General features: G+C 41.0%; 1 long non-coding RNA gene across 1 annotated transcript; it reads left to right on the top strand.

Annotated features, from left to right (window-relative positions):
• Window positions 1-36318: 36318 nt before the first annotated feature.
• LOC120375218 lies at window positions 36319-58154 on the top strand. Its single transcript, XR_005586517.1, has 3 exons — window positions 36319-36417; window positions 36608-36964; window positions 57931-58154. It is a non-coding gene; the product is annotated as an uncharacterized LOC120375218 (long non-coding RNA).
• Window positions 58155-72089: the final 13935 nt, after the last annotated feature.

Below are 72089 nucleotides of genomic sequence, written 5' to 3'. Positions count from 1 at the left end.
CCTTCACTGGCTAATCTATTTCAATTTGGAGAAATTTCAGAGTCACCAGACTGAATCAGAAGAAATTTTCATTTCTATTGTGCTACGGCCTGTTGAATCTTCTCAATATTCCACTTTTCTAGAAACAAACAAAACCCAAACCACAAAACCAACCAAACAAAAAAAAAAAAAACAGGAAGAACTAATATCCAACAAAGCCTCTGCCATCCCAGAGAATTTTCTGTGTGGGATATGCTCCATAGAAGGACCAGAGAAATGCAAAATCCTCCAAATTCTTTGCCACTATGCTCTGGGGGGAAATTCCTCCTGGACTTCAAAGTTTGGGATTGATTAAAATCTATTTGATCAAAAATATACTTTTTAGTACCCCACAATGCCATTGGTGTCCAGTTAAATGGAGGACACATGTGGACTGAACTGCATATGAATAACGTCTACACTCTAAGTGAGGTTAATACTCACATAGGACTTTTTGTACTATTTGCCTGAAATTTATATAAACCCACATTTTTGTCGGTTTGTGCTAATAGATATTTCTGTCCCACAGTATATCAGCATGTCAGTAGGCTGACTTGGTCACTTCATGCAATCTGCTATTAATCAGTACAAAGTAATATGGTATAATACTTGGCATGCTTTAAGAAATACCTATTTTTATTGTAAAATAGCTGTATATATTGACAGTATGTACAGATTGACAGCATTCTGGAACATTACCAGAACATCTGCTGGAACCCAAAACATAGCTTTCTTCCATTCCATGGCAGTTCTAAGGTGTGTTGTGAATATGTAGTATTCCATTTAATTATTGGGAGACCTGGGCTCAAGGCCCTACTCTGCCACAGACTTCCAGTGTGACCTTGGGAAAGTCACATAGGGCCAATTTTTCAAGGTATTTAGGCACCTGAAAATGCACAGAAGTGCTTAGGCGGATTTTTCAAAAGCAGCTAGACACCTATTTCCCATTGACTTCCATTTGAAAAATCCAACAATCACTCATCTTCATATGTCTAAACACCTGTAAAATCCTGGCCTCTACCTCTTATCCTCATGGGAACGGAAACACACAGTACTTCCCTACATTACAGAAGTGTTGTGAGGACAAATAAGTTAAAGATTGTGAATCACTCAGATATTATGATGATGGGGCACATATCAATAGATAGCTGGAAGTCCTGGTAAGGGACTCACTACAATGTCTTTTTGACACAGAAGTGAGTGATACCTACTGATGAGTGAGGTAACATGCATTATGTATTGGATGAATTTCCCCGGCACAGTCATGTTTGAACCCCTCAGCAGCCATACTGGTACCCCTCACTTTACTAGAGAGGCAGACCAACATTCTGGGCAGACATTTTATTCCCCAAATGCCAGGTAAGAAACAAAATAACTGTTTTGCTTTTTGCCTAGGAAGGAATGGGTGAGAAGAGCACTTGGCACATCTGATTGTTTATAGTGGTACAATTGGTTAATGCTAACAATTTATGATTGTGTCCATCAGAGTCAATTACAGCAAGTAGTGTTTTCCTTTGTTTGGCCAAGAAGAACTAACTATTGTAACAAGGATTGACTCTGTCAGCACTGCTCAAGGCAGTTAAATATAAGATGTTATCAATGGAAACAAATAGCTAGCCTTTTATTTTTATAGATTGTGGGAGCAGCTTGTTACCATGGCAATGTTACTTTTCTGTATTTTGAGGCCATAGCTGAGAGGGGCAGGCAACCTCTAAACTTTACCAATGACACTGTGGGGAGAAAATAAAAGACAAATATTTGCCTTTTTGTTCAACAGCATCTGCAGATTTTGGAAAAGATCTTAGTGTATCATGTAGGTGGTTTATATGCATTGTAGTATGAATATAGCTCAGCTCATTGTTGAGTAGGTAGGTGAGGCAAGGGGTGTGATAATTATAAAAGTTCATTTCCAAAATAGTAACTGGGCATAATTAGAAAGACAATTCAGAAGAAATAATTCAAAAGTTCATTCATAGATATTTCAAATTGGTTTAAGAACACCACAGGAAAAATTTATACTGTAACATTATTTTTACTTACAATTTTCTGAGAAAGTTTCTATAGATTTTAAAAGTGCGATTCTGCTGTGAAGAGTGACTAGTAAAAGTGGAAACTACTTGTTGACTTCAGTGGGTTTACATGTGCTTAAATCACTCTTTTGGAACAAGGCTCATTTCCTGAATTGGGACCTTACCGAAGAAGATTCGGGAAGCGTGGTCATTCTTCCCAAACAAACAATTGGTTCCATGGGGCTGTGCAACAGGTTTCACTTAAAACATGGATGTTGTAAATGCCACTTTCATTATCTGCTACACAAGTGAGAACATAAAGAATACGGATGGAACCCTGGAATTGAAATCTTTCTATAGGGGAAAACAAAGGTTCCATTGTAGGGAAAGTCCAATGGAAAAAGAGTTTGAAACTAGAATTCAAAAGGAGCAGGCTCTGCTGATATGGTTCGGAACATAGAATTTGTCACAATAGGTAGGGCCAGTCATCCATTCAGTCCAGTATCTTGTTTCAGACCATGACCTGATCTAGTGCGGTCAAACGAAGAAATCCAGCAGTAGGCAGTTCTGCGATAACCTGCTCCCAGGGCAAGCTTCCCCACAACCCTCCAACAATTAGTGTGACACTGCACTCCATATTCTTCGGTGATATTATATATATGTATGATTATGGCATAATTATGGTGCATTTTGTAAAAGATGGGTCATGTAGGGTGTCACTGGAAAAGTTATGATTTGCTGACTGATTATCCTATTTGTATGCTTGTGTCATTTTTGTATCTGAAGTTATGACTATTGACTATGTATCTGTATTTCACATGTAGTCACACGTGTGTGATACCCACTAGGCAAGATGCTTCCAGTCTAACTAGCTGATTATGAAGAGCCCATTCAGGGTAATGGGCCATTAGGAAAAACAATAGGCCTTAGAAACAATGAGGAGTCCGGTGGCACCTTAAAGATGAACAGATTTATTCCAGCATAAGCTTTTGTGGGAAAAAAAACCCACTTCTTCAGACTCCATGCATCTGAAGAAGTGGGTTATTTACTCACGAAAGCTTATGCCCAAATAAATCTGTTAGTCTTTAAGGTGCCACTGGACTCCTTGTTGTTTTTTGTGGATACAGACTAACATGGCTACCCCTCTGATAATAGGTCTTAGGAGAAGCTTATCCCCCACCTGGTGAACTTTCCTGTGGACTTTTTGGCCAGCCTGTAAGTAATGGCTGCCATGACTTTGCAAGATCACATGTCTCTGGACTCCTTTTGGTACCTGTATTTTTCTATAAACTGGGCTGCATTTTGAAACAAAAGGTTCCTGCCCTATGCTAAAGCTATACAAGGCAGGGAGTGACATCTGTTGTTCTTCACTCCACCACAACTCAACACCTAAGAGAAGCTCTGAAAGAGAAGGACTTGAAATGGGAGTGGGGAGCCCAAGCTGAAAAGCAAATGCAACTTGTCCCTTAAGAATCTGCAAGGGTGAGAAATTACCAATTCAGATCCAATCTTTCTATTATTTCAGGCTTAGTTTGTGGTTTTGTTTATTTACTAGGTAATCTGCTTTGATTTGTTAACCACAAAAGAAAAATTATAAGTGATAGTAAATAAACCTGTTTTGTATTTTAACCTAAACCAGTGTGCCTTTAAGTGAAGCGTCGTGGGGAAAAAACCCTCAGCTTGATTACCACAAGTGGGCATATTCCTCTCCATACTGAGGGAGGGGCGGACATATTAATGAGCGTACACTGTACAGATCCCCATGCAGTGCAAGACAGTATAATTCTGGGTTTATACTCCAGTGTGTGTGTGGGGGCATACATGCTCGGGGAGCTGGGAAATGGGCTGGTGTCTGCTGTTTGCACTCAGGTAGCCCAGTTTGGGTGAGTGGCACCACCTGCTGTTGTGTTGGGTGATAACAGGGCCTGGATGAGGCTGGCTGTGTCCCCAACCCAGCTGTGGGTCTTACAGGAGCACAGCAGTTGCAACAGCTCCCAGACTGCACCCCAGGGGTGACAACCCATCAAAAAGTTAGTTTATGCCCCAAAGCTTTATATTCCTTCTAAAGCTCCTTTAAAATATATACATTTCTCACACACACACAGTGGTAATTCTAGATATTCTTGTCACCCCTTTAAATGTCTCATTCTTTATTGAATCCTACTTAATTCTTAGCCCCAACAATATCGTGTGGCAATAAGCACCACCCGTTAATTGTGCACTATGTGGGGGAAAATATTTCCTTTGATCAGTCTTGACTTTGCCATGTTGCAGTTTCATTGAATGTCCCCTTATTCTTATTCGCCAGAGAATTTTCTCCTCAGTTTATCTGTACTCTCCACACTTTATGGAATGGGAATAAAAACTTTCTGAAAAATAAGACAAGATTTTTTTGCAGCCCAAAGAAGCTGGTCCAAGGCAAACAAGACTGCTTGTAATGTTGGCCATGAAAATCACTTACATTGTGAATTACCCATCTGCAGGCTTGGAACAGGAACAATGCAGACCTCATATTTGGACTGATGTTACCATTTAATGTGCTTTCCAGCAAACCATTCATAAAATTCATGGCTGCAGCTGATCCCAGTTACTGTGCTGCTTTTTGCACATTTGTCTTGGAAAGGCTATTTCACAACTTTATGAAACTGTGCATGGAAGAATAATCCTTGACCTAAAGCAAACAGAGGACCTTATGTTCCCATCCTTAGCTATATGTGGAGCAATGGTCAAATAGTCAATTACCTGCCACTGACAGCATATTGGGCAGTTTTCCAATCTTTCCCTCTCTAAAACATGTAGCCCCAGAAAACAGACAGCTCTTCGGCATTAGATCTGCTCCCTTTGAAGTAAGTGGGAGTTATGCCATTGATTTCAATAGGAACACGGTAAGACCCAAAATACAGAGCTGGATGAACTTAGACAGACCCTTATTTTGGTGAATTCTGATTTCTAGCTATTCTCCCAATCATTACTTACTTCTCCCATCTACTATTTTTCCTCAGAGACATTGCGTGACTGGGGATTTAGGTACTTAGGCAAAATTCTCTCTCTAATAAAAGGAAGCTTGTTTTATTTTGGGTTAAAAACAAAATGGAGTGGATTTTTATTGCTGATGGAAGGTGACTAATTGACAGCCTTAGAGGCTGCAATCCTCTCTGTAGCCATAGACCAAATACAGCAGAATCAACAGCAGTGCAAGCTTTCCCACCATGTCCTTCAAATCAAGCAACTAGGGCAGGGGTAGGCAACCTTGATGAAGGTGGCACACGAGCTGGTTTTCAGTGGCACTCACACTTCCCGGGTCCTCGCCACTGGTGTGTGTGGGGGCTCTGCATTTTAATTTAATTTTAAATTAAGCTTCTTAAACATTTTAAAAACCTTATTTACTTTACATACAACAATAGTTTAGTTATATATTACAGACTTCTAGAAAGAGACCTTCTAAAAAGGTAAAAATGTATTACTGGCACGTGAAACCTTAAATTAGAGTGAATAAATAAAGACTCGGCACACCACTCCTGAAAGGTTGACGACCCCTGAACTAGGGCAGCATCAGGGCATCAGGACTGGGAGTCACAAGATCTGGATTCTATTCCCCGTTCTGTCCCACACTGTGTGAGACCACAGACAACTCACTTCACTGTTCTGTGCTTCAGTTTTCTCATTTTTAAAACCAGGAGAGTACTTACTCCCCCAGGACCACTGGGAAGCATACTTCATATTTGCAAATTGCTTTCAGATCCTCAGAGAGAAGACATTATGCAACTACAAAGTATGTTATACTTGTGTTTCCCACATCTATTTAGTACTGGACCTTCCTGCTAGGACTGGCAACAAGAGGGTCATTATTGTGCAGATATTTATCCTGAGGTGGACAGCTGTCTACTAGAAACTGCATTGACGCAAAAATAGGATTTTGAAAAAATGGATTGCTCAGCTGATGGAGTTGTGTTGTAAGAGAAGACTCATTCTCCCCCCACCCACCCCTCCAGTCTCTGCCCTGGTTTCATTGCATTAATGAACAGTTTGTGTAGTAAAGGATGGTGTTGATATCAACACATCATGCTTTGTACACACAGCACTAATCTGAAGCAAAAATGGAAGTGTCATTGAAATTGCACTAGTAGAAAATCTTATTTCTAAGCTTCCCTTAGACTCGAATAAATGGGTAGTGTGAGGAATGTAGAAGGATAAATAGGTTATGGGAAGAAAAATGTGTTTGCAACATTGTTTCATCCACTTTTCAAAAACAGATTTGCCACAACACTTCTACTGCAGAGAGACAGAGATAAAGGATGTTCTCATAAATAAAGTGCTAGAGGCCATGCCATTGTCTTCCTACTTAGTGCACCTGCTTCTCATCACATATCAAGTCAAGCGCAAAAAGTCTCCTGAGAACATCAGAAAATGCAAAATAGTCCTCTGACTTAAAAACAACAGTCCCAATGATCACAATGGAAAAACCAACACCTACGCCATGTGTAAGGTTTCCACGTCATATGGAAAGCTCAGACTCAGTCTCATCCTCACAGAGTGGCAGGTGGATCCAAACTAATTCAGTTTGCCTCTATATTTGTGAAAGAATATTTTCATGATGAAAATTCAGATGTCAGGGAGAATTCTTGACTGTATTAGGAAATGAGACAGCTGCTATGGCGAGCTTTGGCAAGAAGCAATGTTCTGTAATTGAAATATCCAACCTCTAGTGTGTACCTACTCAAAACATGTCTTCAGCTCTGGTAAAATTGTTACAGACAGAAGCTTCTTAGTTAGTAAAGCCAGCACTGGATGCCTTACTTTTCTATATATGGACAATTTCTGGCCTTCAAACATACAGTTCACAGAAGGAGACCAACCAGGGAGACAGAAAAGACAACTGTGTTTATTCAGAGTGAAAAGATGGATCCCATTCTCCTTTAGCTGAACTATTTTGAGGAAATATTCCTTCCAAATCTAGATTTTTGGCTGCATATCTTTATCAAATGCACACTGCAATGCCTGTTCTGCAGATACACATAGCTGTTTGAACTTTGTGAGTCTGTCATTTTTTTGGCTTTTAATCTTCAAGACCAGAAGCAGCTTTTAGTTACAATTCCAATCCTGAACAGCAACATTCCCAGTCTTTTTAAGTCTGAAATATTGAATAGATTCTTCTCTCTGAAAATGTGCCTATTACTGTTTGCCTGTTCAAAAAAATATATATATTTTTTTTACTTGCACTGAAACATTGGAAATCTCTTCCAGTCCTTGCTAATCTGATAGATAATGTCTATTAAGATGTTAGAGGAAGAACAAAAACAAAAAACTCAGAAGCATTCAAGGTTTCCCTTGTACATTTCATAGACTGTAAACAAAGTTTTATCCAGCTCAGGCAGGCAACTGTAATTGATCCATTTATAGTTCAACTCACTGTGAAAAACCTGAGGAAGCTTTCAGGTTTATGTTCCTTGTTTTCTATGTTACCTATGGCATTTGCCACTTGAAATATCTTTTTTCTTCCTTTTTACTTTGTTTTATTTATTGTAGATAGCTGGGATGCCATGCCACGCGGCTTCCTGCTTAGGAGCCTGGTTTGATTAGTCTGCAATTCAGAAATTACATCCAAGAAACTTGTAACCTCCCACCCAGCAACAAATAAATCCAGCTACTAGAGTACATGGAGAAAGCATAAAACAAATAAGGTATTATAGCACCCATCAGTCTTTGTAAAAGGTAAATAAGAGACTTCAGAGCAATAAGACACAAACCTAAAAATAAAAAAGTAATGTCATATTGCTCATCAACACAAAGGTTTGCACCTACACAATTCCCAGTTAAATAGTGCACATACCAAACATATTTGGCAGACTTCTGACTCATTGACACCCTGGACTAATTCCTAATTGTAGAAATAAGGGATCAGATTAATAAGCGAAAGCTTGTTCCTTGGTAGATTTGGTGTATCGATTTGCATTTCTAGCAAACTTTCTCTGATTTGGATGAAATAGAATAAGTTCCCTGTAACCTAAATGGAGTGAAGCTAAGGGAAGAAGTTATTTTCCATAACAGACTTTTGAAACAGGAAAGATTTTTATGGGTAAGTCACTTTTCACACACACACACATTCACTTTTTCACCCTGTGTAAAGAGTCCAACACTTGAATCAGATCATACTTTGTCATCGCTGACATTTCAATATCCTTTTATTTATCTCACATCTCTTTCCCTATTGCATTCACCTCAGGCAGACACACAAGCAGTGGAATGCTGTGCAGAATTCTGAGAGTATTTATTTAAAGCTTTTGCTTTCCAGACAAATGAATAAGAATTGGTTACTGAGCATAAACTAAATGACAGAGATCTTGAGATTACAGAATCTGTGGCACCCGCTATCTTCTCTACTTGTGTCTATTCCCACTCATTTAATTCTACTTCCTCATTGAGAATGATCTCCACCGTCATTTATACTTAGTTTCACCATTTAATTCACACTTAATCACCCATCAATTTAGGATTAGTAATATTACCTATTAATAATACTTCATGCTTGTATAGCCCTGCTCATCTCAGAATCACAAAATGCTATAAAAACAAATTATAAAAACACATAACCCTCCTGTGAAGCTCATCCTGTTTTGCAGACGGAGAAACTGAGCCACAGAGGTGAAGTGACTTGCCCACATCACAAAAGCAATCCGTGGCTGAGCTGGGTAGAGAATTCAGGCCTGAATCCCTGTCCAGCAGTAATGGCTAGGAACTGCCTCTCAGCCTCACTTACATTGTAACTCTCTGTCTTGCAGAGCACATGGACACACTCAATTCACTCCCACACTCTGGTATTAAAGAAAGCAAGTTAGCTTTCATGTTAAAGAAATACACAAAATACATGTAATTAAAAGTATTAATTAGGTATCTTGGGCATGCTGAGGCTTTATAGTTAGATGCTGAACTCTGTTAAGGATTTAATTGCAGGTTTCTCTCTGACCGAAGCCAGAGGAATTCTATAGGTGGAGCTTGCAGCACCCCCGATTATTTAAGCTGCCTGTCTTTTCCCTTTATAAGGCCCAGTTTTCAGTTGCTTATAACTTAGAAGGGCCTGAGACCTCACAGGACCCTAGAGCCCAGCCTACAGCCTCAGCTCGGAAATCTACATTGTAATGAGACAGCCCCTTAGCTCGAGTCAGCTGGCACAGGCCAGTCAGGGCTGTTTAATTGCAGTGTAGACATGTCCAGACAGCCTGGAAGAGAACTCAAGATTCCTGAGTCTCAGCATTCCTCTGCGGTCATCAAGTACCTGTGAAACCCACTAGCAGAGCAAAGCAGAGGTCTAGTGGAAAAAATACTATGTGATTATATAAAGTAAAGACTGTATCATAATGCACACGCAGAAGGAGGCTGAATTAAGGGTTGCACAAGAAACCATAATTCTGGTATTTCCTACCATTTAAGTACTTGACTTTGAACTTTACTGTTTTTTTTCTGGAGTTGTTTTGGTTGTAGTTTTTAGTATAATTCAGTATGGGACAGCACAGAAGATGCACATGAAGATCCCAAACATGTGTGTTCAGTTGTAGTTTCCCAAGCTTGGCAGAGAGAAATGGGGAACAAATGGCCTCTAGGTATAGCAAGGAAAAGGAAATGTAGAACAGGCCAGAACATTTTCAACAAACCTTTTTCTCTGGTTGAACTCCCCCCCCCCGCCATTTTGCCAAAACAGATATGTTTCCATGAAACATTTCTGTATAGACAAAATGGCATTTTTCAACCAGAAAAATGGGTTTGTCAATTTTTTCACCAATCAATCAAATATAATATGCTTGCTGTCCTTTAGCATCCTCTTGGGAGTCCAATAGTGCCTGTTTTGCAAAGGCCTCAGAAGAAAGTAAGATGTAGAAACCCAAAGGCCAGCAGGGACGACAGACTCTCTTTCTAAGCTCCCCAGCCCCTAAAAGAAGCTGCTGCCCTACATGTGTCCAGCCTACTCTGCAGAACCTGGGGCATGGCCTTGCCTCTGCCTCACACCCTATGGGACAGCATGCTCCCGTGAATACATATTGGGAGCAGTCTGTTTAAACAGGGCCTCCTTCCCCAGAGCATCCCCCCCTTAAAAGCCAGTTAGCAGCTGGCCCCATATGTTTTCCAATTCAAAATCAGCTCCAGTCACTTGTAAATAATTCATTCTCTCATTTAGCTTTAAACTTGTTAACTAATCACATTAATATCATGCTAGTGGGAGAAGTTTCTTCCCCCACTCCAGGAGTTAGTACCTGGCTTATGTTCAGTCAAACTGTTTCCACCTCACTGCTCACCCCTTTCTCCAGATCATTAATGAATGCACTAAATAACCATCTTGGCACATAATCTTGAGGAATGAATGCCCTTATTAACCTCCTTCAACAGTGACTACTGACCATTTCTATTCTCTACGTTCTCTCTCTTAAAGAGTTTCTAAACTATTTTGCCTCTTACCTCATGACTACCAGTTTCTTTAAGAGCCTCTTATGAGGGACTTTATCAAAGACTTTTGCCTGTTTTCCCATATCCACTAGGAGGTAGACAGTATAACCTTGTTTCCCCAAATAGTCTGGTAACCTATACATGTGAGGGGTTAGGATTTGGTGGGGAAATGACTGGTCCATATGCCCTCATGTCAAGGAGCAAAAGGAGTCAGACACAGTATCTTGAGCTAAGAGGTCACATGACTAAAGGAAGCCACTGCAACAGCATGGGAAACCACTTCTTTAGTATTTGTACAGGATGTTCAACATGCCTTCCTTTGGACCTAGTTCCCATCCTACCTAAGTAGGTAATAGTGCAGTAATAGTGTGATGGGAAGGGGTAGAGAGGGCAAATGGAAATATTTTGTAAAGAGTTTCCAGCACTGAATTAATTACACACACACACACACCACAAAGACTCTTGGTTCTCCTTTTCTGGTCCCAATAAAAGACTTGAAAGGCAGGAGGAAACCAGGGACTTGATCCTTCCATGCTCAGTGCGGAAGTGACAGCTCTCTCTGGCAGACCACTCATATGCTAGGGCAGTCACAGGCTGCTCTAACTTCCACCACCTCATATGATCATACCAGCCCAGAATACCTCCTATGCTGAGAGCCCCAATGTTAGGAGACTTAGAGCTGCCCTAAATAGGCAGCTAATAAGTTCCTTTTGCACTACTGAGGTGGCATATGGGGACTTACTCTGTGCCAAGAATCTGGCCCTCGGTTTCACCTCTCACTCCAACTCAGATCTACAGATACCCACAAATAGGTTTAATTACTTTTGGTCATTGCAGCTCACTCTTCCCACATATTGTAACCTGTGAAAGGAAACATGTTCAGACATCTCCTCTTCCCTCATGCTGTCTTGCCTCCATTTATCCATCTCTATTGTTTGCTTCCTCACATAGCATCCAATCCCTATTATTTAACATTGTGTTGTGTTGGTGTCTAAAGGTCTATGAAGAATAGAGCCCCATTGTGCTAGGCCAGAGTAGTAGACGGTCCCTGCCTCAAAGAGCTTACAATTTAAATAGACAAGACAGACAAAGGGTGGAGGAAGGGTGATGGCAGGCTGCTCTAATTTATGACATGTACTAGTGGCCTCAGATGGCCTGGATGGGTCCTGGTATATTGCAAGGGCACAGGGAAGACCTACTTTTTCCCCCTAGTCCAAAGGGTGGGGATGGAGGATCCTTTACATGGACTCTATGTTGCTGTAGTCCTTTTGTGATCAGCTATGAAGATTTTAGTGCCATGAAATGCAGGGGAGAATCTGAGGCAAAGTCTTTGTGGAACAAATCTGAAAGAGATTTTTTCAGGCCTCCTATAATTGTGTATCAAGGACACTAATACAACAAAAACCAAGAGCCAGTTTTAAAAGATGTACAGTTTGTGACAGTTTGGAAAAGTAATCTGGATAATACAGCTGCTGTCAGAAGTGGTAGTGACAGCTTGATCAGAAGACATTTTTAAATTTTTGATGGGCTCCATTTCTTTTTTCATGATGTAATGGGACATGATGCAGCAAGTCATTCGAGGTTAGCATCACTTCATAATGGGATACACCAGAAAATGTTCAAAGTTTCTGGAGTGGGAGAAATGTATTAGAATCACTCTGTACACATTATTTAAAAAAAACAACAACGCTCTTTAACAACTCCTTAAAAACTTAAAGAGTTGGTACTTATAGAAACTCTAATCCATTTGTACAGTATCTGAAGAGGGAAGTAAATTGGAAACTGAAACAATTGTAATGAATTCTGGCAATGAAATCCTGGCACCACTGAAGTCAATGGGAGTTTTGCTAGTGACTTCAATGGGGCTACTATTTTGTTCTGGATGTGTATATGTACATAGGCACGTGACAGATCTCTACTGGATGGAATTATAACCGCTAAAGAAGTTTCTCCTCAAGGTCAAAAAGCTGGGTCCCAAGTTTTTGAAGCAAGAGGATTTAATGTTCTAATTTTGCCTTGGCTATAAAGTTTCAAGTGGACATGCTGTACTGCATAATGAACCACCATGAAATCCTGGGTGGCTGTATGTGTTATTTTCTACATTCAGTTTCACTATTAAGAGGAGGTTTTTAAAGGTGTGTGAGACAACTTTTTAAAAAAACCCTCTTTATTAAGAGTGGAATATGAACTGGCCTGCTGCCACAGATGACTACAGGGAACAATGTGCATGAAAACACCTCTGTTGCTGCACGGTTGGAGCAGATTCAGATGTGTAAATGGTCTGGACAGGTTTTTAATGAAGTGGAAATTCATTTATTTCAGTGGTGGAATTGCTTAACAGTGTACAGTCCTTACTGTAGCATGCAAAGAAAAGGTTGTGAGGAAATTTCCTTTTCTATGCTTGAATTGTTTAACTAAGAACAATTACTTTGAGTGCTTAGTCATTGTTGATTGCATTGCTACTTATTGAAATTAAGCATGTGCTTAAGTGCTCTGTTGAACTGGGGCCTTAAAGCACATGCTTAAATTGATTGCTATTCAGCAAAGCACTTAAGATACTTAGTTTAAGCACATGCTTAAGTGCTTTGCTGAATACAGGTGGCCTACTGAACCTGAGCTGTAATCACAGAATCATAGAAACGTAGGACTAGGAGGGACCTCAAGAGTCATTCTCCCAGGCTAAGGCAGGATCAGGTATATCTAAACCATCCCTGACAGGTGTTTGTCTAAGTTGTTCTTTAAAACCTTCAGTGATGGGGATTCTACAACCTCTCCTGGTAACCTAGTCCAGTGCCTAACTATTCTTATAGTTAGAAAGTTTTCCCTATTATCTAACCTAAATCTCCCTTAGGACAAGAAGTAAGGGACTTAATCTGCAGTACCTTCAATCGACATGAAAAACAATTGATCACAGTCCTCTTTATAACAGCTCTTAACTATTTGAAGATCATCAGGTCACCCTTCTGTATTCTTGTCTCAAGATTAAACATACCCACTTTTGTAACCTTTCCTTATAGGCCTTCTATCATTTATGTTGCTCTCCTCTGGACTCTCTTCAGTTTACCCACGACTTTCCTAAAGTGTGGTGCCCACAACTGGACACAATATTTCAGCTGAGGCCTCACCAGTGCTGAATAGAGCAAAATAGTTACCTCCTGTGTCTTACATACTAAACTCCTGTTAAGAATATTTGCCTTTTCTGCAACTCCATCACATTATTGGCTCATATTCACTTTGTGATCCACTATAACTCCCAGATCCTTTTCGGCAGTACTACCACCTAGACAGTTATTCTTCATTTTGTAGCTGTGAATTTGATTTTTCCGTCCTCCATGTAGTACTATGCCCTTGTCTTTACTGAATTTCATCTTGTTGATTTCAGATAAAATCTCCAGATTTATCAAGGATATTTTGAAATCTAATCCTGTCTCCAAAAGTGTTTGAAACCCCTCCCAGCTTGTTGTCATCCACAAATTTTAAGCATACATGCTGCTCCATTATCCAAAGCAATAATGAAAATACTCAATAGTACCAGACCTAAGACAGACCTGGTGGGACCCTACAGGGTGAACATCCTCCCAGCTTGAGAGTGAACCATTTATAACTTTTTTTTTTTACCATGATCTTTCAACCAGTTGTGCACCCACAGTAATTTTATCTAGGCCACAATTCCTCAGTTTGGTTATGCGAATGTCATGTCATGTGGGACCATGTTTACAACCTTCCTAAAATAAAGATATGCATGTCTACTTATGCCCCGATAGCCACTGTATAAATTCTGCTGCCTAAGGTAAATGTTCCCATATCAACTTTATTTAACAATTTTCCTGACTCGAGAGAGAGAACTCTGTTTATCGCCAAAATCGTCCTTGAAATATGTATAGAAAAGAATTGAGTTAATTTGAATTATACATACATCTGAAGGAAACACTGGACTCCTACTTTAACACATCACTGTCCATTTTACAGTATGACTGGTGATTCATTTCAATGCAGTACTATTGGTTAAAAAAAAAAGTCTCCAGGGGTTTTGTTTGCTTTTTTCTTCTGAACAGTGTTTTTTAAAAAGTGCAAACATTCTAAACATTCTTTCTAAATAACCAGTTATTAAAAATAATCTGTTTCTCTAAACATAGAATTGAAACAAAAGGTAGAATTGAGCAATATTAGGGCCTGAAAATGCCACTGAGATTGCCTCTATTTTGTAGTACCTGCTCCCTATCAGATTCCCACTAATTCCCAAGACAAATTTCATTTTGGGTATTCCCAGCCCTCTCCCTATAGTGCCAGCTGGATACAGCCTTTAATCTTGCTCCTTATTCTAAACTGGCCAGTCTCAGCTTTTCTTGGTCTATGACCCACAAAACGGTCAACAGTTCTATATATACACACACACACCACAATCCCTTGTGGTGAAAGACCGAGCACTGTTCAAACATATTGGCAAATACAAATGAACGAGCATATATAATTGTAGAAATCAGGACCAGGCCGAGAACAGAAAAAAGGTCAAATTTGTCAGATAATTTATTTGTAATGAATAACTTTGACCAGCTCTAGTCATTGGCATTTCTCGAGGAGAACCATATTTTGATTGATAGTCCCAGGGAATAGGAGAAGTTATCTGGTTGCAATCAATAGACTGACAGTTGATATTCCTGGGATGTGCTAGTCATTATATGTGTGGAGAGCCAGATTCCCTTATGATCTAGCAGCAAATAAATTACCATCGACTGCACCCACTTGTGTACCCTTTAACAATTATTCTTTTTGCCGAGCTCCTAGGCCTGGATATTTGGTGAGATATTTTTGTGAACCCAAATAAAAAAGTAGTCCTGCACTTGGCTTATATTACTTAGAGATAAGCAAACAATTCAGAGAATATACATTAACTTTAAATTTAGCCTGTTCTACATGCGGATGTGTGTGTCGGGGGGAGGGAGGAAGGGGGAAATGTAGTCATTTGAAATTACTCACATTTTAAGAAGAAGAAACTCCACTGCCACCACTTTGGAGGGATTAACAAACAGTTCACAACAAATATTCATCCCTAGACATTCAGACTCAAGCTGTAAATGATCATCAGTCACATGGTATTGTTTTTATTACCTGATTGGATAAATAAAACCCTTAACTCTTGTGTGCATGTTGCAAATACAGTGGGTCAGATTGTTGTTTGCTCATTTAACTGCCTTTGTCCCAGGGCTTCCTGTGCACCCATTTTACTTAAAAATGTGCCACTTGTGAGAGTGCTCAAACGTGTTGCTGCAAATTCACTGTATGTGAAGCTGTTATGGGAATAAAACTCTGATCATTTATAGAAAGCAAACACAAAAGGGCAAAATTCAATTCAGAAGCAAATGTGTTTTACATTTGAGCAAATATATAGGGATTTTTTTTCCTCAGCAGCAGTCATCCAGCCTTAGTATTTATGTTTTATGCCAATAGGCACAAAGGTGACCCCTTCACACAAGTTTCTGGATGCATTAACATCTTCAAAGATGATTAATATACAAGAAACAATCCTGCCATCCATAGACAGTACAGACTCCAGGAACTGAATGAATACAGAGACTAAACTGCCCTCTTAGCCCTGCTAGGAGTTTTCCCTGAGTAAGGGCTTGCTGCTGTCCATACTATACCAGTTCTGTAGGTAGATAGCTTCATTTTCCAGTACTGTTTCGAGCACCATTCCTTCTAGAGGCCACATCCTCAGCAGGTGGAAGTCACTATAGCTCTGTTGGGTTGGATTTTTAAGCAATTCCCAGCCCCTTTATATCACCCAGGCAGGGCCGGCTCTAACTTTTTGCCTCCCCAAGCAAAAAAAAAAAAGAGTGCCACACTGCGGTAACACCCCCCCCCCCCCCCCCCGAGCGCCGCGCTGCCTGGTCAAAACAAAAACAAACCAACCAAAAAAAACCCCTCTCCAGAGCCATCCGGACGAACCAAAAAAACCAAACAAAAACAAAAAAACCCCGAGCACTGCCCCACCCCAAGGTGCTGCCCCAAGCACATGCTTGGTCGGTTGGTGCCTGGAGCCGGCCCTGCACCCAGGAGGCACAAAGGGGCTGGATACTGGCTGCAATTGGACAACGAAGAATTCTCTCGTTGAAAGTCATTGCCCTGCTGGTGCAGATGTGCCGCTCCTCTGACCCTTCTCTCCAGTTGTAGGGCACATGTCAAAGGAGGAGGAGTGTGTGTGTGCGCGTGCGCTAGAGTCAGGCATGAGGCTATACTTTGCACAGAAACTCGTCATGGGCATAAAGCCCATTAAAGATCTTAAAACTTGCCGCATAATTTAAAATCTGTCTGTCAGCAGCTTAGAGTTGTGTCAGGCCTCAAGGAAAGAATCTAGCTCACTGATTTTAGGGGAGCTACTAGTTTACACCTGGTGGGGATATGGCTTTAAATTCTCCTTTAAAATTGAAATATGAATTGAAAATAATCTTCTGTATTACAAAATACCACTACCAGTGGGTCTGGTCCTTCAGTCCCTTACTGAGGTGACTAGTCCTTCCTCACATGAGTCACTCCCATTGAAATCAATGGGACTCCGCACTTGAGTAAGAGTTTACAGTATCACATCCTGAGCTAGTCAAATTATAAAATTGTGTTTATTAATTTTTTAAAACCTATGAAAGTCAGTAACAAAATATTCATTTTCTCCTAGACAACCACTACAAAGTACCCTATTTTTTTTCTAAAACAGTTCCACTATCCAGTGTTTTATTTTATTTTATTTAAAAAAAAACACTATTGTCTGTTGCTTAATTCACTGAATATAATTTTCAAAAAAATGATTCTTATCTGTCACAGCAACTTACTCGGTGCTGGGGGCCTTCTGAATTTCCAGTTTACTGTTTGTCTACAAAATGGAATTTCATCTCAGGAATTCAGGTTCTGGAAACATTAACTAACAAGAATTCTACAAACCTCCCCAATTTTATTTTATATTGTCCTCCTTTGACCCAAATTAATCTTCCTATAAAAATGGAAGATTTAAATCAACATCTTTCTACCATATCTTTGCACACACCTGGTCTGATGTATAGACTGTTTCTAAAGAACTTGAACAAATTTAATTATTTTAATTTAATTTTTCCAGCTAGTTACATTCAAAATACTAAATACTTCACTGCTTCGCCTTCATTCTTGTTTAAGCCTGTGTGTTGTCATCTTCATTTTCAGCGGGGTCACTGGTTTTCAGAACAAATAATTCTATCTCCTCGCCGATGAAATTATTTAAAATTGCTTTTATACTGAGCACTTTCAGAGATCATAAATTAAACACAAAGACCACTTCAGGTTTCAAGTTAGTTCTCCAGCCAATCATGAATACCTCAGGCAAATAAACATGAAACAAATCACTGAAAACATAAGTGGATCATTCAGTTTTAATTCCGTGGGGGCAAAATCTGCTGTACTACTGTCCTTATTACAATTCACCCAGGCTGAGGCATTTTATTACAGTATTTGAACATACGCTCCCTGTCACTGTGGTCCTGTGGTCCCAGCACCTCCAAATGGGTAAGAAGCTGCACAGTGGGAGATAATGCTACAATGAGAAGCACTAAGGATCTGATCCAAAAGCTCACTGAAGTCAGTGGAAAGATTCCCAGTGAATTCAAGGGGCTTTGGATAGTTCCCTAACACCCTGCAGAGATTTCCTGCTGAAAATACACTAAGTAGACAGGGCGACATGCTGCACAGCATGCCTTCTTCTTGGTACCCCCCATAGCTCAGGGATATCCAGCTACCTTATGTGCTTTAGGGGTGGGGGCAGAGAGTAGGTCACAAAGCGCATTGCACCTGCTTTCCTGCTCCTTTGATCCCCCTCTGCCTTGCAAGGCAGAGGGGAGCATCTGGCTCTAGGACAGCATGTGACATAACAGAAGTCTCATTCTTGTCTTTTTGGCAAGGAAATAAGATTAGGTGCTTCAACACCACATTAAGCAAGAAAAAGCGAAGCAGCAAGCAAGCAATTTCTAACAATATATGCCACCCGGGTGCTAGTCTCATACTAATTTAAACATCAAATAAAAACCAGAGTTATCACTAACTAAATTTATTAGCCATTTGCATTTCAGGCTTTTAAAAATAAAGCAGACAAATCATAATGCACGATGCCCCCAGTGATTTCTATTCCCTAATTACCCCGATAACTTGCTTGATTAGTGCTATGTTTTGTATAGCAGTATTGGATGGAATGGAACGAGCCTTTATTTACTTCAGAAGGGCACTAGATGTGATTAGCAGGAGTGCATAAATGTACATTAGCACACATTAATGTGGCAACTAATCTAGGCTGTGGACAGAAACAATATATATATTGTATTTTTCCAGTATGTTTCTATTGGAAAATTTCTTCTACAAGTGCCTCTGAGGTACTTATTTTAATTTTCCTGTTGCAATTTGTAATTACCATCAGATTGATATGTCTGTTATTGTAAATAAATTGCTTTACTGGCAAAAATATGCCCTCTTTGTAAGCAGATTATATTACTGCCATGCAGTATACTATGAAGGAGGGCTTCATAACAAACTAGCAGTTAACTCTTTGCCTCGGGTTTGCAATTTATTATTTAAGGTGTTTTGTTGTCCATAAGAATTTTTTTATGGGGCCCTGATCCTGCAAATTTTGCATATGGGAGGCCTGCTCCCCCATTGGAGCCCTGCTGAAGTCAAAAGAGGCTGTGCACAAGCGCAGGAGTCTGCCTGTACATAACCCATCACAGAATCAGGGCCTTAGAAGTCAGACTCAAGCACAATAGGGCACCTGACATGTACTGGCACCTTTAGGGGAGGAATCCTTCCTAGTCCAGGCTCTGGAGTGTCTGTATAACTGCTTCTCAGGGGATACATAAGCCTACATGGAATCTTTCCATACCTGGTCACACCTTACATGGGTTAGAAGAGGAGCACCTGCAAAGCCTTCGATGGGTCTCCCTCAACATGGGAGAGGGGAATGACAGTATTATACCTGTATGGTGCAACTCTTTCATTTCCCTCTGCATGTGCAGTAGCCCTCTGTGGAAGCGGCTGGATGTGGCCTAATTGTATTTGATCCCTGTACAAAAAGGAACCATCACATAAACCACAGAGAACTTACAATCGCAGGTCCCAGTCTTGCAGTATGATCCATTAAGATGAATAGCAGCAACTCATCCATCTCAAAGCCTCATTTCAGGCTGTCTGCAGACTTTGGTAGACATTGCTTCATTGGTTTGCCCTGGCCTCATGTTTGGAAGATTTTCTTTGCAGCCACAAGAAGTGGACGCTTGGATTCCAGAAGGGATGAGTGTTGTGGCAAATTGTGCTACTATGGAATCATAGCGTACATGGGGCCCTGACCACTTGTTGCTATCAGAACATAGGGATTTTGGAGAATTGATTCACTCACCTCTTTTTAACCAGATGCTGGAGCAATATTTGATTTCTGAGGAAGTAGGGCTTGGAATTGGCTTGTCTCTAGTAAATTCACATGCTTTTTACACATTTAGGAACTGAATAAATAAAATAAATAAATAAATAATTGGTGATGTACCTATCTCCTAGAACTGGAAGGGACCTCAAAAGGTTATCAAGTCCAGCCCCATGCCTTCACTAACAGGACCAAGTACTGATTTTTGCCCCAGATCCCTAAGTGGCCCCTTCAAGGATTGACCTCACAACCCTGGGTTTAGCAGGCCACTGCTCAAACCACTGAGCTATCCCTCCCCCTGTAGTTAGGTGGTGTAAATCAGTGTAACTCCATTCCTCCTCTGAGGGGACAGCCATGTGCCTTCGAGTCTGCCATGGTCTTGGTAAGAAATTTTGAGAAGGCCAGCCATGGCCTCATTTTCAGAGGTGAGCTATGGAAGTTGTGGGTCCTCAGTACTTCCGAAGATCAGGTCACTCATCTCTCTGTGTTTCCCTATGCATATGGATAATATTACTTACCTCCCTTCCTGGCAGGGGTATTGCAAAGATCAATTTGCTATGTCTATGAAATGCTTTGAATATATTATACTCTCTAGAAGAGCCAAGTATTCTTATTAAACTTAACTTTGTTTTTGTATTTCTACAGTCCTGAAGTGCCTGGCAATGCTATCTTGTAACTTGCTGGTTTATATTTAGCACTGGGAGCATTCTCTCCTGTTCAGAGTTTCCACGTATAAAGTATGTCAGTTGAATGAGTCTGATCTGAAAAGAAAACAGAATCTAAAACTCTGAAAAATGAAAGATAAATCTTGACAAAATGACAAGATATACTGAAGTTTTACTGATTATACAAATCAGATTGACAAGTTCCTTTTCCTGCCTTACCTCTGTGGTAATAGAACACACATTCTTCTTAATTTAGCTTTAGTGAGACATACTGTATTATGACTTCTCTGATTCATTCTGCTCGCCTCTTGTTAATCAGACTTCTTTCCTGGAAGCCAAATGGATGAGGCCCAGAATTTTGAGATTTGGAGGGTTGCAAATCCCTCATTCCACTGAGAATATGACCATGTCATATTCTTTGTTTATCCTTAACTGAGTAATTTCATGAAGGAATGCACCAATACCAGATCACAAGAAAGAATTAAAAACGCTTTGTTTACTAGGTGTGTTGTATGTTATTTGGCTAAGGCAACATAAAGAAAGGATGGACATGACCGTGAAAGGGAAAAGGAAACACAAAAAAACCCAAGATAGACTTGCACATAAAGGACCAGCTGTTCCCTTTAAAGACAAGATGTTCAAGATGTTATACACTTTATATTCCAAGGTATGTGCTCATCAAAAGAGCAAGAAATATTTGGCATTCCCTTTTATAGAAATAGGATTAAAACATCTCACCTGCTGTCTTTGGAGCTGGATAGTGGCACTAGAGATAAAGTCATACAATTTCATACTGTCGGGGGCTGGTGCTCTACAGGATCTATCAGATAGCTTTTGATTTCTTTCCAAGAGTGAAATGTCAATGGCTCCAGTCAAGTGTAACCATTTCTTTTAGCTTATAACAGTTCCTGAAATGTCTTCTTATGATGATTACTGAATCCCATATTATTTCAGTGCCTTTCATCTAAAAGTATCCCAAAGCACTTTATAAATGTATAAACTAAGCTCATTGACATCAGTGGAGTATAGGCGCTATTTTATTTTTTATATTACATATATGGGAAGAAGTGCTTGTGCAGCGTTAAGGCTGAGTTGACTTTTGTATGGTTAAGGCACTCGAACAACCTTTACTTTGCCCTGTAGTGACACAACAAGGGGAGGGGGGAATTAATGTCTCTACAAATCAGTTTAACCTAATATAGGATCTTGAACACTTAAATGACTTAATCATATGATTATTGCATGGTGTCAACGCAGGCTAGAGTTAAGGTTGTTTATGTGCTCTAACTGCATTTCCATAAGTTTAACCTTTACTCTGAGTTTCTGGATTTAACACGCTTGATTTTGGGATAATTGCAACATCCCTATAATATATTTTACACTAAACCACTTAACTCAACATATATAATAAAGATCTAGGTGGGAGAGTTACCTTTAAAAGTCCAGCATCCTCCCTATTCATAGCCCAGAGTGTTATTAGTATTCTAGAGCTGGATGTTAACATGACAAATTTGTATAAAAGATTAATGAGCAACTTCAAAGAATTCTTGGTGACAAAATGCATTCAGTCATTATGGCCTCTGTCTCTCTTTTTCCATGTTTTGTGTTCAGCCTCACTTTCTCCAGGTCAGAGTGAGAAGCTCTTGATAGATCATGGGACCTGCCAGCCCCTCCTTTGTGGGCTCGGTGTCTTCAGCAACACCCGCAGGGAGGTGAGACAGGGGAGAACTAAATTAGGAGTCAGGGTCCAATTGAAATTTAAGTAGTCAGGGAAAGAGTGATCTTAAGTTTGCCACAGAATATAAAGAGATAGTACCATGGAATGTAGAAGTACCTTATGTTGTGGAGGTAGTGCAGACACATTCTGCCCAATATTTACTCCTAAAGTGATTGTGCCCATAAAATGTAACTCTGATCTTTTTTCTAGTAACTACTATTCAAATGTACCTAAATTCATTCAGGATGTATTAGAGTGAATTGTAGTGCTTGTGAAATATGTTGGCTTGGCAGGCCAGGAGACTAAAGCCCTCTCCAGTACAGATCCAGCGAACATGTGTAACATGGTCAGAGCAGGTGTCGGCTTAACTCAGTTGTGGAAAGACCGTCTTTCTGAGGAGTAAGAGGATAGTTCGCTCTCCATGCTCATTCATTTCACAGCCTGTCTGCCAGCATGGGTGCCAATTAATGTCAAAAGTACTGGACAGATTTCGCCAGCTCAAACTGGACTTAGAACATCAACTTATTGCACAAGAACCATCTTATTCCATACTAGAGACCTCTAGCCATTTCCAAGCTATCCTGAACTGTTGTTCTGAAGACAAGGCCCTCTACTCAGTTATAGTTCCACTCAGTCTCAGTGAAAGTACAAACAGCCATTTCGTTTTGACTGAATACTAGGGCCTGGAAGCGGTTTCTTCATTCAGAAAACTCTTTTTCATACAAACCTGGAAGGTAGTTGGAGAACCCCCACAATTCTGTTTGCTTATTTTTGCCAGGGGCACTTTCTAATTTGCCTCACTAACTGTGTGATCTTACTCTGCTATCATCCATCACCCTCCCCACTTCCTTCTTATTGTTTATTATACTCTCTTGGAGAATCTGGGCTTAAATTAGGCCCAGATTTGGCAAAGATTTATACACATGCTTCACTTCACACACTGGGGTATAGTGAGACAGGGTAAAATTAAGCATGTGTTAAGTCTTTGCAGGAGCAGGGCCTTGGACTCTAAGACATTTGGGGCAGGAACAACATCTGCTGATTTCTAATGTCAATGTTACAAGTAACTGAAGAGCTCAAACTGACACCAGAAGAATAGAGGTAGTATTTAAATTCCCAAAAAATATCCAAAGATAGGCAAGTTCCTACATATTTAAAGATCACTTTAAATATTCTCCGGGACAAAAACACGGAAGAATGCTCTTCAGGAAATGGATGGCACTAATGAAATAAAACAGCCTTGATGTTTCAGACTATTGTTTTTTCAGTGACGATAAAAGCACCCAGGGGGACTGAGGGTTAAGAAAGGCAGCTGGGATTGGAGAGAGAAAGGGATTGATGGAGTAAAGTGACAGATTTTAAATTCTCCCCAAACACTTCCAATTCCCAGACTGCTGTGTGGTAGCTCTTTCTACCACTCTAAACTCATTTTCTAGTGGAAAAGATTAAATAGGAGCTGTTCAATAGCCCACATTTGACGTCTATAAAAGAAAAGGTGTTAAAATTGGGTGCTGGTCAACAAATCACTGGCTTCTGAGATTAGGGGTTGAGGGTAAGGGGTCTGTGTCTAAGTCTAGCTAACCGTAAAAAATAATTATGGAAGTTTTAACCCCTATAGCCTTCTCCCTATTTTACTAGGAACTACATCTCAAATGAAATATAAAACGAATGCGCTACAGTCTAACGCCAACAAGCCACTTTGGGATGTGCAGTATGGTGTGCAATTTGTGCAGTTCTCAAGGCACGTACCAGTAGCCTACTCATGTAGTGGCTCATTGCTATATATTAAGAATTTAAAAAACCCTATTTGATAACAGCATGTTCTTGTGTAAGTGTACTTATTGCACTACCATTTATGCGCACACAGAGAGATACATATTCCCAAATACACTTCTTCTGAGTACTGTGAGGATAGAATTTTGCCTTGTATCTCACAGTGCACCCTTAATATGCCTTTTTTGCTGTTTAAAGGCTAAACATGTTAGTGTTTACAACGGGGGCACAGCAGGATTAACATTTTCCTCTCCTTCCCTTGCCCCCTCCTGATGGTGTTCTAGAGGCCAGAGATTCAGAAGCAGAAGTACCGATTAGGCCTTCTTACCCTAGACTTGGTGGGATTGCAGACATATGGTGCACAGCTAGTTGTGCTGCTGTTTGCTTGTATGCGGCCTAGGGTGTTTGAGTCACAACTAGGCCAAAAGCAAGCATGCATTCATGCAGAAACAAACAAAGCTCTGCTTTTCATCCCTGATGATTGTTTGTAACATGCACTGTGAAGAGAATAATTACAATTAATGTCGATTTTTAAGAACCGTAAAGACCAGGGAGTGGTTAGAAGCATGAGGTCCTTGCTCTCTGGCTCAGTTCCAATCCTGAGTCATTGTCTGTTGAGAAGTACGGCCACTTATTTTTTTCCTTCATTATGATGGTATTTTATCCATCATATTTCAACTCCCACCCTTCCCAGTGTATTATTTTAATGCAACCTTGCCTATGCTATTGCTCTTATGATGTTACGCTTATTAGATTATACTTCACCACCTAAAGAACAAAAAGCCTACTCACTGAAGGAGTCACAGTCCTTTTATGTAAACGTTTAGAGTTGATAATGACTTTACAGTTATCCACAGTTACCTTCTTCGTTCCATTACAACTTAATAATATGACTAAAGAGCATGCCTCCAATTTTCAGCTAATTAGAACAACTAGATGTAAAAGCTTTTTAGAAAATGACTGTGCGCCTCAGAGTATTTACTTTATGGTGCAGAGGAGTTTTTTATTTAAAGGAGCTAGTCTGCAATATTGTTTTCCTGGTTAACTTTTCAAAGTAACACCTTTATTCTCTGCCTAATGTAACAAAATATATTACTAATACGTACAGAATATATATCAAGATAATAATTGACTAAAACAAGATATCCCCCTTCAGGTAAGCTTAGATTACATGTAAGAAGGTCCATTTGTCAAAATAAAAATTAAAAAAAAATAAAATAAAAAACCCAAACCCCCACAAACAATGAAACCTGACCTTATTTATAGTTGTCCAAAGAAGAAAAATTAGATTTGTGATTGTTTGATAACTAACAATACATACATTCAAGAGCTACGTCAGAAAATTACAGAAGCTAGAGGAACACTAACCTTACACTTTCTTTACATCATCATACTTTAATAAAAATTCAAGCATTAACAAGTCTTCAGATGAACAGTAAAGAGATCTAGATTCATCATAGTTTTTTCCTCAAAACGAGTACCCAAATTTAAAATTAGGTTAACATATAAGGTACATAGAAAGTAAATCCTGCTGCCACAGATCTAGTGAGGACTGCTTGGAAGTGTGAAGGGCTCAGTTGGCTCTGCCTGAATTAAAACACATAGTTCTAGAATGTGTAGATCAGGAGTTGGCCACCTTTCAGAAGTGGTGTACCGAGTCTTCATTTATTCACTCTAATTTAAGGTTTCATGCTCCAGTAACACATTTTAATGTTTTTAGGTGGTCTCTTTCTAGAAGTCTATAATATATAACTGAACTATTGTTGTATGTAAAGTAAATAAGGTTTTTAAAATGTTTAAGAAGCTTCATTTATAATTAAATTAAAATACATAGCCCCTCGGCCTGGTGGCCAGGACCCGGGCAGTGAGTGTGCCACTGAAAATCAGCTTGCATGCTGCCTTTGGCATGTGTGCCATAGGTTGCCTACCCCTGGTCTAGATACTAAAAGATTGATGTTATCATCCATGCAGTTCCTAGTAAACTTCCAGGTTACCACATATCAGATCAAGGGCAGAAAATATCACATGAATCTTGAGAACAGCAAACTTGTAATGCAAACTTGGAATGATACAGCAGGTGTTTTCCTTTGCACTAAATGCTTGCAAGTAGTGCAGTCAATTAACTTACAAATTATCTCATTACCAGATATGGTAAGTAATTTCTTTAAATTAAATGGTGATTAATTAGAAGTGCTGGACAGAATAGGTAAAGCAAAATGGGTCCCCTCCTCTAGCAAAAATTTGCCCGAGTCAAGTTCCTAAAGCTTTTGTGAAACTGCAATAATTTTATTAGTTGTTTTTGAAAGTTAGGCTTGTATTATTAACCAGGCATTAAAATTCTACCCCAGTGTATAGCCCCTATGATAGGATTACTTGACATGCAAAGACGTGTTTAGAATAGCACTTAAATGTGTCCTTAGCTTTAAGCATTTGCTTAAATGTTTTTCTGAATAGGAATGGACTTTATCACATGTTTAAGTGCTTTTCTGATTTAGGGGCTAAATTACGAAAAATAGTCTTTTTTAATAGTAACATATTTATTAGGAATTGTTAGCAAATCAAAATGCAGAAAAAAATATATCAATAGATTACCCACTGAAACTCGATTATTATGAAACAGTATCAGGGTGATGTCTCCTGACAGCTACTAATTACATTGAAACTTCCCTGGGTTACACAAATATGTTCACTGTCACCCATGGCACTTGGAGATGCAAGATTATCCTGCAATAGATATAAAAAAGACGAGAACAAGATAATCAAAATCCTAAAAATAAGGCTACCAGGAAAGAAGATTCAAATAGGATAGTTTAACAATGTATTCATAAGGGAGGGAAAAGAATGGCCAAGCATTATAAATCATTGCAAGCAACCGTAACACCAGGGCCAGAGACAATTTAGAAATAATCCATCAACTGATCAGGAAGTTTGTTTGCTTCCTAGGAGAAATATTCCCTACAGTACATGAAATCCAACCAAAAATTACATATAGAGTGCTATAAGTAACTTTGTAAAGTTGGTGTTATTTTTCAATGCAGCATACCAAACTCTTTTCAGATCATTCAAGATAAAACATAGTTTGAACTGAGAGATACGTTAGTTTTAATTGTCTTTATCTGCTGTGAAAAGGAAATGAATTACATTGGCCATGTTTTGAACATACAAAGATGCTACTGTTGGACGTACAAGTAGCTCCTCTAAACGATTATGTGATACGTCCAAAGAAAATTCTTGTTCTTGTTTCATCATGATGAAACCAATCGAATGCTTTGCCCAAAAGTTTTCCTTTGTGACCATTGAATGTTGGCCACCAATACTATACTATAGAGTAGAAGTGTTGTTGAGAGACACACAGAATCATCTTTTAGATCTCAGAGGCAAAACAAAAAGGGAACCATCTGTTAAGTTAATACCTTTGAGGAAGGAAAGTAAACCTTTGAAAGGAGGTTAGTTAGCACTCCAAAAGAAGAGTTTTTTTACAACAATGAATAACTTGGATGATTGGGGGGGGGTGTGCAAATACAGGCAACCAGCTATAGTTTCAAAAGAATTTTTTAGTTTGTGACTCGGGTGGGGAAGGTAGCGGTGGAAGACAACCAACAAAAACAACTCTTTGTCCAAAGCAAGGTGTATACTGCTGATAGGGAAATTTACAATCGACATTGCAGAAGGGATTGTGATAATCTCAGAGAGGACATCTGTGCACATAAATTTGCATGGAGAATGCTTGATATGGACAGGCTAACAACTTAAGTTCAAAAGGACTACAGGCATGAGGACACTAGACCCTTAAGGGTGCCCTGTGCATTGTTTGAATCTTTACAATTTGTAAAAGATAAATAAAAATCACAGAATATATATTTGTTTTTCACATTAGAAATTCAGGTCTTGTCTGCTCTGGAGCCCTATGACAACTGAAGAACTAGGAAAATGATGACATCTCAAAAGTCAAGAAAGTGAAAGATGAACAACTGAGGGCAAGAAATCTTTAGTTAGATCATTTACCACCTTTTTTTTTCCTAATTAGCATTTATATAGTTATAGTTCAGATAAAGGATATACAGTATTTGATAAAGATTCAACATTCTTTTCCTTTAGGTATGAAAGCTCACAACACACATCCTGTAAGACCCTAAGGAAGTTCTACAGCAAAAACTAGGAAAGATCAGAGATGATGTTCCTGCTATCTGTAAGCTTAAAAACCACCCGAGGAAGAGCTCTGTGTAAACTCGAAAGCTTGTCTCTGTTACCAATAGAACTTGGTCCAATAAAATATATTACCTCACCCGCCTTGTGCCTCAGGTTAAAAACTAAGCAGAATTAAACACACCTTTTCAGACCTTCTTTTATACATCATAAGGTAACAGAAGAGACACAAACTTAATTCTTGCAGGCAATCTTTGAAGTGGGAATAGGAAGGACCTATCCAAGAAAGCAGAGGCTGTGTCTGTGGTATACTCTCTGCCAATAGGACAGAAAATCACAGGAAATCTGGGGGAAACGAGAACATGCTCTCTATACACATGCAACTTTGTTTCTTTACTACAACTAACCCAAAGTAGACTACAACTAATTCAAAGTAGACCTATCAAGCTTACCTTACCTCTTCTTATACTCCCAAAAAGTTAACACACTTAACATTTAAGTGCTATTCTGAAACATGTCTTTGCATGTCAAGTAATCCTATCATAGGGGCTATGCACTGGGGTTGAATTTTAATGCCTGGTTAATAATACAAGCCTAACTCTCAAAAACAACTAATAAAATTATTGCAGTTTCACAAAAGCTTTAGGAACTTGACTCGGGCAAATTTTTGCTAGAGGAGGGGACCCATTTTGCTTCACCTATTCTGTCCAGCACTTCTAATTAATCACCATTTAACTATCTGACCTCTTGAGAGAAGCAGTTGGAGAGAAACAATACCTATCCTGGAGCAGCATGTGGTTCAGGAAATTCCCTACATGCCACCCAAATCCTAGCTATGAGTAGTAGGGCAATGGGGAAAGTCATCTGGCGATAAGGAATTCCAGGAATAGGAGGTGGAAAGGTTAGAAGACCCACAATTTTAAACCCTACAGGAAAATATATTGTACAACAAATGGAACAAATAACATTTTCCACTCCACTATCTAAATATTTATTTTGGCTAGTCTAGGGCTATACCCAGTCAAATTGTATGTGGCTGTATGGATTTAGGGAGGCAAGTATCTAAGGGTACATCCAGACTACCCGCCGAATCGGCAGGTGGCGATCAATTTATCAGGGATTAATATATCACGTCTCATCTAGATGCGATATATTGATCTCTGAACGTGCTCCCGTCGACTCCGGAACTCCACCAGAGCGAGCGGCGGTAGTGGAGTTGACAGGGGGAGCCGCGGCCATTGATCCTGCGCCGTGAGGATGGGAGGTAAGTTGAAATAAGATACGTCGACTTCAGCTATGCTATTCCCGTAGCCGAAGTTGAGTATCTTACATCAACACCCCCTCCCCGCCAGTGTAGACCAGGCCTAAGATTAAAACAAACTGTGACATCTGACCGGTAATACTCTTTAGAGGAGGAGCAGGTCTTATAGATGCTTGAAAAACCTCTGCGGTCTGGCAGAAATGGCTTCCATTTGGTCCTGGATAGGGTCCCTAGAGAAAACATCTAAAACGTCAAACTCATAACTCAGCAGAATTGATTCCACAGTCCTTTAGAGGACTATTCAAGTGCCATCCATCTTAATTTCAAAGAAACAACAGATAAGATCAAGCAAAGATCACACAAAGGTTAGTCCAGACTGGTGGAAGAACTGTTGTGATCTAGGATGAAAGCTAGGTTTTAATGCAAGTCATACAAACCAAAGCAGCAAACCAAACCAACCAGCTCAGTACACACATATTACGAGCAGGTCTCTTGGGGTTTCCTTCTACTCTTACTGCGGACTTCAATACAAAAGCAGAGTGTCCATAGAAACATTTTCTTATGAGGTACATTTGCCATTGTACAATGAATCAACTGTCCAAATCTATCAAGTACAGAACTGCTGGAGTCTATTTATGTTACACTGAGGAACCCAAGGAAAAAAGTTTATCTACTCCATCAAAATGGCTGGATAATATAATCCTGAGGAGATTTCATAACAGTGTTTCAAGCAATTAAAAGTCCATTTACATCCATTACCAGTATTGCCATATCAGGAGTTAGAACTGCATCTCTACAGCCACTGAATGAGGTGCTGTAAATTATCCAAGTGACCAGCTAAACAGCTCAAACTTAAAATCTCCCAATCTCTTTAACTTCAGTCCCTTTAACAACTTTGCAAGAAAAATTGCAGCTCCCTTTCCCAGATACAGTAAATCACCCCCTCAGGCAGTATATCTTATTGCAAGTAGGTATGGAAGAGACTAAACCCTCCCCGGTTGGTTCTGAACAATGACTTAGAGGGTCTGATAATTCTATTTTAGAAGAACTTTTTTCATTTAAAAATTCCATCAGGTTTTTAAAGTTAAATCTGGAGATAAATAGGGCACTTAAAGTTATTAGAGGCTTTGTCAATAAATGATCTAAACATTGTACTACCTTTCATGTTATTCTAGAGGCTAGTTAAGCTCACTGTTTCAAGTCCAAATGCTTTTGGAGATTGATGTCTTGCGCAAACGTAAATCTTTAAACACATTTCAAAGGAAGATTCATTTAGAGAGCCAAATAGATTTAGCATCCAGTTTTTTTCCCCCCAAACAACTTACTTGCAAAGACCGATCTAAAATAAATGACTTTATTATACCAATGAAAACCATTTCAAGAAATTCCTAACGTCTGCCAGTTGTATCGGCTAAATCAGCTATTTCTACTTTGTCCTCAGTATAATTTGAAATTATACTAAACTACTTGGATGTTAGGTAAAGAGCACAGTGGTAAGTTTATTGACTTACAATTCAAGTAATTAACTGAATACTCTTATGTTTAGATTCTTCACCAACAACTAGATTGCTTAGTTGTTTAAGTAAATTATTAGGAATCACCTCTCAAAAAGACAAAGTTACTATCTTTAAAAGGCAAGATTATCTACAATGATTTCCTGTTTTAATTAACAAGCATAGTTATGTCCTTTAAAAATTTTGGTCCAGATCTTAAGGTATGTCAGGGCTCTGCCCAGTGCATGTGAAAAGTTTATGCATCATGTAGTCTCTCAGTTCCCAGGGCTGCTGGGTCCAGATTCAGCCCCTACAGCCCCTTGAGATTGCTCTAATACATGCTGGCTTGTAATGGATCCCCTGTGGGTCATTGTGAAGGTGGAGACCATAGGAATGTTCTATGCACTCCAGACAACCCCTCACGCCTCCTAGGACTGGATTCTTGTGCAGCTAGTCAGTCAGGAAGAATTTAAAGCAATCTAAATTCTCAATAATCACAATTCAATATAGAATAAAGAAAGTGGAATATATTAGAAAGAGGTTCCTAGAAATCAAGAGCCCAGCTCCCATAAAGTTCTATCGTTTATAGCAGTGGTTCTCAAACTAGAGCCGCTGCTTGTTCAGGGAAAACCCCTGGTGGGCCGGGCCGGTTTGTTTACCTGCCGCGTCCACAGGTTCGGCCGATCGCGGCTCCCACTGGCCGCGGTTTGCCGCTCCAGGCCAATGGGGGCTGCAGGAAGTGTGTGGGCTGAAGGAAGTGCTGGCTGCCCTTTCTGCAGCCCCCATTGGCCTGGAGTGGCGAACCGCAGCCAGTGGGAGCCGCGATCGGCCTAACCTGTGGACGCGGCAGGTAAACAAACCGGCCGGCCCACCATGGGCTTTCCCTGAACAAGCCGTGGCCCTAGTTTGAGAACCACTGATTTATAGCACAGTACCTCTGAGGTGTCAGCAGCAGATGCTCTGGCTGGGGAGTGAGGAGACAACTTTTAACCCACTCTCTGTCACTCATGAGTGCAGGGCTGCTGGTTAAAGCTCTTAGGGGGCAGCAGCACAAATACCAAGATATGAAAAATGATGTCAATCAAATCCTACAGTACTGACACAGGAAATACCTATGGGCTCCAATCAATGCATAGGAACTGTATGGCCAAGCTCTGTAGTTTTAAAGATATGGGATCCAGTGTCATGGAAACAATAGTAAGCATAGAATATGATGGAATCAAATAATACAATGGGCCAAAGTCTGCAATGCTTGGGCACTTGTCTTAATTGAGGCTTGCATAATTTAGCCCAACGTAATTTATATAGGGTCATATACACAGCTGGCGTAAAGCAGCATAGCTCCCTTGAAATCAATGCTTACTGGCTCCAGAGGAATAGCTGGTCCTTTGTGTTCACGCTACAGACAGCATCACACAGTGGTTTGCAAAAGACAAGGAAAAAAGTTATTTTATGCTGTACGGTGCTGATGGACCGGACTTGTTTTACACAGGGAGGCGAGTGCAATTTGTTTTCGTGACTCTTGCTGTCCCCTATCAATTATTTGGGAAACTCACTGGAATACAAGTATCAGCACAGACATGTGACCTTTGTCAGCTGCTAGGAGCAGATAATTAAACCATACAAACATCATGTCTCTGGTGTGCTCAGGCCAATGAAGAAACAAAACCGACTTTTGAAGGATCACCCATTGCTTTGGTTCCAGATGACACCAATAAACTTTACCTAAAGAGAGATGGGGCAACGACTGTCCGGACCACCAGCATCAAGAGGTGTCAAAGGCCACGAATTTGCAACGAGCTCTGCATAATCAGCTCTCTATGCCCATGTTACGCTCATGGCGGGATTAAAGCATTAAATAAGCATGGGCTCAACCACCAGTCTTTGGAGAGTAGTTGGCAAACATGGGAAGCAGAAACCAACCAAACAAGGATTCATTATGGTCTCATTAAAAATACATAAGGCAGAGCATTTTGGTGCCACGTCTTTGGACACCCAGAGAAATATTGTAAATTCAGTTAAACCTCTTCGATGGCATGTGTGTGAAAATGCCATTAGTGCTCAGTGCAGTTTAAATGCCTGCGAATATAAGAGAATGGGATTTATTTCTCTGGTTTTTAATCATCTCCTCAACGTATTAAAGTCAAAACGAGAACTTCTCCTTATATGCTGGCAAGCTAATTTGTAATTAATTAATTCTCGATGTTTTTATGTTAGTCTTTCTGCTTACAGTTTTGCAGTTGCTAACAAAAAAATACACTCCTTTTTAATTAAAAAAACACAAACCTTTTTATTTAGTGTTGTAATAGGTTGATATTATGATAAGATGGAATATAATGGAGTTTAATGGAGCAGCAGGCTAAGGTAATGTATCCTTACAACAGTGTTAGAACAGGGAAACAAAGTGCATGGCGTATGGCAGGAGAAAAAGATTAGGGATGAAATGAAGGACCTCACAATAAGAACTTTTCCCACTTGGAATTCAACAGTGATCTCCAATACAGTAGTTGAGGTCAGAAATTATTACTGCAATAACCAATGTACTTGTCTCTACCATGCTTTTAAAAATATTTGCTACTCACTTATGTTATGTTCAGAAGAAAAGTCTCAAACTTTGACATCTCAAACGTCCTAGCTATCATTTTTTAAATAGTTCAGCAATCCAACTGAGCACATTCTTCTTTGATTCAGAAATACCTCTGTTGTTATGAAATAGGTTACTTTTATTAGCCTTCAAGATAGGCAGAGAGATGGCACTGGATCCTCCATTTGCTGCAGAATGGCACCTTGTGGGGGTGGCCATAGGCAGAGTCACATGGTGCATGTGGGACCTCCGCAGTCCTTGGGGAAATATGGGCTAGCTCCACATATGCTGGCATGGAGGGGAGCACTGTTGCTGGCCAAGAGGAGGATTCCTGGAGCCATAGCCCTGAAGGTCTATTGGCCATAGAGGGGCAGCAGCCACTATTCTAGCCCGTAAGATGAAGTAGTGCTTAGGCCACCAGTGTAGGATTTGAGAGACCTGGGTTGAATTCCCTGCCATACCATAGGGCAAGTCACGTAGTATATCTCTATCTGACAGGTGTGTTGTGAGGCTAAGGACAATACTATAATATCTGAGTACTTCACAGTCTTTAGGGAGGGGGGAAATGACTCTCATAGACAGAGGGCCATGGAGGGGATGCAATGCAGCTCCACAGCCTTCCCCATGGTGGAGAAAGAGATTTTGTCTCCCCAGTCTCCACACAGGGTATCTGCTTAAGTCCAATCACTTGTCCTACTCAAAGTAATGTCCTGTGAATGGCTAAGAGTACTGTTGTACACTGAAAAGTGACTGTGAAAATGGCCCCTACTTATTTATGAGATCTGATTGTTATGTGTATTCAGTCTCATACCTGGGGACTCTAGTGACAAAAATAATTTTCTATTCTTTAATCCTATTAGCCCTGCAGAGGCTACATGGCTAAGCCTGAGCTAGATTCAATTCTTTCTTGTCATAATCAAGAGAATTGTTGACTAAGTTCTGTTCAGTTACACCTATGCAACCCCACAGAAACAAAAAAATCAGAGGCCATAATTTGGCCTGCTGTTGCTGATGCATGAGAAGGAAAAAACCCAGCTTGATTCAGACTTGGTTGAATTTGCAAGTCTGCCAGTCAGAAAAAGAATAACATGTTTTACTACTGAACTGAGCACATTTGATCTGGAAATCACTGAAACACAATAAACATGGAACCCCATGATGCCATTTTTACAGTCACTTTTCAGAAGGGAACTGCAATTGATATAACGAGCATACATTAAACCCTCAATAAAAAAAGTTAATTAAGAAAATGAGAACTGTTCTTTACTCAGAATAACTGTTTCTGCATTTTGAATAGTACAGTATGTACAGTAAATCTAGCTTGGTAGGAAAAGTTTAGTGGTGCTTTGGTTAAATGGATGACAGAGTTCTGTTCCAGTAGCACTTAAAACAGATTTCAATAAAAGAAAATATGAAATAAAATGCAAAAAGCATATAAAACACTGGTAGGTCATAAAAAGCAGGTATACAGATGTGGAGAAATGGAACAAAATTCTCAAAATTGAGTCAGATACATGCTATTAATATAGGTAACTTACCAGGAATTTTACTAGGAGTAAAGTATCAGAGGGGTAGCCGTGTTAGTCTGTATCTGTAAAAGCAGCAAAGAGTCTTATGGCACCTTATAGACTAACAGACGTTTTGGAGCATGAGCTTTCGTGGGTGCATCCGAAGTGGGTATTCACCCACGAAAGCTCATGCTCCAAAACGTCTGTTAGTCTATAAGGTGCCACAAGACTCTTTGCTGCTTTTACTAGGAGTAAAGAACTTTACAATTTTTTCATTAATAACTGAAAAGTTTGAAAAGAATAAAAGACTTCCTCTATGCCTGCATAGACTGAGATGTTTTAAACCACAGCTTCAAACGCAAACATTCCAGTAACCAGAGTTCCTTGGATGAGTCAAAGAGAAAAATGGGGAAGAAATAAATGATGGTACCGTCAGGAAGGGAGTCAGTAATTGAGGGTAGCAAAGAGGGAACAATAAAGAAAGAAGAGTTCAACAGATACAACTGTACATGTGTGCGCCTGCATCATAAACTACATGGAAGGAAAGTTAAGAGTCTGTCACAAGCAGATGAACATACAAGGAAGAAGCAATCAAAGAGACAGGTCTACTTGTATCATTAAGTAAGGAGAAAGAGAGTGAACCTCTAAAATATATAAAGAAACAGCCTTTGTGGAGGTTCATAATTGCAGAAAGAGGTAGCTGCTTTTGCCAAAGCAAACAGGAAAAAAAGCAAAGGGGGAATCTGAGACTTACTGCAGGAAGTCTATGGAAACAGTTTAATGCATATTAAATATACTACAGCTATTACAACAACAACATTCATATTAATTTTTTAAGTCTTATCAGCCAGTACTTCCCCACTAACCAAGAAGGAGCAGGAAAAGGGGTTGTTTTGTGGGACTTCAACCTCACTAGATCTTTCAGTGGAGAGGAAGGAAGTGAGGAGAAGGTTGTCACATGGCATCTGGATGGCTCCTGAGTGCCATTTGGAGTTACGCACTATCCCAAGAGTTGGCTAGACACTCAAAACACCTTGATCCCCCTCCAGGCAGCACCTGAAAGCTTGCTCTGCAGCAGCAGGAACATGTCTTAAAACACGTCTGCTGCACACCAAACTATCATGCCCTCAAGAGTGACTCCTCACCAATACCCTCCTCTCAGCTGGGGAAGCACAATCTGCCATGATCTGTAGCCTCTTTGATGGCTATGGGTTGGGATTACCTTGAACAGTTTGGTCCCATCATTCAGGGAAGGGGTTAAATTGGGTTTTCGAAACAGTTTGTATCCCATGTGTAAAAGCAGATATGGGATACCTCAGTGTAGACATACTCTTAGACTTGGCAGGAACCAGTAGATGGTGTACCTAAGAAAGTGAAGTCCTGCAGGTAGCCATATATGTTTGTTTGCTACATCTGTCTGAGAAGTGGCATGCTGGAGCCTGGCTACAGACATCCCCTCTCAGTTTAGGAACCAAAATAAACCCCGTGTATTTGGCCAAGTGGAGTTTATACACTTTGAGACTGGCTGGGTTATACCCTGGCAATTCTATTTTGAATTTATTATCTTTTCTTGCAGATTGGAAGAGAACTCTCCTCTGGAAAACTCCTCATTTTGAAGGTACCCACGGGAAGGGACTACAACCTAATTCTGAAAACTGGACCTTTTCTATGACACCATCTTGGCCTTATCAACTGTCTCCCTTCATCCACATTGGAACAGAGAATGAGGAGGAAGTTATGCTTTCCTGAGAGGCTGGAGACCTAGGATTTCTTGGACTCATGACATTACTTGGATTTTATATACTTTTTCTAGGCTTTATAGTTGGGAGAACGGGCACCTTGCACAAGCATATTCTCTAGGAAAATAGTTATGGACTAAAGCAACATGGGACACAACAGGGGCTCTTGAGAGCTGAATTGCCAAAGTGGGAAGGTAAGAGCCCCACTTTACCCCTCTTCATGAGATTGGAAGTGCTCCTCTTGTATTCTAAGCTCACCTACAGTTGTAACTGGCAGCTCTGAACAGGACATGGATAGTGTATAAAAAATACTTACTTTTACCTCTTCACTCTAAATCGCTGGGCAATATTCCTCATCCATGTAACTGAGTGGGGTAGCGGCTAAGGCTGGGAAGAGAAATCAGCAGCTCCCACTAAATGGGGGCCTTAATTTGATTTGTTTCTTTCTTGTTAGCCACTTAAAAGGGGGTGGTGAGGAGAATGACAGCTGTTGCCTTACATTCCAGCTTGATCCAGAGGGAAAGAGAATGAATCTGTCAGCTCCTTCCTGATAATTGCCTGCCATTAGACCCTAGTCAGCCCACCTGTGGCTAATCTAAGGCAAGGGTTGCAGCAATAAGAAATCAGCAGGAAGTGAGGCAGTGTGGGTAATTCTGCAAAGGCCTGCAGGCAACAGCAAAGGCCTGTAGGCAGAAGTTTGATGTTTATTTCAGGCAGGGTGGGGACAATAAGTCTCCTGTATTTTAAAAAAAGGAAAATACAAATCACCCCACCCTTCAGCAGTGTGACTCAGAGAATCTGGATGCTGTCTGAGAAAATATAGCCCTAGTCATTTGGTTTTTCCCTGTTACTAATATTTTTGTTCATGCATTTTATCTTCACTTGCTCATCTTTTAATCCCCCTCTCTCATTCACGCAGCCAGTGAAAGATCAGCATTTACATAACTTGTATTTCCTAGAGGGAACTATTCCTTCAAGACTGGGTTGAAAGCATATTAGCAGGACATTGCTTTAGAGCTCAGTGAACAATGAACAATTTATTGTGCTAAGTGAACTCATCTATTTGAGAGTCATTGCTATTTACCAAGGTGTTTGCTATTTGCAATTGTTGGGTGAACGTTTTGTGTAAGCAAATGAGCTGCTAATGAACTGTTCAGTACAACTGCTAGAGCAGGGGTTCTCAGTGGCTTCACTTTTCTCTAAAATACTTCATTAGCTTTAGGAAAAACAAATAAGTATGAACATAGACATGTCCAAATCGTTGTAATTTATCTGCCATCTCTCAGGTGAGTGCTCTACCCACTGGGTTACAGGGTGCTTCTAACTGTCTCTCTGGCTCAATTCATATTTAATTAAAGTGGAACAACGTTAATAGGACAGCATAAGGAAGATTCCCATCAGACTGTCATGAGAGGTAGCAGATCCCTGTTCGAATCCCTTCTCACTAGGGAGGGTCAGAGGGAGGAACTTGAACCAGGAATCTTATACATCCCAGGCAAGTACCCTAAGCTCCAGGCTGCAAGTTAGACAAAGAAACACCTATCTTCCCCTGGTTTGTGGATCGCTCTGGGGCACAGAAGGGAGATAGACACCGACAGCGAGGTGCATGCACTGAGGCAGGAACATAGGTGCCTATGGAACTTTTACTGCAAAAACTGAATTTAGGCAGCAGCCACGTGGGGCTGCGTGGTGGCACCTGAAAACAGCTCAGTCAGTGCTCAGTCCACTGTTCCCTAGGCTGGCCAAAGACAGTCCCTCTGGGATACATCTTTATACACCAATACAAACAAATGGGGGTGCCTCTCATTGCTTTGTACCTGTAGGTTTGATTAGAACACCTATATTCATCACGCTGTCATTCTGACCTTATCCTTAAGATGGGTCACTGTGTTCCTATTATGTCTGGGGAATGTGCTAGTATCGCGGTGTTCTGGTACCACCCTTCTGAAATGTGCTTGCATGAGTGTGTTGTGCCTAGCACCTCTTAGGAATATGTGTTTTTGCAATATCAGCCCTGTGCTTGCCAAATTCTGTGAGTAGGGCCTGCCTCTTGCTCACATCTTAAGTTTGCTTTATATCAGCAAAGTTTTGACTATTTTAGCCCAGGCCTCAAACCTCATACCAGGCCTCTGATACATGGGCTTATGTTTCACCCCCTCTTCCTACTACAGGAGTAAAGTGGTGCATGAGGCTTATGTTGCTCCTTTACTCAGGGGTGAATTTAGCTCATAAAGAGAAGCATATGGAACCTTTACCCTACCCACCGCCCCAGTGACTTGAGCCCAACTGAACACTTAATGGATTCTCATCCATCCTCTCAGATAGTTTTTCTTTTCGTTACTGAGATTGCAATTGTGCTGGCAATTGTCTCATTCAGTGCATTAAAATGCATATTACATTAAAAATAAATAAAGGAAACTTCAGCATCCTCAGCTGTCAATCTGGCACCTTTCGCCTCTTACTGACATTAACGCAAGTCTCACAGCCCTAGGGAGCTGAATATCTGAGTTGAGATCTGCCACGTGGATCTAAGAGGGGAATTTTTCCTTTAGTCACAGCAAGTGCATAAGCAAATAGAGAAACATTTCTCTTCAGTTTGTTCTCTGGGATTCTGAAGACAAAGCAGCCTTATTCTCAACAAGAAACTCACCATGTGCTGAGTGGAAAAAATAATTGGGAATAATTAAAAGAAAACATCTATTGTCCAAACTTTTGACAGAAGCATCTTTGATAAATAATTCATACCAGAAATCTATGAGAGATGGCAAATTTGAGGCCCCTCTTGAGACAGCTACTTTCTAGGGCAAGAGCACAGATAATAGCCTGGTGGGGGAGTGGTGAAGATGAGAATTTTAAGAAAATTCAGAAAGGAAGCTACAAGTTGTTGGTCTATGCCATCATCATTAAGTATTTGCATACTTGACTGATGCCACTATTATGCAACGTGCCAAGTACCATACTGCTTTACATAATGGACGTGGGGAAAAAAGTCACACACCAAAAGAGATGCAACACATGAATAAGAGTTTGCACAGTGGGTGTCCTTCATGCAGCATGTGGTGACAAATATCCATACAGTTACAAACTACATTGCTTAGTCCTTAGAGATCATCCTGACAATTTTCTGTCTATCATTTATTTTGAGAACTGGTGGCGTGTGCCCTTAACAGAAGGTCATAGCCAGTGAAGTCTCCTTACCGAACAATCACCCCTCTTGGATTTTCAGGGGTTTGCTTGTAAAGGTTTTATTGTACCTCATTTCAGTAGCTGTTCCAGGGAGACTCAGAAAGGGTTCTAGGATCCAGTTATTCCATTACAGTTTTTTTTCTGCTTGTTCCTATAGCTCTTCTCTGCTTGTATTTCTATTTATGCCAACTGGAATTTTTGCAGTTACAATTTGTTGTCTTTAACCTTATCTAATGTTGCTTTTAAGGTCCTGGAGCTCTCCTGACCTCTACACTAGAGGATACCAGTTACAAACTCATGGGTGTATAAGCACTATTATACTATCCCTTCTTCCAGACTTAATAAGTAACAATGTTGTCTTATTTATTATTTTTGTAATAGAAAGTCAGTTGAGTGATATTTTAACAGAATACCACTCTTTATCAATCATAGCACTTAAGTGATGGATAAAAAACATTCAGAGACATAGACTTTAAGGTCAGAAGGGACTATTATGATCGTCTAGTCTGACCTCCTGTACAAAGCAGGCCATAGAATCTCACCCACCCACTCCTGTAATAAACCTCTAACCTACGTCTGAGCTATTGAAGTCCTCAAATCATGGTTTAAAGCAGGGGTCTCAAACTCAAATGACCATGGGGGCCACATGAGGGCTAGTTCATTGGCCCAAGGGCCACATCACTGACACCCCCCCTCGCTGCCCCCGGCCCCGCTCCCACTCCACCCCTTCCATGAGGCCCCGTCTCTTCCCACCCCTTCCCTGCCCCCATTACAACCCCTTCCCTGAAGTCCCCACCCCAAATCCGCCCCCTCCCTGTCCCCAGAGGGTGCATGAAGAGTGTGGCGGGGGCTCAGGGCAGGGAGTTGGGGTGCACACGGGGAGCTCAGGGTGCAGAACGGGTGTGGGATGCGGCAGGGGCTCAGGGCAGGAGTTTGGGGTGAAATAGGGGTTTGAGGTGCAGGCAGGGGGTTCAGGGCAGGGGGTTCAGGTGTGGGATGCAGCAGGGGGCTCAGGGCAGGAGTTTGGGGTGAAGTAGGGGTTTGAGGTTCAGGCAGGAGGCTCAGGGCAGGGGGTTGGGGTGAAGTAGGGGTTTGAGGTGCAGGCAGGGGGTTCAGGGCAGGGGGTTCAGGTGTGGGATGCAGCAGGGGGCTCAGGGCAGGGGGTTGGGGTGAAGTAGGGGTTTGAGGTTCAGGCAGGGTCTGAGGGTAGGGGGTTGGGGTGAAGTAGGGGTTTGAGGTGCAGGCAGGGAGTTCAGGGCAGGGAGTTGGGGGGCAGGGTGCAGGAGGGCTTCAGGCTCCGAGGTGGCAGCGGCACACACCGGGGCCAGGGCAGGCTGCCAGCCCTGGCCCCATTCTGTTCCAGGAAGTAGCTGGAACCATGTCCCTGCGGCCTTTGGGGGAGTGGGGGACACAGGGCTCCACACGCTGCTTGCCGCACCTCCAGGTACCTCCCCTGAAGCTCCCATTGGCCACGGTTCCCCATTCCCGGCCAATGGGAGCTGCAGGGGGGCAGTGCCTAGAAGCCAGGGCAACACATGGATGGAGCCCTATGCTTCTCATCCCCCACCCCAGCCGCAGGGATGTGGTTCCAGCCGCTTCAGGGAGCGGTGTGGGACTTGAGGGGGGGCAATCCCATGGGTGTAGTTTGCCCACCCCTGGCCCAGAGATAGGCCGGGGGTGCAGGCACGGGCTGCTTGGCGGGCCGCAGGAAATAGCCCCGCGGGCTACATGTTTGAGACTGCTGGTTTAAAAACTTCAAGGTGCAGAGAATCCTCCAGCAAGTGACCTGTGCCCCACGCTGCAGACGAGGGCGAAACCCCCCCAGGGCCTCTGTCAATCTGCCCTAGAGGAAAATTCCTTCCTGACCCCAGATATGGTGATCAGTTAAACCCTGAGCATGTGGGAAAGATTCACCAGCCAGACACCCAGGAAAGAATTCTCTGTAGTAACTCAGATCCCACCCCATCTAACATCCCATCACTGGCCATTGGGCATATTTACTGCTAATATTCAAAGATCAATTAATTGCCAAAATTACAGTATCCCATCATACCACCCCCTCCATAATCTTATCAAGATTAGTCTTGAAGCCAGATATGTCTTTTGCCCTCACTGCTTCCCTTGGAAGGCTGTTCCAGAAATTCACTCCTCTGATAGTTAGAAACCTTCCTCTAATTTCAAGTCTAAACTTCTTGATGGTCAGTTTATATCCATTTGTTCTTGTGTCCACATTTGTACTGAGCTTAAATAATTCCTCTGCCTCCCTGGTATTTATCCCTCTGTTATATTTATAGAGAGCAATCATATCTCCCCTCAGCCTTCTTTTGGTTAGGCTAAACAAGCCAAGCTCTTTGAGTCTCATTTCATAAGACAGGTTTTCCATTCCTCAGATCATCTTAGTAGCCCTTCTCTGTACCTGTTCCAGTTTGAATTCATCCTTCTTAAACATGGGAGACCAGAACTGCACACAGTATTCCAGATGAGGTATCACCAGTGCCTTGTATAACGGTACTAACACCTCCTTATCTACTGGAAATACCTCACCTGGTGCATCCCAAGACCACATTAGCATTTTTCAAGGCCATATCACATTGGCGGCTCATAGTCATCCTGTGATCAACCAATACTCCGAGGTCCTTCTCCTCCTCTGTTACTTCCAACTGATGAGTACCTTATAACAAATTAATTAATCCCTAAATGCATGACCTTGCACTTTTCACTATTAAATTTCATCCTATTTCTGTTACTCCAGTTTACAAGGTCATCCAGATCTTCCTGTATGATACACCAGTCCTTCTCTGTATTGGCAATACCTCCCAGCTTTGTGTCATCCGCAAACTTTATTAGCATACTCCCACTTTTTGTGCCAAGGTCAGTAATAAAAAGATTAAATAAGATTGATCCCAAAACCGATCCCTGAGGAACTCCACCAGTAATCTCCCTCCAGCCTGACAGTTCACCTTTCAGGACGACCCATTGTAGTCTCCCCTTAATCAGTTCCTTTCCACCTTTCAATTTTCATATTGATCCCTCATCTTTTCCAATTTAACTAATAATTCCCCATGTGGAACCTTATCAAATGCCTTACTGAAATTGAGGTAAATTAGATCCACTGCGTTTCCTTTGTCTAAAAAATCTGTTACCTTCTCAAAGGAGATCAGGTTGGTTTGGCACAATCTACCTTTTGTAAAACCATGTTGCATTTTGTCCCAATTACCATTGACCTCAATGTCCTTAACTACTTTATCCTTCAAAATTTTTTCCAAGACTTTGCATACTACAGATGTCAAACTAATAGGCCTGTAGTTACCGGGATCACTTTTTTCTCCTTAAAAATAGGATCTATATTAGCAGTTCTCCGGTCATACAGTACAACCCCTGAGTTTACAGATTCATTAAAAATTCTTGCTAATGGGCTTGCAATTTCATGTGCTAGTTGCTTTAATATTCTTGGGTGAAGATTATCTGGGCCCCCCGATTTAGTCCCATTAAGCTGTTCGAGTTTGGTTCTACCTCGGATATGGTAATATCTACCTCCATATCCTCATTCCCATTCGTCATCCTGCCATTGTCCCTATGCTCCTCATTAGCCTCATTAAAGATTGAGGTAAAGTATTTGTTTAGATGTTGGGCAATGCCTAGATTATCTTTAACCTCCACTCCATCCTCAATGTTTAACGGTCCCACTTCTTTCTTTTTCTTCTTATTTATATGGCTATAGAACCTTTTACTATTGGTTTTAATTCCCTTTGCAAGGTCCAACTCTACATGGCTTTTGGCCTTTCTCACTTTATCCCTACATGTTCTGACCTCAATAAAGTAGCTTTCCTTGCTGATCTCGCCCATCTTCCACTCCTTGCAGGCTTTCTGCTTTTTCTTAATCACCTCTCTGGCTATGGCTACACTTGCAAATTTGCAGCAGCAGCAGGTGAAAAAAAAAAACGCCCTGCAGCGCGCGCTGCAGCGCCTACCTAAGCGCAGTGTGCCCAAAGCCCCCCAGCCCCACAGTTCCCACCCACCACAGGCTGGCAGCCGGACAGAGAGCTGGGAGAGTTTCTCCCAGCTTCCCTGGCGACTACTGGCGCTGGCGCGCGCGCGGCTGCGCTGAGCATGCGCCGCGGTAGCCATATGAAGCCTCTGAGATGCTTACTCATCCAGCTTGGTCTACAACTCCTGCCTATGCTTTTTTCCCCCTTACTTGGGATGCAGGCTTCTGATAGTTTCTGCAACTTTGACTTGAAGTAATTCCAGGCCTCCTCCGCCTTTAGATCCACAAGTTATTCAGTCCAATCCACGTCCCTAATTAATTTCCTTAATTTTTTAAGTTCGCCCTTTTGAAGTAAAAAACCCTAGTCACAGATCTATTTTTGTTTATCCTTCCATTTAGTTTGAATTGAATTAGCTCATGATCACTCAAACCAAGGTTGTCCCCTACAGCCTGTCTTCTTTCCTCTAACATATTTGCTATCCTGAAGCAGGTTTACCTTGCATGAATAAATTTAGCATAGGGAAAAAATAAAATAAAAGGACATTGTTGCTTATTTAGACGTAGTTACATATTGGAACCAATATGGAACAACATGGTATTTAAAAAGAAGTATATTAGTTATGCAATTGGCCATGCATTTAAGCTGTAGTAGGGCAAGTGAAAGTGGACATATGTGCTATGAGGTAGGGCTTCCATAAGGTCAGGTTTTGATAAGTTAAACAACAACAGAAGCGCTCATGAAGAAGCTACTCCATGGGAGCAAAGGTGTCAGAATCTGTCCCATTGCAAAAAACAAACACCCTTGGTAGTATGCTAATACCTGAGAAATAATGTTGGCATCTTTTGTTTTTTCCTTTTGTGTACAGTCTGGTTAATCACACTGAACTTTGGGCCTCTCTCCATTTAATTGCCAATGGTGATTTCCTTATAAATATTGATTCCATTGTTCCAGTGCATCAGGGCGTAAGTGCTAGACTGTTCACCTATCTAGGTGACTCCTCTACAAAAAAAGTTAATCAACATACCCACTTCAAGGAGTTGGCGGAGAGGGGGAATATTTCTACTACTACTGTTTTCATCACTTTTTTCCCCATTGTTAATAACAAAGACTCAAACAGAAGATGTGCTATGAAGACTCGTTATGTCTATCTGTGCTACAAAAATGCAGGTCAGGGTTGCCGAAGGTTACAAGCTTTCACCAGAGCACATTTTGGCTTATTTAATTGGTTGAAAAGAGAGAGAGGAAAGAAGCAAACTACTCAGATTAACAGGGAAGAGGATGTGCATATGTGGTTAGGGTGAAATCTCTAAGGACTCGTCTAGGCTAGGAAAATAGGTAATGCTATTGTTTTAAAATACCATTTAGCACATTTAGAATGACAAAACTCATGCAAGTTTTTTACATCACAGGAGCAACTCTTTAGTCTGAATGCCAAGGCCTTATATGCTAAATAGATTATTCCTAGTAAACTGTGAGAATAGCAAAGTTCTGGAAGTTGCGTTATGGTGGTTTCCAAGACATCCACTCATTTCCCTTCACTAACTTTCTATGAAACTTGGTTAAATTAATTTTTGAGATTCTTGAAGTGTTCCTACACAATAACCTATATTTTACTGTTATAATCTCCTTTTGGATTGCATATGCTGCTCCTTATCATTAAAAGTCAAAATCAAATGGTGTATTTTGCTGTAGTAAAAAACCACAATCCAATTTTCATTTGCATTTACTTTTTGGGCGAACCAGTCAATCACTAAGGTTGCATTACACAAAGATCAAAGCCTGCTGAGCCCCCTGCTGAATAACTGCATCATTACACACAGTCCAAAATCAAAATTAAGGTTGCTGGAAAATCAGTCCATATAAAAGGTCCAGTAATAAAAAGACTTTCACCTCATAATTTATATCAATTTGATGGTAATCTTTTATTAGGATTTTAGCAAATATATTAGGATGTATAGAATAGAAAAATGGCCATTTTCTTTTATTAGGCACCATTTAGTCTTTCTGCCATTTATATTTATAAGTAGGGATGACAAGCTGATCTGGATGAAATGCAAACCCATCTGACCTTCACTTACAACTCAGGCTGCAGCAGAACCAAGCACAATGTAGTTACATTTTAAGAAATAAGAGAACACTGATTCTACTGGTATCTCCAAGCGGCTGTTAAACAACAGCTACTAAAGTTAGATATTTTTTTAAATCAGCAGGTCCAGATAACTTGCATCCAAGAGTTTTGAAAGAGATGGCTGAGCAGCTAGCTGAACTGTTAATGTTGATTTTCAGTAAGTCCTGACACACTGGAGAAGTTCCAGAAGACTGGAAGAAAGCTAATGTTGTGACAATTTTTAAAACAAGTAAATGGGATGACCTGGGTAATTATAGGCCTGTCAATCAATATCAATCCTGGGCAAAATAATGGAGTAGTTGAGGAGGATAATATAATTAATGCCAATCAATATGGAAAACAGATCCTGTCAAATTAACTTGATACTGTTTTGATGAGCTTACAAGTTTGGTTGATAAAGGTAATATGATTGATGTGCTATACTTTGATTTTTTACCTCCTGACATTTTGACTAAAAAACTAGAACAATATCATATTAATGTGGCACACATTTCAGGGATTAAAGGCTGGCTAACTGATAGGTCTCAAAATGTAATTGTAAAAGGGGAAATCATCATCAAATGGGTATGTTTCTAGCTAGGCCCACAGGGATTGGCACTTGGCTCTACACTGTTTAACATTTTTATCAGTGACCTGAAGGAAAACATAAAATCATCAGCTTGCAGATGACATAAAAATTGGGAGAGCAGTAAATAATGAAGAGGACAGGCCACTGATTCAGAGCAATCTGGATTACTTGGTAAATTGGGTGCAAGCAAACAATATGCATTTTAATACTGCTAAATATAAATGTCCACATCTAGAAACAAAAGGCTATACTTACAGGATGGGGGACTCTCTCCTAGGTAACAGTGAAAAAGATTTGGGGGTAATGGTGGATAATCAGCTGAACATGAGGTCCCAGTGTGATACTGTAGCCAAAAGAGCTAATGTGATTCTTGGATGCATAAAAGGGAAACTTGAGTAGGAATAGAGGTTATTTTACCTCTGTCTGGCATTGGCATGACTGCTGCTGGAATACTGTGTCCAGTTCTGGTGTCCACAATTCAAGAAAGATGCTAATAAAGTGGAGAGGGATCAGAGAAGAGCCATCAGAACGATTAAAGGATTAGAAAAAACATACCTTATAGGGATCAACTCTAAGAGGTCAATCTATTTAACTTGATAAAGAGAAGCTTAAGGGGAATCATAGAATCATAGATTATTAGGGTTGGAAGGGACCTCAGGAGATCATCTAGTCCAACCCCCTGCTCAAAGCAGGACCAATCCCCAAATCCCTAAATGCCCCCCTCAAGAGTTTTGATCACAGTCTGTAAGTACCTACATGGGAAACAAATACTTGATAATGGGCTCCTCAATCTTACAGAGAAAAGTATAACACAATCCAATGTCTGGAGGTTGAAGCTAGACAAATTCAGGCTGGAAATAAGGTGTACGTTTTTAACAGTGCAGATAATTAACCATTGGAGCAATTTACCAAGTGTGGTGGATTCTCCATCACTAGCAATTTTTAGATCAAGATTGGATGTTTATCTAAAAGAATCATAGAGTCATAGAAATGTGGGGCTGGAAGGGACCTCGAGAAGTCACCCTGTCCAGCCCCCTGTACTGTGGCAGGATAAAGTATACCTAGACCATCCCTGACAGGAGTTTGTCCAACTTGTTTTTAAAAGCTTCCAGTGGTGGGGACTCCATCACCTCCTCTGGAAGTCTGTTCCATAGCTTCACTACCCTTGTAGTTAGAAAGTTTTTCCTAAATCTCCTCTGCTGCAGATTAAGCTCATTACTACTATGATCTAGGAATTATTTGGAGGAAGTTCTATGGCCTGTGTTATTCAGGAGGTCAGCCTGATCACTATGGTCCTTTCCAGCATTGGACTCTAGGAATCTATAAATATGTACTACCACTGTCACCCAATCCCCCACTTTCATAAAACAAAAATAACTTCTGCAGTGCATGTTCTTTCAGCCCTGGGTAGAAAATGCATTTTAGAAAGAAAGCTGTCCAATTTATTTAGGCATTTCAAAGAGAAGCAGGAAACACTATATTTGTTTAAAATGAATTAAATGAGAAAAGTCTGTATTCCTTATGATCATTGTGGGAATGCGGTCATGAGCTTTTAAACAGCAGGCAGCTTTGGAGGAAATTGGAATTCTGAATGGAAATTAAATAATTCTACCAAGAAATGCTCTCTTCTGCCCTTGCAAGAGCAGCCCATAAACTGAAGAGCAGGATATTATGGAAGTTATTGTGCAAATAATTGCTAGCTCCAGTAGTTACCATTTTATTACTCCTGCACAATGCGATACAATTTAATTTTATAATGCATCCTTCATACAAATAGCTCACTATGCACAGAAGTTATGTTATACCAATGGATTACATTGTAAAATGTTGCAATAAGAAGAAGGAAGCATAAACGGAGACGGATGATTAAGTGATTAAGGCAGAAGGGTTGCTATGTTAATAGTGAGTGGTGGGCGAAAGGGCCCAACTGGAAGCTACTAGTCATAGACAGCATAGGAGCAGAGGGAGATTTTAATGTTTGAGAGGTATATTTAAATCGGATGGTGAGTCAGTGAGCTGGACAGACTGTCTATACAGGAGATTGTTGCAGATAACTGGAGGAGTGGCAGCAAAGAATAAACTTCAAACAGAAGAATAGGGAGCAGTGGACTGAAAGGAGGTTACAGTTGGCAGAGTGGCAGATCCAAACAGGGGATTCAGGGAGAAATGAAGCCATGACAGTAGGCAGAGAGTGAGTATGAAGAGCCTTATCCGTTAAGTGAGCAATTTTTATAGTGGAAAGTGGATTGTAAACAAGGGAGAGAGAGAGAGTGTGACAACATGTGTCTTTCAAGATCAAGATCATGCAATAACATTTGCTGCAGTGTTCTCAAGAGCCCCACGTTTGGATATAAGTGACTTCAGGAGGCATAGAGGAAAGGTTAAGGAGTTGCAGTAACCAAGGGCATGAAATGAAAAGTAGATGAATGAATAATTCAAAAAAAGGCAGCGATCTTGACGGACATTCATGACTCCTCAAAATCACTTTGGGGCAATTGCATTGCAACACTGCATTGAGCCATGATACCACTTTGATGCGTTCAAGCGCTGGTATGATACTGTATTACGATGGGCACATTCATCCCTCTGCCACTTCCTGCATTTGACCCAGTCGAAATGACGGCAAGAGAGCGTAGTGTTATGTGAGGTGAGAATGTCATTTGGCATGGAAGAGGACTCCAAGATTATGGACCTGATATGTGAGAGGGAGATCAGTATTGAGAAGGGGGTTACATGAGCCAGAAAAGGTGGTTGCAAGCTCCTCTCTTCAACTACACAACAGTTGAATGACGCATTTGGCCCATCTTTCAGGCTAGTCCATGATTTAAAAGATTTTCAAAGGTGAATATTGATTTTGGGTGCTGAGCACCCGCCCTCTGAAAAATCAGGCTCCTTCAGTGCTTGCAAAGTAGGACACTTAAAAAACAGAGATACCCAATATCACTAGACATTTGAAAATCTTGGCCTGTGCATCTCATTGCATAGGGAAAAAAGAATATTTTGTGTGATGAAAATAGAACATATTAACATTGATAACAATGCAGTGTCCTTACTCAGGCAAAACTTCCATTTACTTCAGCTGCAGTTTTGTCAGACTAAGGACCGAGAGATTTGACCTAAGACAAATATGTAAAGATCAGAATTCGTTCTTTCCCCTCACATTTCTTTGAAAAGCTGAAAGCACACTTTATATATTAGTTTATACCTTTTCTTTAAGAAGTTGCATCCATCTGGTATCCAAATTCCAAATGATGTGACAGTTGCTGTGGCAACACCACTTTCCCCTTTCAACAGCAAAATGAATAAGAGCATAATATCCACATACAGTAAAGTGTCAGTGTGTAAGTTACTGTTGTCCTGGGGCCGAAGTAATTTACAAAGTCTCTGTTCTCAAAAGTTTCTTATTTATATTTCATACATTACTTTAAGGTACATCTGAAGTGTAAATTTCTGGCCGTCCTTTTGGCAGGCTTTGTTCTCTTATAGTATTATTGATCCCTGTTGGTGAATAAATGAAGAGTAATTACAGACCACTTCAATGGAGGTGAAGGGCGGCAAAAAGAAATGAGTAATAAGGAACATTCTCAAAGCAAATCTGACTGAATGCTTATTGGAATATAAAGATAATTTTAGATGCATTAAGTTGAGCCCATCTCTAGTAACAGAGCTTGAAGATTGTAAATACATTTAGCATTTTGCAGAACCTTTAAAAAGCATTCCTTCTCTCCTTTCCCTAAAGAGAACAGAGCCATGAAAATTCTAGAAGGTTCCAGATGATTGGGTTTTAACAGCAGCTCATGTTTAAAGCAGCTAGAAATCTTCACTGACTAAAAACACATTCTGACTGTTAAGTTTTCTCTGCTTTTTGCAAAGTGACTCAAAAAATCATCTGGGGGAAAGAAAAAAAAAGAGACTAGTAACTGTATTTATTCTATTTCCATAAGTGTAATCTCACTCCACAGCAGATGTGACAATTTACTGCCAAAGTAAGTTAATCACACAATTAGCAGTGCGACTGGAAAGCCTATTGTCTGCCATAATGGTTTTCTCACTATTAACAGTCAATAATTAGTGACATCCGCTATTCATACGGCCAGACACTGTACAAAGATGACTCCATGCAAATCTCCCCCAGCCTGCAAAAAAACATCTCTGCACAGCACCACGGAATTCAAATGGAATAAGAACAATGAGCTGTATTGCGAAGAGGAAGCATTTTGTAATGAATTCTGATCCAAGTTATTTTTTCATGTGTCTCAGACAGACTGAGGGCCAGTTCCTCACCTCAACTGGGGGAAATCAGCATAGCTACATGGACTCCAGTGCATACAGCCATCAGCTGAACATCTCTCCCAGAATGTCTACATTTTGGTTACTGGTACTTTTATGAAAGCAGTTACTTTATTGTTGCAGTAATGACTTTACTATAATTTTTGTATTGCCCCTTGTAATACAATTTCATAAATATTACCAGCATAATACTTCCGAGTAAATTCAAGATATTCTATTAAAAAAAACAACACATAAAGCGATGGCAAAAAATCTCCAAACTGTCCCTTAAAATGACAAAATATAGTTTCAAGTAATTTTCATTCTAGCAACAACCATTCGCCGTTTGTAACCGGGGGATACCATTATTTCCTATGACAGTTACACACACTATCCATTAGACATTTTTCTCTCTAAAGCTGTCTATAGCTTCTTTACTCAATAAATTTAGAAAGTGTCCTGCTAGAGCTTTTTTTGAGGGGGGAGGGCAGGCATTGCTAATCATGGAGAGAATTGCTTTCTTGTGACACTGAACAAGGAACTTTATCATCCCTGTATGTACCTACCCTTCTGCTTCCTCTTCAGAGCTTTTACCTAGAACAATGGTGTCCAACCTTTTCAGCCTAAGGGCCAAACACATTATTTCCAGAAAGTAAAAGGGCCACGATCAATACTTTGAGGCAGATTCTATGACCCATTTTGCTCCATGTGTGCCATTCAGGTAGTGCAAAGGACGTAGAATCCACCTGCAAGTCCCCTGCTGGAAATACTTTTGATGTTGGGGAGTCCCCATTTGCTGTAAAACCAGTGTATTTGGCTTACGTGCTTCCCTCCTCCCCATGACTTCTTGTGTAAGGAGCACACTGAAGGTGGGGAGGAAGAATGGCCGGGTCACACTGACTTCTGCTACCACTGGGGCAAGTCAGAGAAGGTTGGGGATGCTCTAAGTCGCACCAGGGCAGAGAATCAGAGAGTCCTAATTTCTCAGTTGGTTCCATCTGAAGCAGCTGCAGGAAGAAAGGGACACCTGCTGCTTAGAGAAGCTTTCCCCACTCACAACAGGCTACAGCTGGGAGGTGCCCCCTTCTCCTTCATGAGGGGGCCGATTTAAACATGTAAGTTCAGAAATTCCAGGATACTGCTCAGGGAGCATATTCTTTGTTCATAATCACACACAAATTCTCTTTTTAATGAAATCTATCCAAGAGGGCCATAATTTTCAGTCTACAGAGCAAGTGGTTCATGGGTAACAGGTTGGTCACTCCTGGCTTAAACATTAGTTGTCATTTTTCAGAATGTTCCCTGTTGAAACTCTCACATACTAGATCATCTTTTGTGCTCTTTCTTCCTGCTTCCAAATTCACAATGCCTCACGGAGGGCCCTTTAAAATGCTGCCACATTTCCCGCCCCCAGGCCTCTGCATGCTTTGCTAAAAGCATATATGTTTATGTATTTCATTCCTTTTTGGAATGAAATGCTCATCAAACATTTAAGAACAATGTCATAGTTATTCTTATCTCCTCCTTCAATGTAGACAAATGGTTTCTAAATATTTTCAGATTCACTTCCCATTCCATAAACTAATGAGCAGACTATCTTGCTGCCCTGTTAAACTTAGTTGTAGTTCAGAATCTGGTGAATTGCTCAGTCTATTCAAGTCATTCAGGGGGATTATCAAGTTGAAAGTCTCCTAGAGGATTGAATTTCTGCTGGTTTGTGTCCCTCTTATTTACACCAGTTCGTAATGGTATGGTAACTGCTAAGAATCAGAGAATGATCACTTTCTTCTAACACTGAACAAGGAACTTTATTACAATAAGGAATGCAGTATTCCCCCCACCCTCATATTACTTTATCCCTTTGCTTCAGTGCAGAGCCTCTTTCTAGAACTTATCCAGTCCCCCATCTGCCTGGCTTCTTACTGAAATTTGAAAGAAACAGTGCGCATCTCTCACAGACTCTTAACAATTAATGGTGTATAATGCATCTGTCTGAAACAAAAACTCTTCATGACATCTCTATAAACATTTCATATTGCTTATAGCAGTAAGTGCTCTAGGAAGTTTGCACGAGCTACTCCCTCATGGGCAGAAATAAGCCAGCTTCGTAGTTTTCAACACTGTATTGCCTTGGGACTTAGTGCAGCAGACATACATTTTAAAGTTACATAAAATAAATTTTTTATGCCACTGAAGCAGATTAGCTTTCTAATTAAATTTATTTGCACTTGCTAAGTAGTAGTCAGGACCAAAAAAAAATTTGCTTGTATTTGCATTTTAAAGTTTGGGGAAAAAAAGTAATATTATAATTGAGAACTATGGTAAAATTATTTTCCAAAGAATGATGTATATAGGTATTATTTGTAGGTAATTACATAAAGTATGCTTTAAAATTCAGATATTGGAGTTTCCTTCCCCCCTTCACATCTCCTCATATTCTAATCTGTGTATAGAATGGGAATTCATTAATGTAAAAATAATACCCATACATCAATGGTAGATATTTGATCGCTTCTGAATGTGAGCAGGTGAATATCATGTAAGACTATATTACAAGAGATGATGTGATGGCTACATAATCCATGAATCATGTGTTTTTCACTCCTTCAGATTTTGTATGCTCACTCCGTAATTTAGTATTCATCCTACTGCAGGGATCAGAGCATGAAAAATTCCCGTGGCAGAAGAGTTGAGAGGGTTAACAATACAATGATGATGGAGGGGGGGAAGGGATAGAAAGACGGGCACCCACTCCATCACTTTCAAGATATTGTTAGGTGAAAGTTAACCTTTAAACAATATTCATATGTACGTAAATTCGTATTAATTCCAGGCTTCAATTTCCATCTTTTTTAAAGAAACTGAATTACATCATAGACGTTTGAGATGGAAAAAGACCTTTCGGCCAACTAGTTTGTTTCCCTGCTAGTGTGGAATTATTCCCAACTAGAAGGGGGCAGGAAACAGTTTTCCTGATCCAGAAATATTTTTGATGTTTCATTCTTTTTCCTGTTCCACATTGGGTAGAACCTGAAACCTCTCAATTTTTTATTTTTTTGCCAAAAAAAACAAGTGTGTGTGCATCAAAAAAAGCTTAGTCCAGTGTCAGGGCACTCCCCTGGGCTGGGGAATCCCAACCTTAAGTCCTTGATCTGCCTGATACAGAGCAACCCCTGCATCAAGCAGAACAGGGACTTGAACCAGGATTTCTGACATCTAAGGCAAGTGTTCCATCTACTAGTTATTCTGGGGTGAGTGGTTACACTTTCAGGTCCAGGGTGGAATTTCTGGTCAGAGAGAACAAAAGAGCACAAGTGGGCATTCTACGTTGACATCACTAGGACTGCTCATGCTACTGAGAACAAAATGTGGCTGTGGTTGTATGGTCAAGCCCATGCTTACCTATCCAATAATGAAACAAACAGTGCAAAAAAAGTATCAAAAAATTAACCTCAACATAATTTGAAATCAATACCTTTGAGATGTAAAACAGATGCTTCATTCATTAGAGTCTGCTCAGACTGAAAACTCTTCAAGGCACTTTGGTGTATGTACAGCATCTATCTGGGGCTCCCATGCTCAGTTGAGGCTCTAGAGTTATGTCAACATAGCATTTTGGAGTGAAGTGCCTCATCTGGGTTGGCAGACTTGGGCTGGCTTCACTCATGCTAGCACTCTAAAAATAACTATCTAGACAGCACTTGGAAGGTGTGGCTTGGGCTGGAGTTTGTGCTCTGAAGCCTAGGGAGGAGGGTGGAACTAGTAGCACTCTAATACATAACATATTATATATATGAATTGTAATACTCAACCCTTGGGGGGAGAAACAAACCAGCCCTCTCCCCCTATCCCCCAAAATAACTCCACCAGAAAGTATGCACACATGTATGTGTGACATGCCTTTCATTTCACTGACAATGATATTTCCCATCATATACTCAATTTTTTTTTCTGGATAACAAGTTTCTACACCTTTACATTAACTTACACCTACTGTTAAAGAAGACAGTCATCTCTGTCAGTTTTGTGTACTCCAGAAATATGAGACGCTAAGACAACTGCTGTATAGAAATTCCCGTGGTTAGAGGTGTACCCCATCGTCTCAAATTTCAGAATGCTGGTCTGAAGAGAATGGGTACAGCTTTCCTTGACTTAATAAATATGAATAGTGCCAGATTACATCAGTTGCACACCTCATTACACATCACTATTTGGTTTGTGGACTGCAAGTTATCCATTCTAAAGTATCTATTTTTCTACCTCCTTTAACTAAATCAGAGCTCCAGATATAAAATCTAGTATCCAGGAGTGCTGTGAATCTGGCACGCTCTTCACTGCAAAAAAAAAGGGTGTGTTTTTACTTTGAGATTGCTAACTTGAGATAGCTTTCTCAATGTAAAATCCCAGTGGAATAAGGCACAGATACTTTTTTTCTCAAGACAGACCTCAACTAGCTACATTAAGAGAGACGTTATCTTGTACAAGTGTGGATGTTTAAGACTGCAAGTTATTTCAGCTATCTTAAATTGACATGAATTAAGAGCAACAGTTTTTCTGCACGTCTTTTTCTGATGGCATAATGTCACTTAATGCTGTGTGTCAATTCCACATGCTTTTAGTATCATCATTTCTGTATATGGGGGCTTTTTCAGCATCAGTAGAAGTCACCCTGGAGATCTAGGGATATAGGAGACCGCCAACGATCCTAGGTTGGTTGTGGAGGCTGCAGTCAACTGCTGAAGAGTATAAATATAACCAACTTTTGGTTTTACAGTTTAGTTTTTGTAGCCTTGATTACAATGTGTTGAAAAAAGCTGAATCATATAAGGCAGTTGTATATATTTGTTTTTTGAGATCAGAACTTTTTTAAAAATACGAGCCATATTTTTTGCAGCATTGGCACAACAAAAGGTACAGGTGCACATGCACTTGTATATGCAAAGTGAGTAATTGCATATGCACATAATTTGTGCATCTAAATGCATTTTTGAATAAGCATGTTTCATCTACAGAGGCCTTGGGCCAGCTTTCTGAAAACTGGTTCACATACATGTTCCTCAGCTACAATCAAAAGTGAAACCTCCTTTCTGATGACAAATCCAAACAACAAACACAGATCTGAGCTGTACTAGTAAAGCTATGCTAATTAAAATTCTTTCATTGTCAGACTACCAAATATACAATGAAATATCGTAGCACTAATTGATTTCTACAGCCCAGCTGTGGCTCACTCAATCTGTTTTTTTGGGTTTTTTTTAAACCTTTTCAGGAAGAATGTGGGAATCAGTTGTAGAGGAATACAAGAAAAGTAATAACTTGTTTCTAATCTGAGATGATAATCTAAATTTTTCTCTCCAAAGTCCCTTAGCACAGTATTTTCACTTCTCTCTTACTGTCCAACCCAATATCTTTCTGCTAATTTTTTTTGTTTGTTTTTTTGCATAGACTGGTGTATTATGTATTATATGGTAAGATTTTTTTTTTAAAATGTACTAGGACCTTATCCAAAGCCCACTGAAATAAATGGAAAGGCATACACTGACTTCAGTGAGCTTGGGATCATGCCTCTGTCACTAGAAGAATACAACTGCTAGTGATTGCTGGCTGACAGGTTTGTTACAGATAACAAAATTGCACCCAAACTGTAGTGAACATACCATGCTTTGTGCTTTCATTCATTTCAATAAACACAACAGCCCTTGGCTTCAATCTTAAAAAAAGTTGAGTCTTTACTCTGAAGATCAGTTTATGTAGTAAATTGCTTGTGCCATATCTAACCCAAGAAAGCTTTTTTAGCTTTGAATCCATGAAAGTTGTGGCAGACTTAGCCTAAGTCTATGCTGGCATGGACTTGAATACTTGACCATGTAAATGCTCCCCATACCCGTGACAGGGATAATAATTTTGTAATCTTCCCACAGACAAAGGACAGCTGTGACTTACTTTTCCTCAATCAAAGTGTTCTACAACAGTGTTCTGTTCCCTTCCGCTTCCTGGACCTAACACTCCCGCTCCCACACCTCCAGTCCCTTCCACCCCAGTATCACACAGCTCCCATTTGTAAGGGGGCAGTCAGATTGTGGGGTGGGAAAGAGAGTGAAATGGTTTAATCTTCCAAGGGACAAAACCCAGCTGTTAACTTTAGACAACAATCTAAGTTTTATACAACTGTCCCATCTTCAACTGGGACCTTTCTAACCCATCCCCTCCCTCCTCCCATTTCACGTTTCTCCTGGACCATCACTGCCTGATTGCTGGCTGAGAAATGCAGACAGAGGGGAATAGGGATTTTTCCTTAATAATCTGTTTTTAAGAACTATCTTTAGCTAAATGCATAATAGTGGTTCATCAGAAATCACTAAAGCCGTTGATTTATAACTGCGTCTTGGTTGGGAACCATTTTGGGTGGAGCGGCATGGAGGCTGGAGGAGCGATGGAAGAGTTTTGTAAGGGCACAGAGCATGACAATGCAATGCCTTCAGCACTGCAGTTCAAATGCAGAAATATAGCAATGCATGGCATATTATCCAGGGAGGAACAGTCAATGCACAGCAATTCAAATGCCCTTGATCTTTAAATCAGGAATTTAACACCAGAGCAAGATGGGATATTGGTAGGGAGGGTGGGGGTCCATTGTAAGTTACCAGCCGTGGGTTCTGGTTCCTGCTGTGGCTCGGGGTCCTCCTCAGGTTCACAGGCGGGGGTGGGGTGGGGGAAGGGGTTGTGAGCAGGGGAGGCATGTCATCAAATGGTTCCCCTGGTACAGATGCAGAATCACATGGTCCTTTTCCTCTGGGTCTTCCATAGCAGCCTTCATGGTCCTGGCTGCCTCTTTGCCCTAGCCTTAATCAGCATCCTGTCAGATAATGAGGCCGGCAGGGTTAAAGAAGGGGTCAGAAGCCACTTCAGGGTCTGTATTGAGAGCCTTGATTGAACCTGGTCAAGCTCCTCATAGAAGAGGCATTTTTGATGAGCCCTCCCCCCAGAATAACTGTTCAAATCTTTTGCCTTCCTATACAGGAGCTTCAAGTGTTTGATGCTTTCCTGTCACTGGGCCCAAGCCTGCTGAATGCCCACGTGCTCCGGTCTCGGTGAAATTTCCCCGATACAGGTGAATGTTCCTGCTGCTCGGAGGTGAACAGCACAGGTGTGGTCAGTGGGCCAAGCGTCTGTTCTTGGCACAGAATCCATTGTCACCTGTATTGCTCTACAAAGAGTGCAGCAGAAAGCTGCTCTGATGTGGTCAGCACAGCACTCTACTACTGGTGAAAACCGAGAGATAGAGACCTTTATAGATTGGGAAAGAGTGAAGAAAAAGCTTCAGTGCATTGTGGGAATGGATGTGCTAGCCCTACTTGCCCCATACTTGACTTCAGACACATGCTTCTGGGGTTCAGGTTGGACAAGAAGGGGGTTATGACACAACCGTGCACATGTATGTGTTACAGTCACCATTGTAGACATACGTTTAATGAATGGTTCACATTAAAAAAAGGTTTCAGCACATAATAAAAATATCTTCCTGCACCTACAAAATATTTGTTATGAATGAACCCTAATAAAGACCTTAAGATTTCTAAGGTTTCTGGTGGAAAGCTGTTAATGTTGTAGATCATGCATCCTAATGAGAATGACTGTACAAAATAGCAAGATAAATCCTCTTAGACAAAAGTCAGGTGTTCCATGCTTTTAATCCAATTTAGTTTATAGAGTGGGAAAGGTTATCTTTTGTCTTTAACAACTTGGGGAAAATAAAATGAATTTTAATCAGGAGATGACTATGGTGAAATTAAAACGAAAGGAAGAAACAATGGCCTGCCAAAGACTAGCTAAACAGAATTCTGATAAATGCATTTCCATTCTTTTACTTGCAAATTAATTTAATGAGTCCAGAGTGATAATGAAGGATAGATATTAAAGAAAAATGTTCTCTTTGAGCAGAGCCTTATGAAAGCATCCAATGCGTGTATGTAGAACTTTTCCACTGAAGTGATTGGGTTTTTTCCCCCTTGCAAGCTGTCCCTCTCTCAGGTATTCTAGCATGGACCAACACCTTCCCTGCCCCTTCTTCCTCACAAAATGCTTCCTGGTCTCCCGCACACCGCTTGGGGGACAGAACCTTTCGTGGCATGGCTGCCATACCCTTGTGTGGGTAATGTACATCAAGCTAGAAGTGGGAACACAATATTTGGGGTAGCGGTTGTCACAGGTCTCAATGCCAGGGGGTGATGGGGTGAAGAGCTGCAGCAAGGAGAGGAGAAAGGAGGAATGAAAGAGAAATAGTCTCTGATAGGAGTTCAAATTCCTAAGCAGGGCTACAGTCAGACAAACAGAATGAGAATTTGTTTGAGTATAATATTTATACATACATACACCTCATACGCGCACACACATACACAGTGTGGAGCTGTGTTAGGGGACATGCCAGGTTCTCTCCACTCATTCCTACAAAAGCCACTGCTTATCCTTGACTAGGATGGAGACTTGTATTTTGGTTCTGTTTGAAATAAATACTGTGATGGGATTGCCTGAACTTTAGAAGATTAAGATATTTCTAAAGACAGATTATGTATACAACATGTTATGTACTATTTATATTGGTCTCTTTCTTTTCAGAGATGAGAGGGAAATGGCAGCTGCAGGTCGCCTCCTCCTCTCTCTCCTTGGAAGGGAGAGAGAGTTGGGTGTGTGTATGTACGTGTGTGGGGGGGACCAAACATTTTCGAGGAGAAGAGCTAAATAAGGGACTCCCAGCTGGGACATGTTTCCTTCTTCCCTCAGGTGCTGCTGCTGCGCCATCTCCTGCCAGAAATATCAGGACCCTAGAAATTCCCCGCTGGGCATCAGATCCTCCTGCTGGTCTCATTTTGGATTGGACTGCCTGAGGAGTCCTCACTTCACCCCTTTTATAGAATGTGTTGCATCTCTTGTAGATTTGAGAGATACAAAAACCTCCTTCCCCTTTAGAGACTAAGAAACTGCCCACAATAGGTACCAGTTTTTATGGATTTATACATAGGCGTAAGAGGCATAGAGTTCAAGTACTTGCTTCTCCATCATGGCATCAACACTGTTATGCAAAGCCAGAAGACTAGCTCCTGATTTATTAAACAGTGTGGGAAGAGAGAGAACACAACACTCTGATGAGAACATATTGATTCAGACAATACATAATTAATACAGATTAAATATAATCATAGAAGAGCACTCATGTTGTCCTCCTTGTGCATGGCACACAAAGGCAAACTGAAGGCCATCACAACCTGCCCCATAGCAGCATAAAGGTTGAGAAAACCACTGTATACATTTACATAGTGTAAGACCCATACAAATCAAATATGGATCTAAAGCAGAGCCCCTTTTTAAAGCATAAAATTACAGGTTGTCCAATCGGGTGACTGAATAGCAACTAGCTGCCACCTTAGAGAAGCAAAAATAAAGCAGCAAGGAAGAAATAGATCAGGAGCTGCTTGGAGCATGGGCCATCCCTCTTGGGGCTTGGAAAGTGCTTACCCTTCAGTGGGAGGCACTACTGCAAATAAATGACCATCAACGAACAGATAATGTCTTGAAGACTAGTGCCAGCCCATCAAGGGCACCAAAATATGGTTGCTTATGGATTTTGGTTTCCTTTAGCAAAAATACAGAATTTGGCAACACCTTTGTCCTCTGTTACACGGTCAGGTGCTTTTTAAATTTGTTGAGACTTTTCATTACAACCAAGATCTAAATAACAACCAATGTGCATCCTCTCCAAGGGCCCGATCCTGAGAGATACTCAGCACCCTAAGTTCTCATGGACTTTACTTTTTCTATTACTATACTTGCCCATTTGCTTCACTTCAGCCCTGCTGTTACCATAAGGCCAGGACTATATAAATAGCATATTGTTTAAAAGTAATGGTGGCTGTCTGAAACTATGTACTGTGTGCACATATGGTGCCACCAACAAGCACTGATCAGTAGAGAAGCAGTCACAATTACTTCTGATAAAAAACGAAGTAACTAGCAGAGCATTATGGCAACACAGCCCATGATGACTCTGGTACCAGATGTGCGCTGGCAGTATGCTGCTTGACCTGCTATACTAAATGCCTCCACTAGGGGCAGGATTTTGCCCCAGTAGGAAGAGTATTTTATGTATTTTCAAACTGAAATTCCCATGAAACAGGCTTCAGTTTCTCTTCCTCTCACCATATTTTTAATTAGTACTGCTCTGCCTTGTCAGTAAGGATAAATCCTACAGTTTGTTCAGACTGTCCTTGCCATCCAAGGATCTCAGCAAACATTAATGGAACAAAACGTGGCACTGAGAACATAAGAACCATATATGACTTTGAAGGAATGAAGGAAATAAAATAATTCTGGTAGCTCTGCAGCAGCTATACCTAGTGGACATAAAATTCAAGTTGAAATTAATGGGCTCCTCAGTTCAAATAACCTGACAAATGAAGCCTTCTGCCTGCTAGGTATCAATCATGTTTATTGCTAATAAATCTTGAGTTAGGTTCACCTGGTGTTTGAGATGACCCTAAAATTAACTTCTAGAGTCTGATAAAAGTGGGTAGGGAACAATTTTTTGTCTGGCAACTGGCTCTGCGTTATTGATTTATTTTACTTTCTTGATCACATAGGATCACACCCAGCAATTCCTGCATTTAACCTATAACTAATCCAATGGGATCAAGCCTCATACTTTCTCAAGCAGCCAGAGAAGGGAGTTTTAATTAATAGATCAGTGTGTTTTTGTAAAGTTACTCTTCTATGAACATGAAGACGATGTATTAATATTAATCTTCTTGTAGTACAGTGCTCCTTTGCATGAGTAGCCTCTTTCCTTGCAAGGATATACTAGGGATGGTCTGTGGAAAAACTTGCTATGATTCTGATGTATGCTGCCCATGTTGATCAAAGGAAGTATATAGCTGGGTTTATTGAATTTCACAGCTGCATACTGGTCCATCACTTAAAGAGGACATTTTGCATTTTTCCTAATAAAACCTATACTGCAGAAGCAATGAAATAAACATTTAAACAAGGCAATAAACTGGGCTGCCAAAATGAGAAAAGAAAAAACAGAACATGCAGTACATAGCCAGTCAAATTCTGCTCTGGGTTACAATGGGGCAGATTCATTCACAGCAGTGGAGTTGCATCATTTGAACAGAACAATAAGTGCCCCTGTATTTCTGTAATTTACATTCTATTATTTCCTTCTAGACAGAGCCCCAAATATTCTATTCTATTTCTGGCCTCCAAATATTAGTTTTATGCAAACCGAGACCTCCACAATTGAGGAGAATGGGGAAAGATAAAGAGAACAAGACCATAACATTGAATCTGATCAATCAAGGCCCTGCTCTCCTTATTGCAGCAAGAGCAGGAAGCTTCAGCCTGGAGTTCACACACATCAGAAATACCGCCCCACCCCCTACAACTTCACCAAGTCCACAACCACTTGATATTGCATGTTACCACCCTGTTTTTAATGCTCCATGGTTTTGCTCCATTCTATCTCTTGGACCGACTTTCCATATACTCCTCTGCTGACTGGGGAGGGGGATGCATAGCTAGAATAAATCCATGCAGCTCCACTGGAGGCAGAGCGTTGTCAATTTACTCCAGCTAAGAATTTGCCTCTTTTCTTTCATCCCATGATCTCCCCACCATTGGAGACAAAACCTTCTTCTCTGTAACTCCTATCACTTGGGCAAGCTTCGCAGCATTTCTGCCTCACTGCTTCGTTTTCATCTCCTTTCATATCCCCTCAGCCTAGCCCTCTTAATTTCTGTCCTGCTCTGCTATTCTGCACTTCAGTATAATTCAGTCACTGTATAATTTTGTGATCTATTAGCCCCTATTTGATTTCAGTCTGCAACTATATAATTCTGTACAAATATTAATTTTTGTACATCTCTCTTTACAGAAAAGACACCTTATAAAATAAAGGTGTTTTTAATACATCCCTAGCCAGAGTTCTCTCTTTTAGGTCCTGATTCAAGAAGGCAGCCCTATTCCAGAAAGCAGTTAAGCATGGCAAGAGGACATATGCTTAAGTGCTTTCCTAAATATATGTAAGCCCTGAATATAGCCCCAATGTAACCCACAGAAAAGAAGAGCTGATTAGTAAGAGACTTCTGTGGCCCATCTCACAGATAAATAGTAGTAACTCTATGCAGCATGTTATATTATGGCTACAGGAGTATAACATAAAAAAAGCAACTGAGAGCTGGGGCTCTGTGAGAGTCACCGTGTATAGTTTTAGTACACTTTATCCCATCTGGCTGCTTGTAGAATTCAGACTATACTCTATCCTACAGAACGGACACTGCTAGAAAGTCAACATCTCAAATCAGTGTGCTGCAGAAAGGCTTTACAACATGGACTAAATTCAGCCCACATAAGCAGGTGCCTCCCCTCCTACTAAAAATCAGTGGAGTAACACCTCCTTGCTCCAGGGCTAGGTTTGGTCCCATGAATCCAGTTGGATTAATTGAAAAGCATAGAATTCATACAGTACTCATGTTTTCCTTAAACCTGGGGAAATCCAGAAAAACTAGTCCTGGGAACTAGCTGTGCTCTGATTTTATTTTTTATTGGTGGGTGTGCAGGAAACAGTTTCAGCAGTAATACGGTTGTGCTGGTAAACACGGAGCAGGCATTACTCTAGCCTGAAATTATTTTCAGCCACAGTTAGGAAATACTGTGTACCTTCCAAAGTGTAAGTACTAACTGAAAGTATTTGTAGATGAAAATATTTTAAGGACTTTTTAAATTTTCTTTTTAAACTTTGTTGAGGTACAGAGAGTTTTCCATTGTAGATGGGGCCTCTGTTCCAACCCCCACCCCAAAGATTATCATCAACCTTCACCCGTTATTTTACTGCATTTTGTTATTTGGACCACACTTAGCACCATTTGTTGTGCACAGCTTTATATTTAGCCTGCTAGAGAGTTTGGCTGAAAATACAAATTTGTTTTTCCGCATAAGGAGCCTTGCAACTATCCATTCGGAATGATCAGTGAGTAGCAAAACAAGATTATTTAGCCAGAATCCGACAAAATCAAGTTTTGTCTTCTCTTCTGCCGGAAGGGAATGAAGACACCTGCTTGTGCAGCCCCAGCTCTGAAATCCTTTTTGCTTTCATGTGGTTACTGTGCATGTTCTCTGGAGTATTAAATGAGAAGAATGCATTATAGTTTTAAACTTTGATGCCCCATTAAGATGAATATGCACCTAATGAGCTGAGAAATTACCATTGCTGCTTTTTGTAGTATTGCACAGGACTAGCTAATCAGGACTGGGGTATGTTCTTTGTGTTCTTAACCCACTAGCAATGAAATTTGGAAGAGGATCAGATTCAAACATATGTTTAACACAGCAACAATAAAAGCACTAAGCTGCTACTATTAAAGCAGAGTTTCATCCTTTTAATAATTGTAGCAACCACCCTGAGTAGTTCAGAGAGAAACTGGCATAAAATTGAATGTGTATTATTTGCAGGCCAGATGTCCCTATCAGAATTGTCAGCATTTTAATGTGTCAAGAGAGAAACCAACAACCCCCCCCCCCCACACACAAACTACAGAGTATTTTGAAAAACAAGCAGTTTAGCCTTGGTAATAACACTTCAGCTCTATAAAAAACCCTTAATACAGTGATTTAAGCCAGCTGGAATTTAAAATATGTCCTTGTTTCTCAGGTCAGGCTCTATAAGAATAAAGTAATTTCTGGTGACACAACGTGAGAAGCTAAAGCCAATTATATTCCAGTGTTATTCACTGATATTCCCCACCTGCCAACTGGAGTGTGGCAAGTCTTATTCATACTGTGATCTATGAGCATGGATATGAAGTTCAATTTTCCCTCTAGGGAAATCGTGTAACAAACGGTTGACAGACCGCGACACAATTTGAAAATAACAAATGAAAAAAAATCTAATAAATAGGATGCAAATAACGAACATGGGAATTAAGTCATTTGTAATGCCTAAATCAAAACATAAGTTTGCCTTCCTTTCAAAGAACTCATCTCAGTGCAAATGTGCTGTTCAGGCAACACAGAATGACAGGGGGCACTCCGTTGTGCTGGCCTATTGCCAAATTTCATATCCTGGAGTATCTCAGTGCTACAATAAAATGGCCCTAACTACTTATAAAGGCCTTTCCTACAGTCATTTCAGTCTGTGAGTAAAATACTGAGGTGCTTAAGAGTTTTCAGCTTTGAGCCCGTAGTGAGCTCTAATGTATCTGAACTGCTCAAGGGCCCTGATTCAGCAGTCCATCCCTATTTAGCAAAGCATTTAAGCAAGTCCCATTGATTTCAAAGTGAATTAAGCACCTGTTTAAGTGCTTTGTTGAACCGGGTTTCAGTGAATTAGAATAAAAAAGGCATTAGGTGAAATCCGGGTCCTAATGAAGTCAATGGGAGTTTTGTCATTGACTTCAAAGAGGCCAGGATTTTCCCCTAAAATATTTATTTGCAATGTTCACATTTGCAATTCTGGTTACCACTAAGCTCTATCATAGTGCAGATGTTCTGTTGCACTGATCTGATTTTGCAAGAGGTGGAGAGCCTTTGATTCTCATTAACTTCTATGGAAGTTCGAGCAGTCAGCACTTCTCTGGATCAGGCCCCTCTGTACTAGTATACCACAATCATGATGAAAAATCTCCAGCATGTTTTAATTAAATGCATTTTTGCTCAAATTAAAGTTTTAAATATTAAATACCAAACCTTAAGAAAACTTAAGAGAAGTTAATACAAATATTGCTGAGTTAGGGAGTTATTAGCTTGGGAGCTGGGCACGTCCATCTGAAACCAGAATTTGTTCTACTATATGTTATTTTAAAATAGGTGATTCCTCCGACTTATGCCCCTTTTCCTCTTTTTTCCAATGGCAAGTTGGAAAAAAGAAGCAAAAGGAAGAGAAATGTGGTGAAAAAGGCAAACAGAATTTCAGTTTTTTCCTGTTTTTCCAATTTTTCATAAAATTTTGAATGAAACACAAATGTTCCAGGAAAGTTCTCCATTTAAAAATCAGTTCATTTTTTTCCTTTTATTAGTATTTTTTAAAATGAAACATTTCAATTGTTTACTATGCGCCAATGGGCCCACACGGATGTCAGAGGTATAAAATTAAGATGGCGAGGTTTAACAAGCAGAACTGTAGGCATAACCTGGCTTGCAGAACTTTTATTCAAGGGATGATGGACAAGAACAAAGTTAGTTTGATTTAATCTCAGTTTGCTGGGCTGGAAGGAAGGAAAAAAAATCCCCCGCCACCCCCCCCAGGAACTGAGCAGGTTTAAATATGGAAATCACAATGAAACTATAAACATGGAATCCTACAATGCCATTTTCTCCCCAAACCATTTTTCTGAGAAGAATCAGCTTTTATAAACAGCTTAAAATGTATTAAAAATCATTCAGAAGTGTGAAACTATCAGGTCTTGAAGACAATGGAGCTCTTTATAATTCTAGCTAAGATGGCAAATTTGGTAGGAAATCCTGCTTTGTGACTGGTCAGTCTAGAGAGGTGCTTTGGATTGTATTCATTTAGCATGTGATGTGATTCAATAAACCAAAGCAGATCCACCAAAATGTGGATGTTGTACCAGGGTGGCTGTGGATGAGTCAGAATTCATGATTTCTTAATGCCACTTTATAATGGACATTAAATCACAAGTGCTGCTGTGTGCATCTGAGTTAACATGTAACGATTCCACTAAGTACCTAGGTGAAAGAGGCCTGAAATGGTCACCAGCACTCTTCTCTCCCCAATGGCTAACTACAAATCATCTTGAACACCACAGCACAAGGCTAGAAGCTAAAAAAATGAATACACCAGTAATTTATTTTTGACAATGATTTGACACCCGGCTGATGGAAGAAGCTAACAGTATGACCTCTAGACTAAGTTCTGCTCAAAGAGATTCACTCACAACACCCATGGGGTTATGGATTCCTGCTAATAGCAGCAATAGGATGGATGATAAAATTATGGTAGTGTAGAAATGCGCTCTCAATTAATTTCCCATCATGTTAAGGCCATTATCATTGGATGTCATCTAGTGAAATGGAAAAGAAAAAAAAAGAATCCTTCAATACCTTTGAAAGTTCCACTCACTTAGCACATCATATAACTGCAGATTATGGCAGACCAGCCTCTTAAAACAGTTTACCTTCAAATGAAATTTTAATGATATTGATCTGAAAGCCCTGACAACTGAATTTGGGTTGAAAAATATGCACGGGGGAGTAGGAAAAAAAATATTCACTAGGGAAGTGGATGGGGGTGGACTTAGTTTCTCCAAGGAAATTAGGGACTGATCCAAAGACCACTGAAGTCAATGGAAGTATTTCCATTGGCTTCAGTGGGTTTTGGATCAGGTCGTCATATTGTAGCACAGCCGCTTCCCCAAAGAAGCTGTTCCCAACCAGAGGCCAGAACTTTAGCTTGTTTCTGATGGTAGACAAATGTAGAGAGGCAAGGGAGAGTAGCATAGCACATGAAAATATGCTGGAAGACCTTTTAAAAAGCATTATAGCCATTTAAATGGAACTCTGCTGGAGCCTTCATAACACTGGGTATCCATCAATCATCATCAAAGTCCACAGGCTTCATTTTCCTTTCTTCATAAGCTCATTGTCCTCCTCACTCCTGCTCTCAGCCTGCCAATTCCCTGCACTATTTCCCAGTATGGCTCCCTAGACCAACATAATGGGTGGAGAGAGCAGGGAGTAAAGTAATCTCAGAAGGGACAAGTGGATGTGGTGATGGTGGTGGCGGTGCCATGGACATAGCTGAGCCTGGCATCCACAAAGGAGGGGGAGGTCCATGTTTGGAAAGTCTTTTTTGGTGGCATGACTCCTTCACTGTAACTAAGACACAAAGGGTTACATACAATTGATGTGAAAAATTGGCCCAAGAGAAAATCTGTGCTGGAAATGAAGAAGGGGTAGGTCACTGTTTAGGGAATTCACCTAAGACATAGGAGATCCAGGTTCAAATCCTTCCCCTTCCACAGACTTGTTATGTGACATTGGGCAAGACACTGAGCCTTTCTGTGTCTCAGTTCCCCATCTGTGAAATGGGGCTAATAGCACTGTGAGACATAAATACATTAAAAGATAGTGAAACGCCTTGAAATCTCCTGATAAGAAGTGCTATGTAAGAGGCATTTTTATTAGACACGACTATTCAGAGCCGGTTGAGGCTTTCAGAGAAAAAAGAGAAGGGCAGCAAGAGAGCAGAGTGACTTAATATTAATCAAAGGGCTTTTCTAAACCTCAAAGGGAAGAAGTACAACTAGAAAAAAACAAAATAGGCCTATGAGTGAGGAAAAGGAGATAACACGCTTTGGGCCACATTTTCATCAGTGGCCTCTAGTTTTGGACTCTGAAATTATACATGGTATTGGTGCTGGTGGGAACCCAGAATCCCCATTCTATAGGAAATTTAAATTAAAAAAAAAAATTCACACTGGAGCCAAACCACACAATTTAGGAATTTCCTGTGGAATGGGGGGAGTCCAACATTGTTTCAAAACCCCAAAACATTCCTACACCCAGGCTAGCTGGTCCATCCTGGGGTGTAGGCTCAAGCCCTCGTGCTGCTTTCAGCCAGGCTGGTAACTCACCCACTTTTACAGTATGCACTCAGACTAAACCGCTTGAGTGACAATGTTTTCCAATGCCTTCTCAAAATTTCCCCGTCTCACCAGGCCAGAAAAGTTTCCCCCATAACTCATTGGGAAAGGATCACAGAGCAGCTCAGCTTCACGCAGCACCAAGAACCAGGGACTATGTCCTCAGAAGTCTTAGTAGCATACTGCTAAGATTGAGCGCAGCAACAATGAAAATGCATTTAATTGCAGCTTTGCAGTGCGGCTGCTCACTTCTGGCCTAGGCTAACCTGGGTGCTGAATGCCCAAGTTAACTCTGCAGTGAAGACATACCTTTAGGGTACGTCTACAGTGCAGTTAAACACCCATGGTTGGCCTGTCAGCTGACTTGGGCGTGCAGGACACGGGCTGTGATGTAGACATTTGGGCTCAGGCTGGAGGCTGAGCTCTGGGACTATCCACCCACACGGGGTCTGCAAGCTCATGCTCCAGCCCGACCCCGAACATCAACACTGCAATTTTGCAGCCCCACGACTGGAGCTGTGTGAGCTCAAGTCAGCTGATAGAGATGGGTGTTAAATTGCACCGTAGACACAGCCTCCTACTGGCCTGTAAGGGTAACTGAAAATGTCACACAATGACTGACAGTACTTAAAAGCAGCATTACCTTTCCACTACCTGATAGGATCTTATTGGAGCAGGATATATTTTGATCCAGTCCAACAGCTAATAAGGGGAGGAAAGGGTGAATCTGCTTGTGAAGTCTATCATTCTGAATACAAGTTGCTGACCAAGTGACAAAACAATCATTAGGAACAGTTTCCATCTCCTACTCAAGGCTCAATCGGGGACTGAGTTTCTCATTAAATTGTGAGTAAAACTGTGTGGAGAAAAAACAGATTGTTTATATTTGAACTCGGTTCACACTGTTGTTCTTCTAAAGGTTACATAAAACAGTTCTCAGAATGGCTAGGAACTCACAAAGCTTTTATGTGGGGAAAGTAGAAAAAAATTCTCTGCTTGAAATGCCTGCCTAATACCTCTCAAAATGAGCTCTCTCTGGAAGGAAATACCTTTTCTTTTGGAAACATCTGTTTCTCTGCTGGCCCATGCAAGTAATTGATGCAGTGATAAGAGAACTTAGAAATACAAAAGAATGTGATTTATTTCCCTCCCACTTAAAAAAAATGGTGAAAGGGGCCTGATGGACAGCCCTAGGGACCGAAGCTCTTTACACAGAACAGGTGTAGCTCTGGCACTAGCTCTGCAAGTTTCCTCCTGCCGCACCTGCAAGCTGCCTGAAGGGACCATATTTAATAGTGAGATGGCAGGTCGGGCCCCAGCCCTATTCATTGTTCAGTTTCTCTGCTGAGACTGCCTGCAAATGCATGAACTGCGAGGGCTGCTTCCACAATTATGTCAGGTAAATATCGGTCAGATTTTGAATTGACTACTTGCCATAGGTGGCAGGTTCGTATAATTTTTGGTGGGGCCCAAAATGGTGGTCACCCCCCCTCCCCGCTCTCACCCTGTAAGCTGATATAAAATGAAGCTACAATGCGTCAGCACCACAAGATTACAAGGGTCAATTAAAAGTGGAAAGTCAGAAGCAGCACTTGCCTATTAATACCTAATATACGATATTAAATTTTGTTGCACCTGTTGTGACAAAGTGGGAATGTTCTTAATGTTTTCTCTGAATACTGTGTGGGTGCCTCAGTTTCCCCTGCAAAGTGCCAACTGACGGTGTTGGGGACAAAGAGATCAGGTGGCCTCCTTGTCCGGAAGAGACACAAAGGCCAGATGAGGGAGTGTCAGTTTGGAGCTGGCTGGGGAAATCGGGAGAGGCCCAGAACTTGGGTCTGGGCTCCCCACCCCCCAAGATGGACCTGACTGAGGGGTCCTGTTTTCTGTATTTACAAGCTCTGTTTTAGACTGTATCCCTGTCATCTAATAAACCTTCTGTTTTACTTTCTGGCTGAGAGTCACATCTGACTGCGGAGTTGGGGTGCAGGGACCTCTGGTTGCCCCAGGACCTGCCTGGGCACACTCGCTGCAGAAAGTGCACAGTGTGGAAGGGCATGCTGAATGCTCCGAGGTCAGACCCAGGAAGGTGTAAGCTTCTTGCCCTGGAGACAGTATGCTCAGAGAGGAGGCTCCCAGAGTCCTGACTGGCTTTGTATGGAGTTGTTCCAAAGCATCCCAGCATCCCCTTCCACACCATGCGCTTCCCGGAAGTCTGCACAGGCACTGACACTCCCTCCTCTGGCCTTTGTCTCTTTTCCAAGCATTAGGAGGCCGCCTGATCTCTTTGTTCTCCAACACCTTCAGTTGGCACCTTGCAGGAGAGTGGCCCAGGCCATCAGTTGCCTGGAGACAGGGTGTCAGCCATTCTCTGTGCAGACAGCATCACACTGGCCCTCTAGGGCTTTACAACAATCACATCCCCTTATCCCACCATCTAGAGCCTTAAGAAATGCATTGGGGAAACTGAGGCACACAGACAGTATTCAGAGAAAACACCTGTATACAACCAGTTACATACTTTGAAGGGTGTAAAATAATCAAATATTGTGCTAAATACAATGATACTCCAAACACCTTCAGTTGGCACCTTGCAGGAGAGTGGCCCAGGCCATCAGTTGCCTGGAGACAGGGTGTCGACCACTCTCTGTGCAGACAGCATCACACTGGCCCTCTAGGGCTTTACAACAATCACACCCCCTTATCCCACCATCTAGAGCCTTAAGAAATGCATTGGGGAAACTGAGGCACACAGACAGTATTCAGAGAAAACACCTGTATACAACCAGTTACATACTTTGAAGGGTGTAAAATAATCAAATATTGTGCTAAATACAATGATACTCCAAACTGACCACCAAATTTAAGTTGCATGTTTTTCCCCTCAGGTGAGGGTTCTGGGGTGGGGCTGGGGATGAGGGGTTCACAGTGCAGGAGCGTGCTCGGTGCTGTGGGTGCAGGCTTTGGGGTGAGGCAGGGCTGAGGATGAGGAACTTGGGGTGCAGACAGGCTGCCCCAGGGCTAGGGCCAGAGAGGACTCCCCATCACCACCACTGGCAGCATCAAGCTCCAGGGGAGGGACCCCTCCTACTCCCCATGGCACACACACTCTGCACATGCTCCTAGAGCCCCTCTCAGGTCCAGAAAGCTCACTCCCCTCCCCTATGATGGGTACTGGGGGGGGGGCACAGGTGGCCTTCCATGTTGCTGCCCCTCACCATAACTTCACTGTGGATGGGGCTGCCCCTTGCCCAGCATGGGGCAGAAGTGGGGTAGGCAGGGTGGTGGCTGGCTATGGGATGGGGGAGCAGGGTGTCATAAAATTCACCCAAGCCCCAGCTGCTCAGGTCTAGGAAGCCTCCCTCTCCCATCCCTCCTGTGGCGGGTGGGTTGGTGGGTGCTGGGGGAGGGGGCATTGCCTTCACATGTGGCTTCCTGCCTCCCCTGTGCAGCCTGCTGTGCCTCACTGGGGGCAGGAGTAGGGGCTGGGACTGGGGGGGAATCATAGGGTCAAACACTCAAACATAA

The sequence above is a fragment of the Mauremys reevesii genome, linkage group 11 (assembly GCF_016161935.1).
Source record: "Mauremys reevesii isolate NIE-2019 linkage group 11, ASM1616193v1, whole genome shotgun sequence".
NCBI classification, from domain to species: Eukaryota; Metazoa; Chordata; order Testudines; family Geoemydidae; genus Mauremys; species Mauremys reevesii.
This window is presented reverse-complemented; position numbering and strand designations above follow the sequence as displayed.